We start from the raw sequence: 63,746 nt of genomic DNA, 5'->3' as shown, positions 1-63,746 counted from the left end.
TCTGGTAGTGGCTCATAGTTCACTTAGTTTGGTAATTCATAGGTAATATCGTCTTAGGTTGACGATGTTCCATGCCCGGGGTATCTGTTTACCCTCCAGGGTTTTGAACTCGTACGCTCCCCCGAGTGTTCTCTTTACTCGGTACGGTCCTTCCCAGTTTGGCCCGAGCTTGCCAACGTCGGGTTCAGGTACCATGACCTTGTGGAGAATTAGGTCACCAACGCGGAAGTTTCGCCTCTTAACTCTAACATTGTAGTACCGAGCTACCCTTTGCTGGTACGCTACTGTCCTAATGTAAGCGAGGTCTGTCACCTCGTCGAGCAGGTCGAGGTTGGTACGTAGCTCGTCTTCATTGGTCCGGTCGCAGTACACTTCCAGTCGTAATGAGGGGATTTCGATTTCAGCCGGGATCACTACCTCCGTACCGTAGGTGAGGTTGAAGGGGGTTTCTCCGGTGGCGGTCTTCTTTGTAGTTCGGTAGGCCCATAGAACGCTGGGTAGTTCGTCTGCCCATAGTCCTTTAGCTCGGTCTAGCCTGGCCTTTAGTCCGCGGAGGATAGTTCTATTCGTGACTTCTGCCTGACCGTTTGTTTGCAGGTGTGCGACTGACGTGAAGTTCTGTCGAATCCCTATATCTTGGCACCATTCATGGAATTTGATATCCTCAAACTCTTGCCATTGTCGGAAATCAATACCCGAGGTAATCCGAAGCAGCACACTATGTTCTTCCAAAAGAAGTTCTAGACGTTTCGAGCTGTGATTGTTGCGAGAGGTTCAGCTTCTACCCACTTTGTGAAGTAATCTACCACCACTACTAGGAACTTCCTCCTACCTATTGCTGGCGGGAATGGCCCAAGTAGGTTGATGCCCCATTGCGCGAAGGGCCATGGATTGGTGAGATACTTGAGATTGGCGGCGGGCTGATGGTGGATATTGGCATGCTTTTGGCACTTGATGCATTTTCTTACTAACTCAATGGCGTCTGTTTTCATTGTTGGCCAATAGTACCATTGTCTTAGTGCTTTTTGAGCGAGAGCCCTGCCCCCTAGGTGTCCGCCGCACAGACCTTCATGAATGTTGTGGAGTACAAGCTCGGCTTCAGGAGGCTGCAAATAGTGTAGGTAGGGGAGCGTGTAGGATCTCCAGTACAATCATCCATCTATTATGACGTATTTGGCTGCCTGGCACTCTACCCTCTGCGGGGAGGGTTCCACGTAGCAGGAAGCTCGCGAGTGGATCGATCAAGCTCGTCACTGCTTGGGCGACAGGAACGACCTCCTCTGCCCCTCCGAGAATTCTAGGTCGTGGTAAGTTTTCTATGTACATTGTTCTCATGGTGTTGTCACTAGTGTTGGCTAATCGGGACAGAGCATCGGTCTCAGCGTTCTCTGACCTCGGGATTTGCTTGATGAAGTGTGACTGGAAGTTAGCAGAGCCTCCTTTACCTTTGCCAAGTTGGCGATCATAGTTGGTTCGCGGGTTTCGTATTCGCTTGTAACTTGGTTGACCACAAGCTGGGAATCGTTGCAGATAACTATGTGTTTTGCTTCTACCTCTTGCGCCAGGGCTAGCCCGGCTATGAATGCCTCGTATTCCGCCTCATTGTTGGGTGCCGCAAACTGAAAGCGTAGTGCATACTCCAGTTTCGTGCCACTCGGGCGGTGAAGAACTACATCGGCTCCGTTGCCCTGCTAACTTGAGGAGCCATCTACGTGAAGGATCCAGAGCTCTTCATCCCAGTTCGCGCTTGGCCTAACCAGGAGAGATACCGAACTGGGTGCGACCTCACGGTGCTTGGACTCAACCGGCCTAGAGCATCGAGCTCACCCGAACTGGGAACCTCGTGCTCAATCGTACTCACTGATTCGATGACCCACTTCATCAATCGACCAGAGACCTTGGGCCTGAGCAATACGTGCCTCAAGGGTTTGTCGGTGAGGACGATGATGGTATGGACTTGGAAGTACGGACGAAGTTTACGGGCCGCTATTACCAGCGCATAGGCTAGCTTTTCTATCTTTGGATATCTTGTTTTTGCTCCCTACAATACTTTACTAACGTAATAGATGGGTTGTTGGACCCGATTTACTTCCTTTATCAGTATCGAATTGACCACTTCGTCGCTCGCCGAGAGGTACAGTTTTAAAACATCACCCTCTTCAGGTCGGGTCAAGACTGGAACATTGGCGAGGTATCTTTTGAGCTCATCAAACGCGAGTTGGCATCTCGGGTTCCACTCGAACCCTTTGCTTTTCATTACCTTGAAGAAGGGTAGGCAGTGGTCTGTCGATTTAGACATAAAACGACTTCGAGCGGCTATTTTGCCATTTAACCTCTGAACCTCTTTTACTTTTCGGGGTGGTCTCATATTTAGGACCTTTATTTTATCCGGGTTGGCCTCAATACCTTGCCGGTTGATGATGTACCCTAGGAACTTACCCGAGGTGACACTGAAGACACACTTGTTTGGGTTTTAGCTTCATACCAAATTGACGCAGAACTCGAAAGGCCGAATGCAAATCTTGTATTAATTCATGCGAAAACTGTGTCTTGATGACCATGTCGTCTACATAACATTCTATCTTTGTGCCAATTAAGGGTTGAAACAGCTTATTCACAAGCCTTTGAAAGGTTGCCCCATCATTTTTCAGTCCGAAGGGCATAACCTTGTAACAGTACAGGCCGAACTCAATTATGAAGGCGGTTTTTTCTTCGTCAGTCCGGTCCATCCTGATTTGGCTGTAGCTCGAGTAGGCATCCAGGAAGCTTAGCAACTCGTGTCCCGAGGTCGCATCCACTACGCGGTCGATCCTGGGGAGGGGGAAGCAATCTTTCAGGCAAGCTCGATTCAGGTCGTTGTAGTCGACACACATGTGCCACTTGCCATTCGCCTTTTTTCCCAGAACGGGGTTGGCTACCCAGCTCAAGTAATGAACTTCCCTTATGAAGTCTGCTGCGAGGAGCTTCTCGACCTCCTCATCGATCGCCCTCCAGCGTTCTGGGGCTAAGTTGCGTTTCTTCTATCTAATGGGCCTAACTACTGGATCAGTATTGAGTTTATGAGTTATAAGGTTAGGGTCTATGCCAGGCATTTCTGCTGCAGACCAAGCGAAAATATCTAAGTTACTGAGTAAGAAGCGTACCAGTTCGGATCGCAAGGGCTCTTCCAGGGAGGCACCGACCTGAAGTGATCTGGTTGGGTCCTCTTCCGAGACAGGGATGAGAATAGTTTCCTTCGTGGGCACAGCTCGCTCATCGTTTTGCTCCACCGGTCTTTCCAGTTCGAGGTCGCTGGTTACTTTGGCCTTTCCTTTAAGGGCGGCGACGTAGCACTTGCAGGACTCGAGCTAGTCGCCCCGCACTACTCCCATGCCGAAGTCCGTAAGGAACTTCATGGCTAAATAGTAAGTGGACACCACGACTTTTAAAGCGTGGGTGATCGGACAATCAACTATGGCATTGTAGAAAGAGGGGGTCGCAACCACTGAGAAGTCATGCCTGAGCCTTACCGTGCTAGGCCACGTGCCGATTTCTATAGGTACCATGACCTTTCCCATGGGTCTGACCTCTTCTCCGCTGAAGCCGACCAATGGGGTGTTCGCGGGCCTCAAATCACTATCTCGGAACTGGAGTTTGTCGAGGGCTACTTTAAAAAGGATGTCTGTCGAACTGTCGGAGTCAACGAGTATGCGCCGGACTTCGAAGTCATTGATCTTCACCTTTATGACAAGTGCGTCGTCGTGGGGCTAGTGAACCCCGTGCGCATCGTCCTCGGTGAAGAATATGTTAGACAGTTTTGTATGCCCTTAGCTTCAATCAAAATTGATGTACTTTATGAGTTTATTGTAAATGAATAAAAGTGCATATTTGATTCATGTTCCCTTGGTGTGTTTGTGTGTAATACCCTTAAACTGGACACTTATTGAGACTCGTGTTAGTTTAGAAAGTTCACAGCCAGTGGGTCGGTCTGGGAAGACCTATCCTGACAAGGCTGACACTGTGGTGCCATCAAGTCGGTTGAGGTGGTTTGTCTCAGCTACTGGAGTGAGACCCCAGGCACATACAGTGTGGGATTAATTGAATCTTTGAACTGGACCAGATTTTCAGTATTGACCTGGACCTTGGAGATTGATGGGCAAAACTGAAAAGTTACACCCGACTCCTAGACTCGATTATGATACTGCACTAGGTGTCGGATCGGTGTGTCTTTGATGTACCAATCAGTGAGATCCTTAGCGGGGGTCAAAACCTGGGTATGTTTGGACAATCCGAGAATTCATCTGAGTGGGTGATCATAGTGACAGGATTAGCCCCTTTGTCGGACAAAGGTAATGATCGGGGATGCGCTCTCACTGTTGGAAACCAAGACTGCCGGCATCCGATTTCAACCATTGAGATTTGTTTTGCAAAGTATATTTTATATGAGATATAAAAGTATATATATTATGGTTTCTAAAATGTTTGCAAAAGGTTTTAATTCTCGGGATCCATATAAGTGGAGAGTGCAACACTGTTCCTTGCAGCCGAGGGAGAGGTCCTCTCTTGTCGGGCAGTGTATGATCATTAAGGGTTGAGAGGTTAAGTGCAAGACCATTGAGGATAATACCTGATGGGCTAATCTTGCACTGCCCACAGTCCCTGGGTGTTACAAGGTGGCTTGGCCCAGGGACCACTTAGGGTAAGTGTTGGGCCCATAGAGCCCATTTGATGGGTTTCAGGGGGTGCACTGTCTTTAACAGTGTATTCGACCAGGCCTTGTAACAAATGCTGGGCCGAACCCATGTGGTTGATGTGTAGATCAATGCTTGGGTCCCACGCCATACAAGGAAGCCCAACTGGGCAGTAGTTAGGAAGGTTGAGTGAGCACATAAGCTTAATGAGCCTAAAGGGGCGAATTCTGAGATGGATTAGCAGATAAGATAGGGTCTTAATCTTATCCACTCAGAGAGTCCAGATCTGAATGTGATTCAGATCTAGAAACCTTCTAATGGGATTAGGATAAAGCTAATCTAATCTGCAGATAAGATAAGGGTTTAACCTTATCACTAGAAGAGAAGGCTGATCCAAATATGATTTGGATAAGCACCTCCTAATGGGATTAGGAACTGATCTTTTAAGTTAACAAAAAGAAGGAGGGGGCGGCAGCCTTGAGAGAGACCAACAAGAAACACATCAGATCCTCTTTAGTGCTGAAATCAAGAAGAGAGAATTCTGTAGCGTACGAATACTCTCTTGCCGCCTCCCTACTCTTGTCGCCCTGTTTGCCAGTTTGATCTCTAGCTGTGGGAGAAGTCAAGATTGGATCTTGACATCAGTTCTTTGAGAAAGGATTGAAAAGGAAACTGTGCTCACGTTCCATTCTACTGTTTCTTGCGAAGGACAGAGTTCTTGGGAAAGAACACTGTTTGATTCTGCTCCATCCTGCACTGCGTCATTTTCAGTGGGAGCAGTCTTTGGATCATTCCTTGGGCGTGAACACCTTCGTTGGGAGATATTACTTCTCCGTATCAGGTATTATTATCTCCCATTCCTTTTGGTTCAGATCTGGTTCAGTTTAAGGTTCAAGATTTATCCTTGAAAATATGATTTTCTAAATAGGGAATGTGATTCCCAGTTGAAGGGAGAAGAATTTTTTTTTGAAATTCGCCCCTTATTCCGCAATCTTTGGGCGTCCATGTGATGGATCTCTCATCCCTTTCAGAATATGGGGTATTCCGTCTTATGCCGCTTTGGGGGATTTTGTTCTTCTCTGGCTGCCTCATGGGTTGATGCCCGAGCTGCTGCCGAGGTACATCTTGCTACGATCGATCCTCCAACGATTACGTGGATTGTTCCCCGATGTGGCCTTTCCTCCGGGGGCTGCTTCAGTGATTTTTCTGTTGGTCGGCCGTTGGACTCGGGGGCATCTCTACTGTGCTCTCCTTGCCGACCTGTCTTATTATAGCTATTATTATTATGTTGTATAAAATTTCTTAGGTACCCGTGACGAATAAGTTCCTCTATCTTGTCGCGGAGGTTATTACAATGCTTGATGCTATGACCGTGGTCTCTATGAAAAGTACAATACAAGTTTTTATTCCTCTCGTTCGAGTTCCCTTTTAGACGAGGTGGCCACTTCACATACGGGGGGCTCCCATTCGTGTTTAAGGGCGTGTAGTCTGCTCGACCTGCTATGGGGGCTCGGAACGGATGACTTGGCATCGGCCCCCGAACTGGATCCTTGTTCTTCTGACTATCCCCTTGGCTGGGGGGTTCCCCTTCTCTCTTTCTTTTTTCAAACCCGCCCCTGGTTCTTTGACTGATCTCCTCCTCATTCTCATGAACTTGTCCGTGAGCTTGAGGAACTCAGCAATGGTTGTGGGCTAGTTGACCACTATGTGCCATTTAAATTCCTTGTGCGTCACTCCCATCTTGGCCGCCGCGAGCTGTACTGCGGGGTCTAGGCGTGGTATCTGTAAGCACGCATCATTGAATCGCTTGATATAGTTTTGGATGGGCTCCCCTTCCTTCTGGATCATGCCGAGGAGGCTCTCCTTAGTTCGGGGGCGAAGTGCGCGGTGAAGACTTGCATGAACTGGGCCCATCTCCTTATCGACCCGGGGGCCAGGTTCCTATACCAGGTGCGGATCACTCCTCTGAAGGTGGTAGTGAAGGCCACACACATGCAGGACTCGCTGGCCCTCGCTAGGTGCATCTGGGACTGGAAGGCATCAACATGGTCACTGGGATCAAATGACCCATCATACTTGTCTAGTGGAGGGAGTTTGAAATCTTTGGGCATGGGAACCACGAGGAGTTCTGATGACAGGGGGGAAGGGACTGAAAGAATAGGGGCAACTTTTACCTCGTCCGAGCTTGCTTTTTCTTTACCTCGGAGAGCTCGGGCAGGATGGGGGTGGTAGTTCGGCAACTTTGTCGGTGCCTCTTCTACTGCTTGGAAGGCCCGGTATTGAAGCTGATTGCCTTGGTGTTGCTGAGCTGAATGGGCTCGGACTGCTGGGGGTAGTCTGCGGCTAAGGCGCTGAATTGGTTTTCCACGGGCGGGATTTCGACTTGAGAGTGCCGAGGTGATGCTGACTTGATAGGCCGGGAGGTCCCTGATCCACTGGCGTGTTGCAAGGCGGGGGTAGTCGGTCTTTCTCTCCTGCCAGGTGATGAGGTCTGGCTTCTAGAGGGGCTCTGAGCTTGGGAAGTCTCTCCCTGGTGAGGGCGCCTGCCTTGAGGAGAGGGCTTGACTTGCTTGGTAGCGGGGTGCCGGGGTGGGAGCTGCGGCTGGCTCTGAGGCAGTTGGGGGAACTGCTGTTGGTAGTGGTACTGGGAGACATGATGTAGCATCTGCTGTTGGTAAAGTTGGTGTTGCTGAAGTTGCTGCATTTGGGCTTGTATGGCCCGCATGCCATCTATCGGATCATCGAGTTGGTTCTGGTTGGTTGCCAGAGGGACAACGGTTGGTTCAGCGAAAGTTGTCTCAAAGGAGGGGTAGAGGAGGTCGTTCACAGACGTCATTGTTCGTGGCACATTTAGGCTAGGGATGGTGAACTGCCCGATGCAAACAGTGGGGGGCTGAGGGTGTTCCCCGGCGGCATTCAGGTTGGCATTACGCCTATCGCTGCTGGAAGAAGTCATGAACGCTAAGTTTTCTTTCTTTAGGAAAAGAGCTAAAGGTTAGGGGAGGCCTTTTGAAGATGGTTCCCATAGATGGCGCCAAATGATGATGCGCGATCCGGTCGATCTTAACTGACGGTAGCCTTGCCTCTGATGGAGCTGAAGAACCTGAAACAAGGAAGGAACTAGAGATTTCCGGGGAGGAACTCGGTGGGAATACTCCGAAGCTCAAGTTAATATTCTTGAGGCAAGGAAAAACAAGAGATTTGAAGACCAGAAAGCACAAAATGACATACCCCATTCTTTGGGGGAAGAAGGTTTTTTATAACCACCCAGGTACACTCACTCCCAAATTCTACCAGATCGGGTGTCGTCACCTCTGCGGGGACAGACATAACTGCCATTGTCTTTCCTGTCAGGGCCGTCTCTCCAACGACTGAGATGGTGGTAGCAGGTGGCCGTTGAAGTGCGGCTGTCATGTGTCAGACCCCTAATCAGTCAAGCACGCTGCCTCCGGGTACGGATTTCTACGGTGTGAGGTACGGTTTGTCCAGTCACGTGACCTGGAGCCGAAGTGCTAGGGTGGTTCGCGAGGTGGCCTTGAGTTCGAATAGAAGTGTGGCCCGAACTGACCCGAGGTGGGCCAGTTCGGGCTTTTGCCTTTTGCGGTGTTCCTTGTTAGGCTCGGGGTCTCCAAGGGAAAGCTCGGGCTCTTCCTCCTGGGAAGTGTGGGTTCCTTTCGGGGGAGCTCAGGTTGGGCATGCCGCTGTGCCGAGCTGGTGCTCCTGCCAGGTCACACTCTGTTGCTTCCACGTGGCGCGTGGCCAAGGGGTTGGGCCAAATCTCCCTCAATCACTTTCCATAAAAAAGAACTCGTCTTGTGTTTTGCCTGAGCACAGATGAACTTATTAGTTGTCACCTCGTCTTGGCTTCAAACTCTTGCATGAGCTCCCGAACAAAGTCCTGACCTGGAAGAGGCGCTATTTTTTAGTCCGCAACACTGAAGGGTGACCTTTCCCGACCCATTGGAGGGCAGCCATTCTAGACGCCAATGTCAAGTTGGACCTGAAGACGAGGAAGGCACTCTGATTTTGGGCGGAGCTTGGCCTAAAGTTTGAAGACTTCGTGACCGAGGAGAAGCTCGTGCAAGCCAGTCTGAGTTCTAGTAGGTCATTGTTTGTTGTATTTCCTTTGTTTTATTTCGGTACTGTTTCTGACTGTTCATTTTTGTTGCAGCTATCATGGACATCCCTGCCAACGAACTCTTCAGGAGTATGAAGAAGGGGAAAAAGAAGAGAGCTTCAAAAAGAGCTCACGTTGAGTCACCACTAGCTGCCGTTCCAAAGCTTGAGCAACCATCAACCGCCGAGCAGCCTCCAGTGATAGACCTAGTCGAGGAGGAATCGGGCACTCTCCCTGCCTTGCGCCCCCAAGGAGGCTATGTCTTCGGAGTTTGCCCCGGCAGTTGTCGCTTCTTCAAGTAGCAATGACGCAGCTCGGATCATTCTGACTCCAAAATTCGACCTTCTCAAGAGCAAAGGCGCAGTGTTAGATGAGGAGGTTGCTAGCTGGGTCGAACTGTCGGTTGCCCAGCTTGGAGCCCTAGCGGCTACTCACTGCATAGAGGTAAGTTTTCGGACTTGTCTTCTTCGATCTGTCTTGTACTTGGATTTTTATATGTTGACACTTGTTTTCTTCTCTTGGTAGGTGAATTCCACCACCCACGCCTTGGCTTATCAGTCCGAAGTGAACTTGAAGCGGGCCCTTGCAGCTGAGGAGTCTTCCCTCAAGGTCCACGCTGAGCTGAACTTAGCCCACAATGAAAATAACCAGCTGAAGAAGGATGCGCGAGCTAAGAAGGAACTGATCACGTTGCTAATGTCAGAGAATAAGGAGCTAAAAGAGCGTGAGGTGGCCTTGAAGAGGGAGCTTGCAAAGCGGGAGGCAGTACTGAAGAGGGAGGTGGAGAACCTCAAGGCTCACGTGAAGGAGCGAACTGAGATACTCCTTCAGGCAATGGAAGAGGCCAAGGTCAAGGCCGTCGAGGAGTATAAGTCTTCGGCGGCGTACCGGAAGGAGATGGTCAAGGTGGGGACGGCGAGTTACCGCAAAGGTCTTAAACTTAGCAGGTGGCTGACCCGATGTGAGTTCCCCCAGCTCGACCTCAATGCCATAACTACTTCGAGGGTCATGGAGGAGATGGTCGTCGAAGCTGCCCAAGATCTAGACTCGAAGCAGAAAGCAATGGTGACCTGTCCGATGATGATGAGGAGACTGGTGCTGGCGAGAGCTGCATGGAGACGGGTCCTCCTACTGAAGCCTCCAACAAGGGTGAGGAGCCACGGAGTGACTAGATAGCTCTTTTCTTAGTCCTTTATGATGTATACCTCGGGCCTCCAAGCTCGGTTCATAGTGAAAGTTTCTCTTTTTTCTTCTTCTCATTTTTTTTCTTTCTCTTTTTTTTTTTTGTGCTCAAAACTTCACACTAATGAAGATACAAGTATTTTGGCTATCTCTTTGCAAGAAACTTTTTAAGTGTAAATAACTCCCGAACTGGCGAATTATACCAAAAATAGGAGTAAATTTTATCTAAGTGTTGGTTATCCCGGGTTGTCGAGCTAACGAGCTGGACTACTGGTAGGGATAACTTCGCATTGTTGTGTGCCAACCCCAAATAGGACTAGATTTTTTTCTAAGTGTTGGTTGCCCCAAACTTGTCTGCACACAGGCTACTCGCTTAGGTGTCGGTTATCCCTCAGTGCCAAGCCATCAGGCCTGACTTCAAATGGGATCAACTTGTTGTTATATGCCGAGGTGGGTTAGACATAGTAGGGTTTGTACCTGAACTGTCTATGCCTCAGGCATGAGAACTGGTTTGCCTATGCCGAAGAGGCGACTAGGACTTGTTTGCTTATGCCGAACAGGCGACTAGGACTTGTTCGCCCATGCTGAAGAGGCGATTGGGACTTATCCGCCCATGCCGAAGAGGCGACTGGGACTTATTCGTCCATGCCGAAGAGGCGACTGGGACTTATTCGTCCATGCCAAAGAGGCGATTGGGACTTATCGTAGTGCCAAGGTCTTATGTCAGCTCGGCATCATAGCCCTTGGGTTTTTGGGAGTGACTCGTAGTCCTCTCTCCAGTTCGGTGATTACAAGTAGTATCTTCTTAAGTTGCCGATGTTCCACGCTTGAGGTACTTACTTCCCTTCCAGAGTCTCGAGCTCGTACGTTCCTTCCCCGAATACCCGTCTTACTCGGTACGGACATTCCCAATTTGGTTCAAGCTTACCAACGCCGGGCTCAGGTGCCATAACCTTTCGAAGAACCAGGTCGCCGACGCGAAAATGTCTCTTTCTGACCCGGGCATTATAGTACCGAGCTACTCTCTGTTGGTAGGTTGTAGTCTAGATGTATGTCAGATCTCGTACCTCTTCCACCAGGTCTAGATTGGTACGGAGCTCGTCATCATTCACCTCTTCGTCGTAGGCCTCCAAGCGTAGTGTAGGCACCTCGATTTCTGTTGGGATCACCGTTTCTTTGCCGTGAGGTTAAAAGGAGTCTCACCTTGGCAGTCTTGATGGTAGTCTAGTAGGCCGAGAGTACACTGGGTAGTTCGTCTACCCACAACCCTTTGGCTCGAGCTAAGCGAGCTTTCAGTCCGTGAAGTATGGATCTATTGGTGATTTTCGCTTGCTCGTTCGCCTAGGGGTGTGCCGCCGATGTGAAATTTTGCTGAATTCCCATTTCGACACACTAGTTCTAAAACTTAATGTTCTCGAATTGCTTCCCGTTATCGGAGATGAGTACCCGAGGTAGCCTGAAGTGACATACTATGTTCTTTCAAAAGAAATTTTGTATGTTGTGGGTTGTGATTGTTGCTAGAGGTTCAGCTTCTACCCACTTCGTAAAATAGTCTACTGCTATGACCAAAAACTTCCTCTGTCCTGTCGCTAGCGGGAATGGGCTAAGTATGTCGATTCTCCACTGTGCGAAGGGCCATGGGCTAGTGAGGTATTTTAGATCGGTAGTAGGTCAGTGGTGGATGTTGGCGTGCCTCTGACATTTGTCGCACTTCTTGACGAGCTCGAGTGCATCTGCCTTCATTGTGGGCCAGTAGTAGCCTTGTCGTAACGCCTTTTGTGCGAGAGCCCTGCCCCCCAAGTGTTCACCGCACAAGCCTTCATGGGTGTCGCGGAGTACGTACTCAGCCTCTGAGGGTCGCAAGCAGCGTAAGTAGGGGAGCGTGAAGGACCTTCTATACAGCTGTCCGTCTATAATGACGTACTTAGCCGACTGGTGCTCTACCCTTCGGGCCGCATTGCGTTCTACAAGGAGGGTCTCGTGAAGCAGGTAACTCACGAGTGGGTCGATCCAGCTCAGTTTTGCTTGTGCTACAAGAGCGACCTCTCCTAGCCCCCCGAGAATGCTAGGCCGAGGTAAGTCTTCTATATACACGGTCCGCATGGTGTTACTAATTGTGCTGGCTAATCGGGACAAGGTGTCGGCCTCAGCGTTCTCGGACCTCGAGATCTATCTGATGAAGTAGGAAATGAAGCCGCGCATGATCTTCCTATCTTTGGCCAAGCAAGCAGCCATGGTGGGGTCAGGGGCTTCATACTCACCATTGACTTGGTTGACTATGAGTTCAGAGTCGCTGCATATGATGAGATGCTTTGCCTTCATTTCCCTTGCTAGGGTGAGCCCGACGACCAATGCTTTGTACTCTGCTTCGTTGTTTGATGCCGTGAACCCAAACTGGAGTGTGTATTCCAGCTTCACCTCGCTTGGGCCGTACAGAATTATTTTTGCACTACTTCCCTGTTGGTTGGACAAGCCATCAATGTGGAGAATCCAGGACTCCTCGTCCTAGGTTGGACCTGTTCTGATCGAGACCGGTGCCAACACTGGTTGAAGCTTCCATCGTGTGTTTGAGCTCGGTCAACTTGGGAGTTGCGGTACTAAATGTACATTCTACCACAAAATCGACCAAGGCTTGGGCTTTGATTGCCATCTGAGGTTTATACCAGATGTTGTACTCACTTAGTTTGATAGCCCACTTTGTCAATTTTCCAGACACCTCGGGCTTGAACAGAATCTGTCTTAGAGGCTTGTTGGTGAGGACGACGATGGTGTGGGTTTGGAAGTATGGACGAAGCTTGGGAGCTGCTATGATTAGCGCGTATGCTAGTTTCTCGATCTCTGGGTACCTGGTTTCTGCGTCCTGCAAAACTTTGCTAACATAGTAGATGGGTCGTTGGACCCGATCTACCTCTTTGATTAGTACCGAGCTGACCACCTCTTCACTCGCGGAGAGGTACAACTTTAATACATTCCCTTCCTCGGGTCGGGTCAGAACTGGGGTGCTGACTAAGTATCTTTTCAGCTCATTGAAGGCGAGCTGACATTCTGCAGTCAACTCGAAGTCTTTACTCTTTTTTTGTGGCTTTAAAAAAGGGTAGGTAGCGATCTGCCAACTTGGACATAAAACGGCTCAGGGCGGCTATCCTGCCGTTCAGCCTCAGAACCTCTTTTAGTTTGCGGGGTGGCCTCATATCTAAGATGGTCTTTATTTTTTGCGGGTTGGCTTCGATGCTACGTCAGTTGACTATATAGCCCAAAAATTTACCCGAGGTGACCCCGAAGACACACTTGTTGGGATTTAATTTCATATTATATTTTCGTAAAATTTGAAAAACACTTGGCAAATCATCTAGCAAAAAATTTGAATTTTGGGTTTTTATGACCATGTCAAAAATTTTATTGCCGATTAACGGCTCAAAAATTTTATTTACAAGGCATTGAAAGGTTGCCCTAGCATTTTTTAGTCCGAAGGGCATGACAATGTAACAATACAACTCGAGCTTAGATATAAAGGCAATTTTTTCTTCGTCGGAGGGATCCATCCTAATCTGGTTGTAACCGGAATAGGCGTTGAGGAAGCTCAATAACTCATGCCCTGAGGTCGCATCCACTAGGCGGTTGATCTTGGGCAGTGGGAAGCAATTTTTCGGGTAGGCTCTATTCAGGTCGGTGTGATCAACGCACATGCGCCACTTGCCGTTTGCCTTCTTTAACAGAACTGGGTTAGCTACCCAGCTCAGGTAATGGACTTCCCTGATGAAGTCTGCTGCTAGGAGCTTCTCGACCTCTTCATCGACTACCTTCCAGTGTTCTGGGGGCAAGGTTACGCTTTTTTTGTCTAACTGGCCTGACTAAGGAATCTATTCCGGGCATCTCTACCGCAGACTAGGCAAATATATCTAAATTTTTTAGTAATAAGCTTACCGGCTAAGAGCAAAGTGGCTCATTGGTCGAAGCACCGACCTGGAGAGTCTTGGTCGGGTCATTGGTTGAGATCGGGATGTGGACCGTCTTCTATGTTGGGTTAGCTCGCTCGTCGGCATATTCTGCTGGTCGCTCGAGCTTAATGTCAGCCGCTAGCTTCACTTTCCCTTTGAGGGCAGCTACGTAGCACTTGCGAGATTCGAGCTGGTCACCTCGCACAACTCCTACTCCATAGTCCGTTGGGAACTTCATGCCAAATAGTAGGTGGATACTACCGCACGTAGGACGTGCATAATGGGTCGACCTACTATGGCATTATAAGGAGAGGGAGTGTCTGTCGGGTACTGAGACTCGCTCGAGAGGTCTGACCTCCTCGCCGCTAAAGCCTACCAAGGGAGTGTCTGTCGGCTTTAAGTTGTTTTTCTGGAGTTGCAGTTTGTCGAAGGTGTCATTGAATACTGGATCCACCAGGATGTCTGCTGAGCTACCCGAGTCCACCAGGATGCGCTTGACTTCGAAGTCGTTGAGCCTCAGTTTTATTACTAGAGCGTCGTGAGGATACTGGATCCCACGCGCATTGTCCTCTGTGAAGTAAATTGGTTCTTCAAGTCGAGGTCGCTTTGGCGGGTTCTCCTCTTCGTTTTCTAGTTCGCGGACTGAGGTTCGTTCGGCTGCTGAAGTACACCCTGCGATGATGGACCCGCCAATAATCATATTGATTACCCCACAAATTGGTCTCTCCTCAGGCAACTGCCATGGCGGCTGCTCATTCTACCTGTTGCTGGTCTCGGGGGCATTCCTTCTTTGGTCCCCCCTGCCGGTTTGCTTGCTGATCTACCTGGCTTTTCTCTTCTCGCTGTACAAAATTTTTTAAGTACCTATGGTGGATGACCTCCCCGATCTCGTCGCGGAGGTTCTTGCAGTTCTCCGTGTTGTGCCCGTGGTCTCTGTGGAAATGACAGTAGACATTCCGGTTTTGTTGCAGGATCTCCCCTCAACCTAGGAGGCCACTTGACAAAGGAGGAGTCATTGATGGCCATTAGGATTTCTCCCCGCTTAGCGTTGAGAGGTGTGTAGTTTGTCCTTTCAACAGGTGGGGTCCTGGAGCACTGACCTGACTTGCGAGATCGCGAAGGAGATCGTCTTTTGTACCCATCACTACCTATGTTGTCACTATCTCTTTTTCTTTTTTCTACCGGGTTGCCAGTCTTCTGGTTCATTTCCTCTTCGGTTCTGATGAACTGGTCAGCTAGCTTGAGGAATTCAGTGATGTCTTTTGGTTTATTGGCCACCACATGCCATTTAAACTCTCTGTGACTTATTCCTTTCTTAGCTGTCGTGAGTCTTACTACTGGGTCTAAGTCGGGGATCTACAAGCAGGTGTCGTTGAAACGCTTGATGTAGCTTCTAATCGACTCTCCTTCTCTTTGAACCATGTTGAGGAAGCTCTCCTGCGACCTCGGACACTTCTTGCTGGTGATAAAGTGCGTGGTAAACAAATTTGTGAACTACGCCTAGCTCTTGATCGATCCCGGCGGGAGGTTCCGGTACCAGGTCCGAACTACTCCCTTAAAAGTGGTGGAGAAAGCCACACACATACAAGATTCGTCAGCCCCAACTAGGTGCATCTAGGACTGGAAGGAGTCCACATGATCATTAAGATCAAAAGACTCATCATACTTGTCCAAGGGAGGCATCTTGAAATCTTTGGGCACTGGGGTCGCCAAGAGCTCGGGAGACAAACCGGAAAGTAGGGGAGGAGTGGCCTTTGTAGCTACCGAGCTTGCCTCCCCCTTACCTTTAGCCTGTCCTTGTTGGTTCGGTCTCGCTGGCTGGCTGTTCTGAGCTGAAGTACGGCGTGCCTTGCGACGCCTCCATTGCTACTTCTTTACCGGCTTGGCATTGGTGCTGTTGATTTCGGTATGCTCCAGTACCGTTCTGCCACGAGGTAGCTCCTGGTTCCTCGTGGGGTTCTAGGGCTGGCTATCATGGACGGAGAGGCCTTGCCTTGAATTCGCACCCTGAACCCCGAACTGGTTACCTGCAAGCAACCCGTCTTCTTGCTGCAAACGTCGAGGAAGATTGGCCCTGTTATGCTGAGTGTCCCCGGACCTGTTTCCGAGGTTCCCTTGCAAAGTAGGTGGAGTAATCTATCCGTCTCTCCTCTCGCGGGGTGAGACCTATCTACTGGGATGAACTGGGACTTGGGAAGTCTCTTCGCCTCGGTGGGGAGATCGAATGATGCCCTGGTTCACGCGAGGTCGGTTCTGATTCTGCTGGGTCCCTGGGTGTCGAGGTGGAACCGGCTGATGGTTTTGCGGCAGTGGAGGGAACTGTTGCTGGTACTGTTGGTAGAAGAGGTATTGTTGGTACTGCTGAACCTGCTGCATTTGGACATGGATGGCCCCGCACACACAGCACCAGGTCGTTAAACTGGGACTATCCAACTCCGGGGGGAACCATAGAAGGCTCATAAAAGGTTGTGCCTACCACTGGGGGGAGTGGGGTGTTCACTTGCGTGGTGCTTTGTCTGGCGTGACTAGAAGATGCCATTGATTCAGGAAAAGGTTGATGATTGTAAAGAAGATGGCTTTTCGATCGATTTCCCACAAACGACGCCAACTGATGTAGCGCGATCTGACTACTCCCTGCTGGAGGATGATCTGGCTTCCAGTCGAGCAGCGAGCTAGATGAATCTGTAAAACAGCGGATTAGAGAAACTAGGGTGGCTAACCCGACGAGGTCGTTTCGATGCTTAAGTCAGTAAATGGTGATGCGAGCTGAAAGCTTTGAGAGGAAAAATCACACGTACCTTGTGTCATTGGGGTTGGTGCCTTTATATAGTTGAGCCCTCGCGGGTTTTGCGGATCAGTTTCGGGATCTTCGCCCTGATGGGATCTGTTTCCGCTTTAATTGGGGGATAACACATCAATTAATAAAGATGATCAATTCCGCTCGATCCGGGCGGGGAGAAGATTAGGCCTGCCGTTATGCGGCATGATCCCATGAGGTTCGGAGTCTGTTGGAGAGACTTTTGGGATTGTTATGTGGTGGTTCGGGTCGGTAACCCCGAGTTGATACTTTAGTCTTTTAGTTCCAAACTAGATTGAATGCCGAGGTGACCCTGTGCCGAGGTGACCTTGTGCCGAGATAATTGAATACCCGAGCTTAATTGTTGCGAACTAGGATTACCAGGCTGAACTGTTATCTCTTAGTCAGATTGTGTCCACGTGTCCCTTTTTTGCTAGGTCGGGCCAAATCACCCTTCATCACCTATAATGCCAAATTTGTGATTAAAGGCATTCAGCAGTGATTGTTTGACCAGCTTAACAGCAAGTGGGCAGGAAATGTTTATGTTTTTATTCCCAAGATATTCCAAATTAATGGCACTGAATAGAATGCAATATCAAATGCCTATAATCCCAAATTTGTGATTGAAGGCATTGAGCAACGATTGTTTGGCCAGCTTAATAGCAACTGGGCAGAGAATGTTTATGTTTCATTCCCGAATTATTCCAATTTAAGAAAGTAATTTTTGTTTGTCCATTTTCAGACTCGCAGGGGAGGCCACCTAGTTTTGTGCACACCATTTCAAGCGGCCAATTTGCATATAGCTATTTCAGTGGGAACATGAAGCGGAGGAGGGAAGATGAGATGATCATGACTGGCCCCTACAAAAGAACCAGATGATGCCAACCTTTTCTCCCTTATTTGCTGTCTTACTTCTCTTGATGATCAAATGGAGAATCTTGACATAGCAAGCAAGGAAGAGTGGTGTGGTTGATTGTAAATAGAATATTCTTATATCCCATGGATGGCAATATATTTTTGTAACTTGCAATATGGTTGTTTGGATGGACTGATTTTTCTCTGCGTCTATGAAATGTTAGTCTTGTTTTGAAATCTGAAACGCCTCTTTAAAAATAGAGTTTCCTGTAGCTGATTTTTCAGCCCTCTTGAAGTGCCTGCTTATGGACCGTCCGGTGACACTTGGGGTGGCCAAACTGAATGACATTCATTAATTAGGTTGCGAGCTTCTTTAGGGCTGAATGTCATATTGGTTTCTAACTTTCTATCCACCAAGAAGAACAAGCTATTCAGATAAAACATTTTTTAGAAGTCCTCAGGCTAATAAGTCCATTTCACTAATCCATCAACTTACATCTCCTTGGCACCAATTGAGTTCTTGACCACGTCATAAATCCAACACGAAAGAATACTTGGCCAATAATAATACATGTGCTGCTTTATTCCAAGGTGATGGACAAAAGCAAAATATCAGAAAAGGTATAAATCAGGCTCCTGCAATACGTTGTGGCATTCGTTAGATGTAAGGCTGACAATTTTGACCCACCCACCTGAAAACTAACCCATATCCACCCATTCCGGTGGTGGGTCAATATGGGTCGAGTGATCCCTTAGGGTCAGAGTGAGATTGGGTCGAGGGTACCGATTGGGTAAAAAGGATTAGGGTCGGTTGGGTCAATTTAAGCTTGCCATTGGATTAAGGTTTCTCTATTCTGCAATTTAAAGCTTCAGGTTTTATTTGCCTTCTTTTGATCATGGTTGAGAAGGAGCTTCGAATCTTTTATGGATCTTGGTTTTGTTCACCCTCGCACATGGCTTCAGGAGAAATTCAAAATAGGAATCATAGAAGTAAAGAGCAAGTAATCAGCGGTCTTTTTGTTTCATGCATCAGTCATTTCTCTTTCCTTCTCATTGCTTTTTTGCTTTCACAAGTGTTATGATCTATTTGTCCCATGTTGGTAGTATGTGATGCTAATGTGAGGTACCCCACATGGATAGTATGGAATGCTGTTGTGGGGTATATATGTGTTTGAGTCCCCTTCCTCTAACAGTTAGATTTTAGGGGTGAGTTCTACTAAGGCATATAACAAATGGTATTAGAGCCTATACTATGCATCCCAGTTGCAACCGTGCGGCATAGGTGGTGACGTCGGTATTACAGGTATGACAATGGACATTTGCTGTTTCAAGGGTTTTGTTACCGATGGAAACCTTTGTGAAGGAAATCCTTTGATCGATCGAGTGTAGCTGTTATCTTGATATGGAACACCTATCTGCAATTTAGTAGGTATGACAATATTTTTTTTGTTAAACTTTCTTTTATAATTCATATTTTTTTGTTTATTCTTCTAGTTGTTCGAATGTAAGTGCTTTTGATTTACCACAACCAAGTTGGGCTAATAATTCCTCCACCCCCAAACTTCTTAAAGAAAATGTTATTGGGTTGGGGGAGTCACATTAATACTTCTCGACCAGGCCACCTATTCAGTCTGATGCCCGAGCTGTCTGCCAACAAGGAGCTACTAGATCATCCATCATTAGGTCCCTTTCTATTGTGAGAACAAAATTTGGAACTTGAATACTAATTCTTGGTTAATTTTATTCCCTTTCATAAAGTCCCATATTCGAGCCTTAAGCTATTAGCTCCCATTCTCTCTAATAGAATCCTGTATTTGATGTATATTTGTTTTTATCATTAAATTCCTCCAATCAAATCCATGCACAATAACTTCAGTAGTATAAAACCTACATCTTCAAAACCGACCCACAAAACAAAACTTATTTTTTCACGTGGAAAGTAAGTAGTTTAACCATTTGGGTCTTCCAAAAACATGATTGAATATATTTGAATCTTTTTTAGTAGGATTTTAAATTTTAACTATTTTATTTTTAATTTTTAAATGAAAATAAAATAAAAACAAAATGATTGGCATCATAAAAAAATCCGGTTGACTTGCCAAAAGCCAAAAGTGCTTGACATGCTGATTGTGAAAGTCCATAGGAAGGGACTGCTGGTTCTTGTAGAAACCATTGGGAAGTCTAAAGCACCAATGCCTAGAGTACAATTAGAGGTGTAAATCGGGCTGTGCCGCGGCCTAGATGATTGTATGGACCATACCGGGCTTGGGGTTTCAGGTCTGCAGCACGACTCATATATATAATATATTTATACATTTATATATATATATATATATATTATATAATTATAATTATATAATAATATATAGGATACAGTATATTAATAAAATAAAATAATTATTTTTAATTTTATTATACTATTTTATTTAATTATTATATATATAAACAATTGTATACATCAAAATTCATGTACAATAAAAATTTTAAGATTTTCTTTCAATTTTTTTAAATAAATACCTTTAACTTGGTCTATGGCCCGACCATACCTAAGGTTGGCCCATGGACCATCCCAACCCATGGCACGGCACAGGCTTGCGTAGACTTGAACCGACCCCCAAAATATCACAGGGGAAAGAGACATGACCTGAATAGCCCGATCCACACTTTGCACGGGCCACACATGGGCTGACTCAACACAGCCCGTTTTACACCTCTAAACACAATATGACAATCCCTCATAGAAACTACACTATCAACCTTCTTGCCTAGACCGGCATGTTGTGCTACTGGAATTGTAATTGAGGTGGAGGCATAAGGCATTATTGGCAAGAGACAAAGTGGTGATTTGGGTCTGATATTGGGTTGTCCAATTGGGTACCTCTGGCCACTAGGAAGAAGGTCTCGTCTGGGTTTGGAAGCATTTTATGTGAAGGCTTAACGAATTTGCTGAAACAATGGACGATGGAACAAAAGGTGTATTAAGATGTGGTTTAAGGTTCTAGGTTGTCTAAGGTTTGTAACTGATAAGCAAGCTGATACTTGGAAAACCTGCATCTTATCAGAACAGTTTTGTTTTTCTTTTCTTTTCTTTTTTTTTTTTTTTTCTTTTGAAGTATCGCTTAGAGGCGAGCAATGAAGTGATTTAATAATGCACATCACTTCACCACCAAAAGGACAAAATATTAACCCGTTATCTAGTTTACAAGGACTATGATGTTTTCCTTAGAAACACGAGGTTGAGGCTTTTTATTTTCTTTATGACACAACCGGCACGTCCATCACTTGGGTTCTTTTGGTTTGTTTCTACGAACCTTTAAATGGAGGCAAAGATTTTGAAATCCCGTTCATTTTTCAGTAAATTATTTATCTGGGTAAATATACTTAATTGGGTAAGTGTTTCTTAGGAAAGATTTATTCGGATAAGTGCATTCATTCATGTTCTTTATTTCCCATATAAATAAAGAAACAGCCATTTTATCCATAAAAATCCATTATTAAAAGCGGCATTTTTGTTTCATTCAAGTGTTGACAATTTTCTACCTATGTGGGAAAGTTATTTACCCACTTAGGAGATGGGTATCACTTGTCCCTGATCCCCACATAAATCTGAAAAAAGAACATAAGTTTCTTGGTCATGGGAACCAAAATTCCATTGACTAACTTCCCCCCACTCAAAATCCAAAAGAAGAATGCCCCATAAACGAATAGTGTGAAAAAAAAAAGAAAGAAAAGAATGGTCTGAGAAGAATGGAAGGGCCATTGGTATTTGATCTAGAAGATTAGAAGGAATTGATGCATCTCTGTGCAACCTTTGGTACTGCTTCAGTAAGTTCTTTAAACTAGAGGTTGATTCAAGTCGAAACCAAGTCGAGCCAATCTCGAGAAATTCATGAAAATTTTGTCTCGTTGCCACCCCTACCTTAAGCATACCTTCCCTCTTTGACATTTTAACGAAAGGGTAAAACTGTATTTTGCCTAAACAGCTTAAGATAATGTTAGAAAGTACGTATATTTAAGTCTATTTAAACAACTCAGGGTATATTTAAGTCGATGTAACAAAAACTCAAGGTATTTTTAAGTCTTTAACCCTAGATTTTAAACCATTTATTTGCTGTAATTTATTAAATTATTCTGAAGCTAGTGATTGGATTTAAAGATCAAAATATTCAAACACTATCCTCGTCAAGCATTTACATTATATAGTGCCCTTAGTTACTTCTTTAGTGCTCAACAAGTTTAGTTTGGTTTCTAGTGTTATATTTTTCACTTTGATTGAGTTTAGGAGTACAAATGCAAATATATAAAGTACAAATATATACAAAATAATACAAAATACAAGGTTTTGCACTCTACATATTTGTATTTGTATTCCTTCCAAACTCAGCCTTTCTTGCTAATTGTATTTCTTAGATTTGATCTGATCGAGAATTTATAAATGAATTTTGGCCTCTAAGGTTAAAAAATAAAATGTGAAGCCAAGGCAAATATTGTATTATATCGTAAATATATGAGGACAAAGTAATTGTGACTTAGGAGTATTTTTCAATCTGAAGTTTAAGTCAAGTTAAGGCTCCTAAGCCAATCTGAAGTTTAAGTCAAGTTCATATTTTTCAAAACAGAGACCACCCCCTCTCGAAATAGAGACCACTCCTTCACGACAGCCAAAGAGAAAATAACGCCCTTAGAAAGATTTTGATTCATTGTATTGTCGTCCTCATGTTTGAGATATCTCTTCATAGGTTGCATCAAATTTTGGTAGTAAAAGAATTGGTTGCTAGTATATATACCTCAATTAATAACGCCTCACACTTGTATTAATACCTCTTCACCTAACACTACTCAAACACAACATCAATCACTGGCATATTGAAGGGGAGAGAGATAAGTTACAATGCAATATTGAATTAAAGAAGTCTATCCAAATGAATACCCTTGACCCAAATTAACCCAACTAAATCGACCCAATGGACAGTTCACCATCTTTTAAACCCCTAAGTCTATGCAAATGAATACCCTTGACCCAAATTAACCAACTTTCATGATAATTTCAAACGATGATGATCTCATGTTTATTATCAAAAACCATGTAGCAAAGATATTTTAGAGTGTTTTTTTTTATTTTAATTTTTTTTATAGTCAATATCAATAATTTTCATTTGTCATTTAATATGATGAATATATAATGTTAAAGGTATAATTAATTTTTTTATATTTTATTTTGTTATTTAATAATTTATAACATCATACGTTTGATGGAAGTGTGGTTCCAATTAATATATTTTATAATATTGTTTTTAATTGGTGTTTTTTAGCTTTTAGTCAAATCAACCAATTGGATTGCTTGACCCGTCACTCAACAATAACCAAGATTTTGACACCATTGACTTGATATAAAAAACCTGTTGATCTAGCTAATTTAACCATTAGACATTTAGACATTAATATTATAAATTTATAATATTTGGGATATACTCATATTCTTTTACAATTTTTTTTATATTTTGTCTATTTTTTAATTTTATTATTTAATCATAACATCATGGGTTAACCCATTTGACCTAGACGATTGAACCATTGATATGCCACTTTCACTTCGATGAAAAATGGTTTTGCTTTTTTATCATGTTTAAAATTTATATTTAATTTTCACACTTATTTTTGTTTCTATCTTAAATATTTATTATTTAATTATGACATCATGGATTGATCCATTTTGACCTAAAAGGTTTAACCATTGACCCATTACCTAGAGACAAAGCTATTTCATTTGCATATTGGTTTTAAATTGGGATTTTTAGACTGCGTTCTACCTCAAAATTCTGATTTGAACTGCAGACCCACAACAATTCGAAATTATAAACAACTCCACCTATAACACCCATAACCACCTGTGAATTGGCATCAATTCCGAGCTGGCACCTACCCCACCTGTACGGTGGAGTTAGGAATTCTGGGGGTGGACTGAACAGTAAAACCCCTTTTAAATTTTGTGTTTCATTTACATTAATAATAAAAATAATTCTTCTTTGTTATAATTATTTTTATTAAGATATGCCCAAATATTTATTATTTATATTTTTCTATTTTTAAAAATTTTAACCTATTTGACCAAAATGGTTGAACTACTTACTTGTCGGATGAAGAAATCAGTTTTGTTTTGTGATCAGTTTTGAAGATATAAATTTTATACTACTAAAGTCATTGTGCATTGACTTGATTGGAGGGATTTAATGATAGAAACAAAGAGTCATCAAAAGCAATATTCAATTAGAGAGAGAATGGGAATTAATACCTTTCGGCATGAATTTGAAACTTAATGAAAGGGAATAAAATTAACGAGGAATATAATTAATATTCAAATTTCAAATTTGGTTCTCACAATAAAAAGGGACCAAATTCAGAAGAATATTTTAGTTAAAGAAAAAGTTCAAAAATGTTAGGGGGCTATTTTCAGTTTTTATAGTAGTATAGATTTGTTAATATACGTGACTTTGCTTTTTCAAAACAAAACAATTGTTAATATAAGTGGGCGATTCCTTCAGACTGCTCCCTTTCTGGACAATGGGGTACATCAGCGTGTCGAGCACTTGATTTCTTTTGGCAAGTCGATCGGAATTTCTTTCGGTATTGGTCAAGAACTGTAGGCTCGAGATTGGCTAGTTTCAAGCCAAAGAAGGATTTTTCTCAAAGGCGATCCCCTTTTCTACCAGTTACCAGCGATAGGACATAGAAGGGCAATATAGGATTTTTAAAAATTTATATAGGTCACTGTCTCCAAAGCTTACTCTAGGACTCTAGGTGGAGGGGAGACCACCTTTCATTGCATTGTCAACGAGAATGTGAAAGGACGTAGGAGAGGACTTGAACCACCTTGCTCCAATCCTAAAGAGGGGAAGACTCCTCTTAGCACACCCCACCCAAACAAAATAACAGATAACATTAGTGATTTCGAACGGAAGGAATACAGTGAAAGTCTTTGTTGAGAACTTGATGGAGCCCACTTGGAGAATTAGTGACTTAAGTGAAGAAAAAAAAATTGAAATTAGTCTCCGAGCTAAATCCCCTTGTTAACCAAGGGGTGTGGGAATAGGATATATAGTTGGATGAAGGCAAGCAAAGCTTATATTCTTCTGCAAATATAAGATATTTTCCAATAAGGGCATCTTTCCAAACCTTTCATGATTTTCACCAAGTTCAAGCAGTCACTTTCTAGTTTCAGAAGTAAAAAAACCTTGTGAGTGGAAGCTTTGGAAACCATCGAGAACAGCCTTAAATTCAATTTCAAGAGAGGTAGTGATACCACATTGCAACTTTTGGCTATTTTCTTTGGAGGCTCAGAAAATTTGACAAATGCGGTTGATGACTGATGAGGGGTGATTTGGCCCTCTAGTGATATCCTGATATGTGGCATCACAGAACTGTCAGATGATGCATCTCAGTACCATGCAAGCGGACTTTAGGAGCATTTCGGACATCTTGCACCCGTCGTGACCTCCTCAGCCCCATCTCGGCTGACTTATAGACAAATCGGAAGATGTTAGGTTGGCATAAGAGGCAACCTGTCTCCACTGATCTAGTCAAGATTCAGTTGGCGACCTGCATGGCAAGATGGGTGACCTCCTCCTCTAGTGAGTTATTGTCTTCGACTCCCTACTGGGATTACAACACCGCATTGACAGGGTTGATCACCGCCCCACCCACTTTGGACAACTCTGATCTTTTTCTTTTAACTCAATTAGGCGACCTACTCAATTTAGCATCCGAACTATCTACCAACAGGGAGCATCAGATCGTGCATCATCAATGACAATGTTACGAGGGGTAGTAGCACTCAGTTTGTGAATTAACATGCTTTGAAGAACATGCTTTAGAAGAATAATTTTGCTCTCTAAAGAGAGGATTTTGGACCTCCAGCCTTAACCTTCCAGATTTTTACCAATCTTTTGAATCAAAGGGTCAAAATCTGAAGCTTTCACTCTTGTATTACCTCTAGGAGCTTCCAAATAAAGAAACACTACATGAAAAATGGTCAAAGTCGACAGCCGTCGGTCTTTGTGACCGCCGCTATAGGGATATATATATTGGTTTTAAAAACTGGCGTGGCAGTCATTAATGTACATTCGGCGGATTTTTATGGGAACCGGAATTAAACCGGTTTAACCTGGACCGGTGTGGAGGAACGCAGGTCCGCAGGGAGGAAAAAATTTCGTTCTCCCACGCGCGAATTCCTCTTCCTGTCTGACCAAAAAATTTTTTCTCCCGCCCAGAAGTTATTCAGCAAGAAAATCTAGGTATTTGCGATTTTCTGGGCGATTTAGAGCAAGAAAGTTGGGAAGAAATCTCATTGTCACTTCAAAAGTCCCAAAGAGGAGACTGGTTCTGAGCCCTCTTCGAGAGTTTCAGATTTTGAGAGTTCAAGGGTTCGAGAGTTTGATAGAGGTCTGCCTTTGAATTTGATTTTTTTTTTTTTTTTTCATTTCCAGGTTGCTTCCCTCGTCAGAATAAATCTTATTCTTATTCTTATTTCGATCTCAGCTTTTCTCATCACAAACATACTCAAATCTGAGCCTAGAACTTCACTATCGTGGTTCCATTCTCAACGGTAAGTTTGTTAGATTTGTTTCATTGTTTTTTGTTGATGGTTCATTGTTTTTCATTACCGTGGTTAACCGGTGGTTGTTTTGTTTTGTTTTAGTGTGGCTGTTGTTTTACTATTCACGATCTTTTTGTTTTGTTTTCTTTTTACCATTCACGAATCTGTTCCCAGAAACCTTGTTTGTTTGATGGTTAACCGGTAGTTCAATCATTCTACCCATAACATAACAATGTCCAAAAAAAAAAAAAGTAAAACAGAAGTTGAAAAGCTCAATGGATCACCCCTCATCTGTTCGATCTTAAGTTTAAGTGAATTGTCTGTATTTTGTTTGGGGATTTAATTCTTTTGAGACTGAGAGTTTTCAAACCACCCAATGGCGTCCCATTGTCCCAGTTCAAATTGGCAATCCGCCATTTAAGGCACTCAGAGATATGATTGCAAGGGAAACATCATTGTTTATTTTTCTTTTCCTTTGTTTGTTTCTTTTAATTTTGTGCTACATCATTAACTTTATTTTGACATTGTTCTGATTATCTGCAACCATTTTCTGTATTTTGCACTTAGACAAGATGCACCTTATCTTATTGCTTGGAGTTGAGTTCATCAATTTTTCTTTTTGATAATTGGGTATGTATATGAAGTTCCACAACAAACCCAACCTCTTCATTGGCCTCAAGAATTACTGATTTTCTGATTGCTAACATTTTTTGGCAAAAAACTACAACACTATGGGTTGTCATTGCAACGATTCAACCTTGGACAGCATAGAGAGCACCTGATTACTCTCAAATGAATATAAGCAATGAATGATTTTCGGGCATGTCGGCCAATGAACCCTTGCATCATATCTGATAAGCTTTAAAAATATTGAAAATCAATAGCTTCTCACAGATCATCCAATTTAATGACAAACTCGTTATTCCAGCATATCCCCAGGGGTTCTGATTTGGAATTAGCTACCCAGTCATGAGGGTACTCATCTGATAATGCCTTGTCTAATGAGTCAGCTAAATGCAACTCTCATAAACGCATCCTGCAGAGTCTCTTGTAAGCCTCATAAACAGCTGCTCTTGGTCCTTCTGAAATCATATCCATCAAAGCACTAGAACCAACTCCCCCTGAACTGATTACCTTGAGTAACACCTCAGCCAAACAAGGTGTCCAGAAAACTACAACAATACAGCTCTTATCAATTAACTTGACCTCAAAATCTTCAGAGAAAACATCAGGAGATGCATGGAGGATCTTCTTCAACACTCCAGCAGTCATCCCAGCCCTGAATCTCCACAAGAAAACCAAATCCTCTGTGGTCACTTTTCTTGTTTTATTTGTCAAGACCAAGATGTCTGTCAATTGGTTCTTTGAGACTGGAACAGCAAGGATAAAATATGTTACCATGGTCTTCCATGACTTATCTATATCACCATTCATGGTTTTGCAAGAACCATGAGTTATTTTCAGTATTGAGCCAAGTTTAGCAAACAAATGTGTGATTCTTAACACATTATGTCCGTGCTTCTTGCTTTCATTTTCTTCAGTTGATATGCGCTTAATTAACAATTTGTCTAGATCAAGGTACCTGATGCAAACTTTTTTTTTTTCAATTTTTTTACTCCATTTGATAACTAAGTCCTTGATGATCCCAACATGATATGATTGTCTAAGCTCATTTTGTCCTTATTATCACTTTAGTTATGAATAGACTATTGGACTTTAGTGGTAAATTTATTGATTGGGATTAGAGGATTCTCCTTGTACTGTATTGAGGACCATTTTAGTTCTTTGTCCGTGTGGCTTCTACAGATTTTGTGGATTTCTGTGCATACGTTATGCCACATTTATCAATATGAAGGTCGTTTCAAGGAAGCAGTGGAATCCATGGAAACTTATGAAACTTATTTTCATAAAAAAAAAGAGATTGTAAAAAATTCCATTGTTAGTTTCGTTTAGCATCATAGTTTGAGACAAGTAAATGAAACTTATTTTCAAGTACACACACAATTGGTGGCATGTTGTTGTTTGTTGCTTAGAATGTTATTCCCCAATCAGCAAAGTATTAGATGTTTATGACAAATATATGGAGAGAATTCATGAAAGTTATCTTAATTAAATTGGATCAATATGCAGGTATATGTCAAAGCAAAGGAATGCATGGAAGTTCTTTCTGTGGAAGATTTTGCAGTTGAACTTGGGCAGCACTTCACACATCATTTTATCAGCAGGTATATACCATTCCGACTTTGCAGCTACTGAACATTTGTCTATCATTCTCTATACACACAGGCTGGCTGTCAAGAAAGGGTGTTCCAAGGTTTAAAACTTTATTGGAATTTCTGGAATTCCAATATTTCTTTACAGTTTCAAGCTAAGATCTCTCTCTCTCACTCTCTCTCTCACTCTCTCTCTCTCTATATATATACATATATATATATACATATATATATACATACATATATATATATATATATATAATTGTGGTACAAAATAAAGAGAGATGGCAAGAAATCATAGGCAATTAAAAAGATAAGATAAACATTAAAATTCTGGAATTCCAATATTTCTATTTTGGTTTTGTTGAATTTGAGTGCAATTGAGGTGTATGCTCTGTGCTTTCTCATTTTTATCTGTGGTTGCTTTTAGAATTTCCTCCTTGGTATGGTTTCAAAATCATGATCATTGGATTTGAACTCTTTAATAAATTACACACTTCTCAGTAGCTTAGTTAGAGGAGTAGGGAGAGCAAGTTTTGTTGGGATGATTCAATACCATAATGATAACAGAATTCTATTTTCTGTTTTGCTACTACTGTTCTATTTTCTATTGTTGTTTCATCAATACTAAGACTTTCCAATTTCTTGCAGACTATGGGATATGCTAATTTAGCAAAGCTTGATCCTCAGTATGGGCTCTGTAAGTATTGGATATACTAAGACTTCCCAATTTCTTATTTTCTATGCTTATGTAACTAAGATTTTATTTTAAGTTAATAGCTAGTTTTTCTTTTACCTTTTTTCGTTCATTGTTGTTTATAAGAGTTGATGATAGCGAAACTATGAAAGTATATAGAAGTGGTGGATCAGATCCTGAAGGCAATCAACGCGGTGATCTTTATGTTACAATTAAGGCAAGCTGTCTAATTTCTTTCATCATCTGTTATATTTCAGCTTGTTGCCAATGGTTTGTTGTCATACCTTGTTTGGTTCTAAGAGTTTGATGGCATTTTTTTATAGTTACATTGCTCTTCTTTCAGGGAAAGGGGCAAGTTGCTATTGTTATCTCCCATTTGGCTATAATTTTAGGCATTTAATGAAAAGTTGTAAATAAAAATTCCTTCATTGTTTCTTAATGAACTAGAAATGACAGAATCAAAATAAACATATTTAAAGGAGCCTAAGAGTAGCTTCAATAGGTGATAAAATGAGGAAACATAGGACAAGATGGTTTGGTCATGTCTAGATGACTCCATATACAGCATGAGTAGAAGAATGATCTATTACAAGTTTATGATTCTAGAAGAGCAAAGGCAGACCAAAGAGGACAAGGTTTGATGTAGTAGGAAATGGTTTAATGGCCCAGAATTTAGCAATGGATATGGTACTGAATAGAGTGGAAAGATGGAATAGGATTCATATAGCCGGTCCCATGTAGTTGGGGCTGTGACTCTTGGATGTTTCTTGGCCTCCCAATTGGTGCTGATGCTTATTTAGTTTCTACATGGCAACCTTTATCAGTAAGTTTTGAAAGAGTAGGTTGGAAGTGCAAGCATCTTTCCTTGGTATCAAAGCTACTGTTATAAAGAATGTATTGACAATAATGCCCACCATTACCTATCTCTGCTTAAAGTTCTAGCCTCCATGGATGGACTAGAAAAGATTCAATTCTGTAATGTAAAATAAAAGAGAAGGTGAAATTCGTTAGTGTTTAGAAGAATTAGGGTTGAGTAAAGCTATTTTGGGAAAGTGGCATTGGAAGTTTGGGTCGAAATGGGAAGCTTTATGTATAAAGGTATTGATCCGCAAGTATAGGTTGACCTGATTTGAATGGGACTCTAGGACTCTTGCATGCAGTTGTGTGTTTCATGTTTTGAAAGTTATAATAAGCTTTTATTTTCCATTAGTTGAATGAACTATTTTATATTTGCAGATTTTCTATATTTAGATTTGTTCAAGACTTTATTGTCTTAATTCCAAGGATATTTCTGTTAGCAAACACTTCCAGATTGGAAATGAGCAGGTATTTTTCTGATGCAACAGGTTTCATATAGTTCTTTTGTTTATTTATTGAAGCAATGTAGATCTGATGCAATCTATTGGGCATTTTGGTTCAGGTTGTAATTTAAGCTGAGCAGAGCTTGGATGTCCATTGGAGTCAATCAGGAGAATAAAGAACAAAGATTATTTATTATTTGACAAATTTAATTTTTTTTGAAGTCCTTGGTATTTTTTATGTCAATTGGATATTGTATTTGAATAATTCTTTTGGAAATAATAATAATTAGTTTTCTAATTTAATACATTAATTTTGTTTCAAGTTACATTTTTATTTAAGGTATTTTTAATTATCATGAGATTTTCACTAAGCATGTATTAAAGTGATGAATTAGTAAAAGTGCTAGTGTAGAAAAAATGTCGAAATAAATCTGATATAAAAATATAAAAAACACCTAAACCGGTGGTCATCCAACTGCCGATTTTATCTAAGCCGACAGTCATAAAATCTAACCCGGTGGTTTGAACCGCCACCTAAAGATGGCGGGGATGTTTGAAAATATCTTAGGCGGCAGTCTTTTAGGTCCTAAGCTGGCGGTCCAAACCACTGCCTTATTAAGGCTAACTCAGTGACTCCAATAACTGCTGCTTTAGATCTACTTGAACTGCCTTTGCCCAATCATCAAAGGTGGCGGTAATGTTAACCTAAGCCGGCGGTCCTGATCTAAGGCAGCAGCTTTTTAAGGGACAGACGCATGACCGCTGCCTTAGACCTAAGCCTGCGGTCTTAAGGCCTAAGCCAGCCGGCTTTGACCTTTTTTCTTGTAGTGAAAGGGAATTCGCATCTCCCCACAAGGGGGTGCCCCACAATACCCCACATCAAATCCCAACCTTGTATTGGGAACATCTCCCGATGATACCTCATCATTTCCCGTACTACCATTAGGAGATGTTCCCAATACAAGGTTGGGATGTGCCGTGGGGCACTCCCTTGTGGGGCGCTGATGTGAACTCAAAGAAAAGGAAGGTGCTTTTCAGAGAATCTAGCTAGTGATTCATATAACTTGATATAGTGATTCATATAACTAGATATGTGATTGAAGCACTCACCTTGTCATGCATAACAAAGCAATATATTTCTTTGTTGACAAGCTGACCCGAGGAAGATTCATAAGAGGCAATTAAAAGCATGATTTTCTTAAGACTTGGACTTGAACTTCGAGTAAAGATTAATATGCCATCGAAAAAGAAACTATGTGTGATCTTGATGCAACAACCTCTATGAAGCTATTAGTGAGCAATGTTATCTCTCTGAAACAAGATAGTCAAACCTCTAATAAATGCTTCTTCTTCTTCTAAAATGAAGAGGCTAAGTGAAAAAGGATCTCCTTGTCTGAGAGTCAGACCATGAGTAGACTTTAAATAAACTTGTGGTGGCACCACTATCAATAACAGAGAACCAACTTTTTTGGAAAGAGTTGACTACGACCAAGGTTGTAAAACAACTTGAAAACCCCCAGTGATTATTGAACATGCTTGTGTGGTGAAAAAGACAAAATATCACGTCAAACCGCTACTTGATTAACACACTGGCGTGTTCAAAAATTATTGGAGGGAGTCTGAATCTGCTTCTCACAGTGCACGCCTCACACTTACCTTACAGCATGTTCTGGCCACACATCAGGAACATTTCCTGTCCTTAAATTTATTACTCATGGGGAGATGTTCTTAATACAGGGTGGGATGTAGTTGTGAGATTGGTGTGAGATGTGCTATGTGAGGAGTAGATCCCAATTCCACTAGAGGGTTGTTGGGTAATGTTTTGTCACCAGTTGCAAACACAAAGACATATAAGCTAAATCCAGATATTGTTGAAACCAAAAGTTCTGAAAACATTGAATAAAAAATTCCAATTTAATCTGTCAAATGCTTTGGTCATTGATGAGGGGCATTTTGGTCACCCCACACAGTTAAAGACACATGGACTCTATCAATGACACAACGTCCAACTCAACAAGACAGCTTGACAGATCGGCACATGGCAATCGACATCAGGTGTGTGGCCGAGCTGAGGCGAGCTCAGCTTGCCGACAACAATAGCTCACCCTGAAACCATCCTGCGCACTACGCCTACTCGAACACCATTATCGCGACTACAGGAACAACTCGCCAAATCATATGCTACAGGACTCGTGGGCGACCTATAACTATCGCACAAATCTAGCAAATGACAGTCCAACACACCCCAAACTATAGAAACAGCTTTGCAGAAGACTCGGAGACGTTGCCTGATGGCACTTGAACCTCAGATAGCTATAAAAAGAACCTAGGATCACTCTGAAAGGTATGCGCATAGAAGCTTTTGAACTCTCTCTCAAATTCTTGCAAAAATTTCCTTTATTGACTTAAGCATCAGAGTTTTTTCTTGGGTAAAACCTACCCAGTCACTCTAACCCTTCTTTCTTTATTGCCCTTCTCAGCTCGGACCTACAGTTTAGTTGACAGTACAACTTGGCATTGCTAGATCAGAACTTGGTTTGGGCCCAGTCACTGACACGAGGGAGTAAGCAGATCATGCATCACCAATTGGCGCCATTTGTGGGAAACACAATAGAAAGTTTGTGTTCCCTGCATTCATCTCTTATATTTTCTCAAAGAAATCCTTCAATGGCATCTTCCAGCAACCCTTTTGCCAACAATGTCAACGGCCAAAAACCAACTATCACAATAGGCCAAATTGAAGTTCCTTTACTACCTGCCGATGTGCAAAACAAGGTGAACGTGCCACCTCCACCTCTAGTCATGGATCTTGCAACACCTCCCGCAGTAGTGGATGTTTAGTAGTTCGACGACTTGGTGTGGTGTGTGTACAACATGACTGAGCAAATACGGTCATGGGGGAACAAGTTCGTCTTCATTGCCAGACAGCGGCAACAACAATTCCAGCAGTAACAACAATTCCAACAATAGCATCAGTATCAACAGCTATAGCACCCCATGGCACCGGATTAGCCAATTTTGCGCGATGGTATGACAACCCCACAACATCCAACAAGTCTCGTTCAGCAGTCAACACATTCCAAATAACAACTGGGATATTCCGAGGAGCAGTCGGCAACTCCCTCCACAACACAATAACCTGAATCAGGAGGATCCACCTTGTCCATGGGTATGCAATCAAATTTAGGTCGCGGACAGAGAAGATGCAGCAGCCCGGAACGAGCAGGGCCTCACAAAGGGCCGAGCTTAGATTCCTGCCGAAACCGATGTAGCTAGCTCCACCTAGTGCTCCAAAAGGAAGAACAAGAAGCGTACACACCGTGTAGGGAGAAAAATACAGCTTGCCTATGCAAGCAGTGAGGCCCAACTAGGAGAGAAGAGCGTAGCAACCAGTAAGATGGTTTCCCCTTCGGAACCGCCCAGTCTAACTCAAGAAACCCCACTTGCATCGGAGATTCTCAAAGCGCCATGTCCGAAGAACTTTCAAGCCCCAATGTTGGAATCCTATTGAGAAAAGACAGACCCAGTAGAGCATGCAAACAACTTCCAAGCCCTCATTCTCCTCCATGGAGCAAATAACGCCAGCATGTTCATTGCATTCCCCACCACGTTGAAGGAGGAGGTGTGGCTTTGGTATTCGGGACTGGCACCAGGATCTATCCAAAACTGGGATCAATTCGCCAGACTCTTCATTAACTAGTTTGCCACCAGTAACTGACACTCAAAATCAATAACATGCTTGTTCAACGTTGTCCAGAAGCCCAACAAGACACTCAGGTTGTACATTCGGAGGTTCAATATGGAGTGACTGCAAATTCTGGACCTGGACCCCGTGGTGCAGCTCATAGTAGCAAAGAAAGGTGTCAAGCATCGCGAACTAAAGCGGGAGCTAAAACTACATCCACCAGCCACCATGGAAATATTTCTTGATGTAGCTCACGACTTCACCAGGGCAGAAGAGGCAATAGGGACGGAGTCTAAAACAATGGGGAAAAGGAAGCAGAATGACAAAGAGGCAAGCACAAGTAGGACTAGGCGAAGAAACAAGTCGCCAAAGAGGAGTAGATATCCAAGGAGGAGGCGTAGCAGTTCGCCACGCCACAAGAGAAGGTTGCCAGCCAGAAGAACAGGTCAACATTCAGCGTACACTAGTATTTACCCCATTAAATACCAGGAGGAAGGAAGTCCTGATGCAAATACAGTCCAATGGCTATGTGAATGGCCTCCCAAGATGAGGGGGACCCTAGCACTCGAAATCCAAATAAGTACTGCCATTTTCACAAAGATTTTGGACACGACATTGAGCATTGTTGGACTTTGAAGAATGAAATCAAAGACCTCATCAAGAAAGGTTATCTGAGGCACTTCATCAAAGATGAATGATATCCTGAAGTGGGAACCAACAAGGGGGTGCTCCAAAGTAGTAGACAACATGAACCAACTACCTAGAACTAGCAGCCACAAGAAAGGTAGTTCCGAGGGACCATAAACGTAATTACTAGAGGATCAATAATAGTAGGCTATACCATGTCAGCAGGGAGGAATGCATTGCGAGAGCTGGAGCAAGAAGACAACCAACTGTGTAAGCACCCCTAGAAGGAGGAAGTTATTTATTTTATAGAAGACGATATGTGTAGGGTTCAGTAGCCCCATGATGATGCCCTAGTGGTAAAACTACTCATCAACGACTTCAGAGTGAAGAGGATTCTAGTAAATTCAGGCAGCTCGTCAGACATTTTGTTCATAGAAGCTTTCAATAAGATGGAACTCAGTAAAGCTGACTTGCAGCCCATCGATGTACCCTTAGTGGGTTTTAGTGGTGAGGTGGTTTGCTTGATTGGCAGGGTAAGGGTGCCGGTCTAGGCGGGCTCACCACCCCACACGGTGCGTTTTGAGCATGATTTCCTAGTGGTGGCTGCCTCATCACCTTATAATGCAATTCTGGGATGACTAATCTTACATGCATTGCGAGCTGTGGTCTCAACTTACCACCTTGCACTAAAATTTTCGACAAACACATGGATAGGGGTGCTTTGAGCAGACCAACTAGAATCTCGAAAGTGTTATGTAGCTTCACTAAAAGCCAAAGGCAAGACGACAGTCGATATCGACCTGGAACCACCACCAGAGAATGCGGAGGAAAGAGATCGCCCAATTGAGGAAACAATTGCAGTACATGTCTCCAAAGCTGAGCCTGAGAAAATGCTCCAGATTGGAGCTCGCCTGAAGGAACCCTTGCGAACTGAATTGGTAAGCTTCTTGTTAAATAATTTAGATGTTCTCCTGGTTAGTTGTTGAAATGCTTGGTATAGACCCTAGTTTGATAACTCATAAACTTAATGTGGACCCTACAATTAGACCCATCCGGCAAAGGAAAAGAAACCTTGCCCTGGAAAGGTGGAACATAGTGAATGAGGAAGTGGGGAAGCTGTTAGCAGCGAACTTCATAAAGGATGTTCAATACCCGAGCTGGGTGGCAAACCTAGTTCTACCAAAGAAAGTGAATGGAAAATGGCGGATGTGCATAGACTTTACATACTTGAACCAAGCCTGCCCAAAGGGCAGCTTCCCCTTACCTAGCATAGATTGCCTCATGGATGTGACCTTGGGATTCGAACTACTTAGTTTTATGGATGCCTACTCAGGCTACAACTAAATTCTAATGATCCAGATTAGAATCCAAATTAAATCCAAATAAGTGTGCCTTCGGTGTAACTTCAAGCAAGTTCCTAGGTTACATTGTTAGCCAGTGGAGCATAAAGGCCAACCCTGAGAAGATCCAGGCTATCCTGGACATGAGACCACCTAGGTCGGTTAAGGAAACCCAGAGACTAACGGGATGTATAGCAGCCTTGAACTGATTTATGTCTAAAACGGTTGGGAAGTGCCTTCCCTTTTTCAAGGCTATAAAGAAAAACCAGGATTTTGAGTGGACTGAGGAGTGCCAACTCACCTTTGACAAACTAAAGCAATACCTCAGCTTGCCACCTCTGTTGACTAGGCCAGAGGTAGAGGATGAGCTCAAGCTTTACCTCTCTGCAAGTGGCGCAGGATTTTGAGTGGACTGAGGAGTGCCAGCTCACCTTTGATAAACTAAAACAATACCTAAGCTCGCCACCTATGCTGACTAGGCCAGAGGTAGAGGATGAGCTCAAGCTTTACCTCTCTGCAAGTGATGAAGTGATAAGTTCAGTCCTTGTGAGAGAGGTAGATAGAGTACAACGACTTGTGTATTACGTCAGCAAGGTTCTCCACATTGTTGAGACAAGGTACCCCAACATAGAGAAGCTCGTCTTCGCGTTGGTGCTAGCTGCCAGAAAGGTAAGGCCCTATTTCCAAGCCCACACCGTCGTGGTACAAACTGATCGACCTCTGAAACAAGTTCTCCAAAAGCCTGAGGTCTTGGGAAGACTTACCAAATGGGAAATTGAGTTCAGTGAATACGATATCTGGTTCAAACTGTGCACAACAATAAAAGCGCAAGTTCTGGAAAATTTTATTGCTGAGTGTATCTTTAGCTTGCCATCGCCCAAATAGATAGAGATAGAAGTGGAAGCCTCATCCAGTGCAACACCCCGTCCTCGTGAGATAGTGGTGAGTTGGGACAAGGAGCCCTGGATACTTCACATATATGGCTCATCCAACCAGGGCGGAAGCAGAGCTGGTATATAGACCTTGCAAGACAAAGCTGGAGTACGCTCTCCGATTTCAATTCTGAGTTTTTAATAACAAGGCTGAATACGAGGCCCTACTAGCAGGCTTGGCGCTAGCAATGGAAGTGGGAGCTAAACATATAGTCATCTGTAGTGATTCGTAGCTCGTCATGAACCAGGTAAATGGGAACTACAAAGCCCGGGAACCCTCCATGGCAGCATACATCACTAAAGTAAGACAGTTTCTCCCGGTTTCGACTCATTGTACCTCCAACAAATTCTAAGATCAGAAAACACAGAGGCTGATGCCCTTTCTAAACTTGCGAGCATGATTGACTCGACAAAACAGACTATCTACATAGATGAACTACCTCGCCCTTTGATAGAAAGGACGAGTGAAGAGGTCACCAACATCGCAGATGCAGAGCCAAGCTGGATCAACCCAATCTACAACTACCTAAGTGACGGAACGCTATCGACAAAAAGGAGCGCAGCTCGGCGAACAGAGCAACAGGCAGCTAGCTGCTCTACAGGAGATCCTTCACATTACCTTACCTTACCTACCTATGAAGTGCCACATCTAGCAGAAGCGCGTTGCCTGAGATCCGATGGTGACAGTACGAAATAGCTTGTTAGCAGCCAGATTTCGGCACACACGTGCATAACCGACTCGGCGCCCATTTTTTAAATTTAGAAAAGGGTGGCGCATGCGCCTCCAAAAATTCAAATCTGCTCTCCCGTGTGAGCGAAACTACACTATTTGCACAGGAACATTCTAGAAGGAGCTTTCCAAGTCCAAGATGGACCTAGAGAGCTGAACCGGCGCCTGCAACAGTTCAGGTTAGCGACAAGAGCAAACCGGATTGGTGGCTAGAGCGAGCAGACCCAAAATGCCCCAAAAACTTCTACTCTCTTCACCTACTGGGTAGTGGCTCAAGAGTGGGGGGCAATTGAAGAGAGGCATTTTGGTCACCCCACAGAGTTATAGACACGTGGACGCTATCAGCGATGCAATGTCCAACTCAGCAAGACAGTTCGACAAATCAACGCGTGTCAATCGACATTAGGTGTGCAGTCGAACTGGGGCGAGCTCAGCCTACCAACAACAACAACTCGCCCCGAAACTGTCCCGCACGCCATGCCCGCTCAAACACCGTTACCACAATTACAGGAACAACTCGCCATACCGTATGCCACAGGACTCGTGGGCGACCTGTAACTGCCACGCGAATCTAGCAATTGATAGTCCAACACACCACAATCTATGGAAACAACTCCACAAAAGACTCAGAGATGTTGCTTGATGGCACCTGAACCTTAGATAGATATAAAAAGAACACAGGATCACTCTAAAAGGTATGCACACAAAAGCTCTTGAACTCTCTCTCGAATTCTCGCAAAAATCCCCTTTACTAACTTAAGAATCGAAGTATTTTTCTGGGTAAAACCTACCCAGGCACTCTAGCCCTTCTTTCTTTACATCCCTTCTCAACTTGGAGCTACAATTTACAGCTTGGCATTGCCAGATCAAAACTTGGTTTGGGCCCAGTCATTGATACGAAGGAGTGAGCAGATTGCAGTCATGTCAAGCTTGAAAATAATGTTATGTCTCCACCTTTTCTATTGACATCACAAGCAAGCTATTGAACTAAGCCAATGTTGTCTCCTATATTTTTCCCTTTTTTCAAGCCTCATGCTTAGGGGAGACGAGTTTAACTAGGAAGGAGAACAACCATTCTATCCACATAAACTAAACTAATTGGGCGGAAGTCCAGCAAATGTCAAGGGCTTGTCCTTCTTTGGTATCAAAGAGATAAAGTGGGTGTAGTACCTTGGAAGGGATTTAGTGTAAAAAAATTCTTTTATTGCATTGCAAACATTTGTGCCTTTGATTCATTGCAAAGACTGTCGATCTAATTTCTATCGTTAAAAGGAATGTGTGCTAGAGCTTCATTGTCACTACAAGTTACCAAATTTGGAATATATATGAAGTAAGAGCTTGCTATTTGAAACGATATAAATTTTAGATAGTCTTCATGGTCACTAGAAAGTTACTTAACGGGTTCGAATTTGGATGGATTGACCTTTGTGAGATGTGATCGAATCATTGGATCGGATTGATCTGATTCGGATATACCCCATTTCGAATCCTATTTGGATCTGCTTACATTCATGAGAGAGAGATTTAACATGAACCATTTGGCCTTTGAGTTATGGAATGCATATCCTTTCCAAAATTTTCAATATCCCTTTGACGATCTTATGGTGCGTTTGATTTCCGAGAAACGGATGGGAAAGGAAACATATTTGAAAAATATTCTTTTTTTGTGTGTTTGTTTCAAATGAAATTTTGAGGAATGAAAGGAAGCATTAGGGATGCGGGTTCCCAAAAATCAGTAAGCGGAGTCACATTAATTTAGTGAGACCCCACTCAGACATGAAAAAAGTGATAAAATTTTGTTGAGAGCCCTCTCACAGACATCGTCACCTCCCTTCTTCTCGTTCAATGGTCACATCTTTGATGTCATCTCCAACGTTTCCGTCGGACGATGTGTAGTTCTGGCACTATCTCTTCATTCCCGTTTTTTTATACCATTTTTCTCTTTTTCCATTTGATGGATGGCCATCGAAATCTCACCGCTGACTCCATCCATCCTTGGTCATTTAGACTTCACTGCTAGCGTTGGCGTTTTCGACGAAGGTAGGCTTAGATCTGGTATGATTGAACTAGATCTAGCTTCTACTCGAATAGTCATTTGAATTTATTCGCACGATCTGAATTCTGGAAAATGGTTATACCAGATCTAGACTTTGTTCTCCGGCATGGTAGTATATCTTTTAATTCAAACACTTTTTTTTTTTTTTTTTTTTTGTTTCGGTTGACCATGCAATGTCATTGAAGAAGGTGAGAAACATGACAGACCGTTAAATTTTCTTAGAAAACAAACACAGAATTTTAATCAAATAGTTTCTCGCGAGAAAACAAACACAGAATTTCCTTAGAAAACAAACAGTCTTTCTCATCCCATCCTTTCCCATAAATACGGAATAACTATTGACATAACAACGGTACGTAGACTAGCTATTAACACAAGCAAATTATCTTCTTTCATCCCTTCGCTTTTTGAAGAAACGAATGCAGGAAATAATACGACTCAGATAGCAAGAATAGAAATACTCGTCTCTCTTCTTCTTCTTCAATTCCCTCCTCAATTACCAGTTCTCTAATGGGTATCGATGGGAGCAATCAGTCCATGGATTTTCAGCTTCTTCGCACGAATCACGCAGCGACTTCCAGACGACGCTGCACACCTTGAACCCCGTCCCGAACGCCAGCATCCACAGCTTATCACCTTTCTTCAACCTCTGTTTCGCATCAAAATATGCCAGCTCGTAGAACACCAGAGTACCAGACGTGTTTCCGAATCGGTGCAGACACATCCGAGCCGGCTCTGTCAACTCGTCGCTGAGTCTTAGCACTTCCGCTACCTGCTTTATAACAGCCCTCCCACCGGTGTGTATACAGAAATGATCGAATGCAGTCTTAAAGTCTGGAACCATCGGTTTCATGGCGCCGCCTGATAGGACTGACATTATAACCGAGTATCCATAGGCTACGAGTTGACTCACTGGGAGAACTCGTGGTGCAAGCGACCGGATGTGATCGCGCAAGGCAAGGCCAGCAACTCGGACTAAGTCCTTCTTGAGTGACATCCCCAGATTACCCAACTCATCTTCTTTCTGAAACGCGGCCGTGTAGGCACTGTCGTCGGCTCCATGGTGAGTCCTTAATGACTTCACCAATTCCATCTTGGCGTCTTTTCGGCGACTCGGATCGTTTGTAATCATCGTAGCGGCACAACCGACACGGAAGATGCAGTTGCTGATGAGCATGGAGCGATCGTCGCCGAAATACCAGCTCAAGCTGATGCTCTCGATGACGACAACGAGTGCATATGTGATCCGCCTGCTGCTGTTCACAATCCTAGCGGCGGTGTCCATGGACAAGGCGCCCGAGGCACAACCCATGCCGCTGAGGTTGAATGTTCTAACGTCTGGTCTTAGTTTGTAATGGTTCACAACAAGCGACGAGAGGGAAGGGGCCGGAGCAAACATGCTGGAAAAGACGATTACGGTGTCGATCAGTTGTGGGTCGATCTTGGTTTTGGAGAGGAGTGAATCAACGCATGAGAAGATTCCTTCCATGGCTTCTTCAATGGCGGATTGTAGCTTGGCGTCGTAATCAGTCTGAAAGATGAACGGCGGTAGGTATGTTTGATCACCTAGGCCGGACTTTTGAAATATAGACAGCATGAAGTCTACGCTTTCAGAGGTGAAACGTCCACTCCGGCGGGCAAAATACTCGCCGGCTTCTAAACTCATCTTACGGTCGAATTCAGGCTTGAAGCAGGTGTAGTCTAGCATCAAGACTGGGCGTGGACGGGTGCAGAGGTAGTAGATAATGGAGATAGATAGGCACCAGGCACAAGATAGAGACACAGCGAGGTTGTGGGAGAGGAAATGGAGGAGGTTGCTAAATGGGATGCCACTTAAAAGGGTGTGAAGGAGGAGGGTTAAGATCAAGATGGCTGCAAAGAAAGCCTGGAGGAGTTGAAAGTTTGTCAGTTTGTTCATGGCTGCAGGGTTGCTTGGGTTGAAGAAGTTGGAAATGTGGGAATTGAAGAGGGAGTGATATGGTCTTTCTTCTCTTTGTCTTTCAGTCAGCAAACGAGAATGAAAGAGAAAGATGAATAGAGTACTAGAGGAAGCTAGCAATGCATGTTTCAGAAAGAAGGGTTTCCATGCTTTTTATAGTTGGTGGAAGGAGAGAGAGAAATAAATATTACACATTGGGTTTGGTCTAGATATATTGCATGGAAATAAATGACACTGATTGTAAATGAATGGAGAAGAATGGAGAGTTAAAGACAGACGAAAGGAATTTTTTTTTTTTTTTTTTTTTTTTGTGTGTGGTAAATGTAATGTAATAAACAAACAATGTTGTGTAATTTTATGGGAGTTACTACATCATTTCTATGGCTGCAATCCTTTTCCGGTTTGTGAACTTTGTTTGGTCTAGCTGGTTTACTTCATTGGTTCATATATATCAATGCTTTCGGTCCATTGTTGGCCAGGATGGTTAGACTTGCGGAATACCTGTAACCTGGTCAAGACTCCAAGTTCTTTTTAGGCTCTGAACTGTTCACTTAGAAAAACATTGATTGAGTTAGTAGTGCAGTGGTTGGACCTGTTAAACACGGTTAGACATTATACTTAAATTCTTTTTCTGCAATTTTAACCATTTTCATTATTAATAATAACCATTCTTGTTTATTAAGCTTCTTTCGTTTCAGTCTTTTTTAGGGTGCAAATTTTCTATAATGTTTTATTTTTTAACCAATGCCTTTCAAGCTTTAACATCTGATCCAGGTGTAAATGGCCTGTCCAATCGCAGGACTCACACGTGTCAGTAGCGCGGGTTAGAGCTCAACAATCAACGAATGCGCGCTGCCCAGCTTGGCGGATTTCGGGGAGCCAATAGCATAGGGTCACCCACGTGTCAGGTAGCGCGGGTTAGAGCTCAACAATCAACGAATGCGCGCTGCCCAGCTTGGCGGATTTCGGGGAGCCAATAGCATAGGGTCACCTGACGGCCTAGGATGGCCATGCTCCCTGCGTACGGACTCAATCCCCACTGTCCGAGCTCACCTACCCCCAGGCAAGGTCCAAAATATCAATATGTTTGATACACCAGTAGGGGCGTATCGAGTGAATCGATACACATTTTTATTGTTTTTTTTTTTTTTTTTTTTTTTTTTTCAACCGGTTCAGGGGGGCCGGTTTAGGTCTCCTCTACCCCTTGAATCGGTCAGACCTCCGATACACCAACTGTAGGGGCGTATTGGAAGGGTCCTAGAATGATATGTATCGGCCGATACGAGCCAATACATGTCGATAATTTGAACCTTGCCTCTAGATGGTTTCAAGTATAAAGATGAGGTGACCCCCCTCTAGGTAAAGCATCGAATGCTGGAGCTCTCTTACTAGCACTTGAGATCTATAGCTCTCCAATGAAGTCGTTTGGGTGCTCGCACCTCAAACCATGCCTCGTTACTAACTTAACCATTGGAGTCCTCTCCTTGGGTCTTCATCCGAGGCCACTAACACTTTCCTCTTGCAGAATTAACCCCTTGGTCCTCGGCCACCTCGGACACAAGACGTAGCGGACCTCGAATCTTCACCACCTCGGTCACTAGCCCTCGAACCTCAGGTACCTCGGTCCTACTCGGGCTTAGGAACAAATTGACAGTGTTGTCCTCGGCCAATCCGAGCATCAACAATTGGCGCCATCAGTGGGAACCATCACTAAGACACCCCCCTACTTACCTTAAATTCAAAAGAACTTTCCTAAGCTATGGTCAACATGGTACGAAACACCAGGAACACCTAGAACCTGGTCACCAATGAACAGCTCCAAGCAGTCCTCGACCGTTTGGATTACCTCACCCGGCGCATCGAGGAGGTATGTCCCTAGGCAGGAGGCCGCCCTCAAGGTGGCTGCCCTTAGGGTGGCCCAGGGCATTGGATCATCAGGGGCAATGCGAGTCCATGGACCCGCTAGCCCTTTGCTCCGCTAACTTCCACCGAGTCGAGCCCTCAGAATCAAGTAGCAGCCAACGTACCAACCAGCCACCAAGGAACGCAAGACCTCCTAGCCAAAGGGGAGAAGGACCAGCATAGTCTGACAATTACCGCCAGAACTCCAAACAACACCACCGCCGCTAAAGAAGAGAGAACTCTAGGGACGAAGGCGGGTGATTCGACCACCATAGCCTCCATTCAAGGGCAGAGGACCGACGTTGTGCCTCTCCCTCACAGGTCCCGGACCTCTACAACCTCCTAAATGATTGTCATACCAGAAGGAACAGACACAGACTCGCGTTCAAGTACTCGGGGATCCAAGCCGACTTCCACCGATTCCGCGAGGACCGGGATGGGGCACATGTCCCCTTGACCCTTGGATCGTGATCCTGCAAGCCCAGCTCGGGGCTATCAAGGATGAGCTCAACCAAGTCAGGGAGAGCCGAGCTGATGCCTCGGCCAGCCAAAGCCATCCAACTGGAAGGATGAACACATTTAACTAGGACATCATCTCCGAGCCCCTTCTGTTAGACAGTTTTGTATGCCCTTAGCTTCAATCAGAGTGATATACATTATGAGTTTATTGTAAATGAATAAAATTACATATTTGATTCATGTTCCCTTGGTGTAATACCCTTAAATTGGACATTTAATGAGACCTATCCTGATAAGGCTGACACTGATGTGCCACCAAGTCGGTTGGGGTGGCCTGTCTCAGCTACTAGGGTGACACCCTAGGCACATGCAGTGTAGGATCAATTGAATCTTTGAACTAGACCAGATTTCCATTATTGCCCTGGATTTTGGAGATTAATTGGTAAAATTGGAAAGTTACACCCGACCCCAAGACTCGATTATGATATTGCACTAGGTATCGGATTGGGCTGTCTTTGATGTACCAATCAGAGAGATCCTTAGCGGGGGTCAAAACCTGGTATGTTGGGACAATCTAAGAATTCATCTGAGTGGGTGATCATAGTGACAGGATCAGCCCCTTTGTTGAACAAAGGTAATGATCGGGGATGCACTCTCTCTGATGGAAACCTAGACTACCGACAACCGATTTCAATCACTGAGATTTGTTTTGCAAAATATATTTTATATAAGATATAAAAGTATATATATTATGGTTTCTAAAATATTTGCAAAAGGTTTTAATTCCCGGGATCCATATAAGCAGAAAGTGCAACACTGTTCCTTGCAGCCGAGGGAGAGGTCCTCTCTTGTCAGGCAGTGTTTGATCATTATGGGCTGAGAGGTTGAGTGTAAGACCATTGAGGTCAATACTTGATGGGCTAATCTTGCATCTGCCCACAGTCCCTGGGTGTTACATGGTGGCTTGGCCTAGGGACCACTTAGGGTAAGTGTTGGGCCCATAGAGCCCATTTGATGGATTTCAAGAGGCGCACTGTCCATAGCAGTGTATTCGGCCAGGCCTTGTAGCAAAGGCTGGGCCGAACCCATGTGGCTGATGTGTAGATCAATGTTTGGGTCCCATGCTATACAAGGAGGCCCAACTAGGCAGCAGCTTGGAAGGCTAAGTGAGCACACAACCTTAATGGGCCTAAAGCCCATTTTGAACTGCGCTGATTTGATCAGTTTAAATGAGGGGTAGATCTGGAATTAAATTAGTTGATAGGATTGGGCCTTGACCCTATCCCCTCAGAGAGTCTAAGATCTAAATAAGATTTAGATCTAGGAGCTTCCTAATAGGATTAGGAGATGACCGATGTAATCTATAGATAAGATAAGGGTTCATCCTTATCACCTAAAGGGATGTCTGATCTAAATGTGATTTGGATCAGAAACTCGTAATTGGATTAGGGACTAATCCTTTAGGGTTACAAGAGAAGTAAGGGGCGGCAGCCTTTAGAGAGAGACACACCAAGATCTCTAGTCTTGAGAGATGAAAACACAGGAAAAGAATTTCTACAATCTATGCGAAATTCTTTCTTGCCGCCTCCTTCCTATCACCGCCAGACCTCTAGTTTGATCCCCAACTTTGTAGGAGAAATCAAGATTTGATCTTGATAGCAGCCCTTTGTGAAAGGACTGATTGGAAGCAATGCTCACGTACCATCCAGTTATTCTTGTGAAGGATCAGGTTCTTGGAGAATGCTGTTGATTCTGCTCCATCCTGCACTGTGCCATCTCCATTGAGAGATAATATTTTTCTGTATCAGGTATACCTCTCTCCCACTCCTTTTGGTTCAGATCTGGTTCAGTTTATGGTTCAAGATTGATCTTTGAAAACATGATTTTCTAAATAGGGAATGCGATTCCCGGTTGAAGGGAGAGAAAAATTTTTGAAATTCGCCCCCTTTATTCCGCAAGATTTGGGCGACCATATGATGGATCTCTCATCCCTTCACCCCACACTTCAAAGCTCCCACGTTGGAGATGTATGATGGGACGATAGACTCCGATGACCACATGGGAAGCTTCAAGGCGTTCATGCTCCTTTATGGGTACTCCGACGTGCTGACGTATCGGATTTTCTAGGTAACTTTCAAGGGGGCAGCTAGGTGATGGTTCTCCGGCCTTCCACCTCACTCAATCAGTTTGTGGGAGTAGTTCGCCAACTTGTTCCTTGCCGACTTTATCAGCAGCAAATGTTAGCACACAATTTTTTCTCGGTCCCTTTGCCCTACCTCTTCATACCCCCTCTTATACCCTAAAAACTTAGAAACACAACCGCATCAACTTGAGACTTCCCAAAACCCGAAATACCCTCCTCTAACACAATCTACAAGATAAATAAAAACCTTGAGATCAATATCAATGTCCAATCAGACATCATCCCAAACATTGAAAACTACAACTTAGTTACATATTGATTTTCATGATTAAACTCCAAAGATCCACCGTTCATCACATTAATTGCCTTTCTAACAGACCAGATCTATGCAACAATCAAACTCCAACTCCAAAATCAAATCCAACATATCTGTCACCTCAAGACCACTAGGAAGCAATAAACTAATGAATCCCACCACAAATCTACGATGATCAATCCCAAAGGCATCAAGATCTCATTCCGATGGCCTTGAATGATTACTAAGATTGACCATATCTTTCTCAAATCAAAACCATCCACTTGACTCCTCCCCTTAATCCATGCCTACCCGCCAAATTGTGGCTCAAAATTTACCCGTTTGACCCCCATCAAGCCTAGATCCTATTCCAACAAATCTCATTAATTAGAGCCCACCATCCATCATCCCAACTTCACATGAAAAATTAGACCTTACCACTGTGTTCAGAGACCCAAAAAACCCTAGCATGTCAAGTCTCATGACCAAACACCTCTGTTTGACCATTGAAAAAGTAAGATTCCATTTTGAACCCTCTAGTTGATTGGAAAACCATAAGCTAAGACCATGATCTAAACTAAATCAATCAACCTACACCTCTGATCAAAGATCCACTACTTCCATTAGATTTTGGACGTTCAAAAATGCCAATCCACCAAATTTCATCCCAAAATTCCCCCGTTTGACCCTTCATTACATAAAGATTCTATTTCAGTAAATCTCGTAAACCTGAATTTGTCGGCCATAAATCTCAATCATCTTGACCCCATTTGACCAATCAGACATCACCACTGAGTTTGAAGACCTAAAAACCCCAACACATCAAATTTCATGACCAAATTCATCCGTTTAACCGTTAAACTAGAAAGATGTCATTTTAACGCACTAATTAAATTGCCACATCATCTAGCCCAACCTGAAACATTGAAAGGGTGATGAGTGATGTCAAATCAATGTAACAAAGAAAAAGTTGAAAATACCAAACAGAGCACCACTTAAAGACAAAAAAAGATAAAACCACTTTAAAAAGTTCATCAAATTTACATTTTTTGCCATTGTCAGCCCCAAATACGGGGCTGCAACGTCTGGGACGCCCCAACCTCCCATTGGACACACAAAACCCATGGAAACCACTCCCAAATCAAACTAAGGGTTTCACCAAACAGGAAAGCTTGACTAGACACCTATTTCTTTGAATAATCTTTGCCTATTTGTGGAAAAAATCACTGTAGAATCTCAGGTACTATAGCTGAGTGAATTCAAACTTGATCCCCCTCCCATTCTTTATAAATACTGACCTAATTCGAGCTCAAAGGGGAGAGAAAAAAACCCAAGAGAGATCAGGGATTGAGGAGAGGGAGAAAAGGAAATCTAAGAGAGGCCCCAGAAAAGAGAAGAAGAGGGGAAGAGGGCAGTTCTCCAACTTCTGTAACCTCTCATTCTGCACGAAATCTCAAAATCCCTGAAGCCAAGCTCAAGCCTCATCCCATCCTTTCTAGTCTTAACACCAAAAGCATTCAAACCAGCCCCTACATTTGTCAAGTTCTATTTGAAGTCATTTTAATTCCTAGAAAGTTGGTTTCAAGGTTGTACATGAGAGGTAAGCCTCTCACCCCCCCCCATCTCCTTTCAATTTAAGGATTGCTTAAAATCCTTAAATTCTAGGCAATTTGCATTGTTAGCTTCCTCTAGATTGAGAAAAAGAGGTAGAGAGGCGAGGGTCTTAGGGAAACTAGTACCTAAGACCCGATAACATCACCTCAAATCAATTTTGGCGAAGTTGGGAATGTTTTTGTTGGGTTTCAAGAGCTTTGAGCAATCCCGTTAATTGGTGTTTTGTCGGATTCTGAGCCTGAATAACTCCCGTTTTGGGCTACTACAGCAACTTTAAGAGAGGGGTGCCTAATACCTTCTCTCTCCCAATCCTTAGAACCCAAAATCTCTTGGTTGTGTGCCTTTACCGTGGAAAATGAAGTCACTATCAAAGAACTAAATTGAGTTTTTCAAACTTGAAAATGAGGGCCCATTTCCTCTAAAAAATGGGTGGCAACTCCAACTCTTTTGAGCTGCCATGAGATTCTCGAAGCTCACAGCTGATGCTCCACTAGGGAGAACTTGAATCTTTATGGGGTGTTGTTCAGACTCAATTTTGTCATTTTTGTTTTGTGTTGGCAAGTTTAAAGCTTACTGGTTTACGATTCAAAATTGCACCTCAAGAAGGTTGGGCGTGATAGACCTTCCTAACGCAATCAACCAAAGCCATTCAATTCCAAAATCACACCTGAAGCTTTACCAAGAATCATACCTTTGTCAAAATCGCAACCAAGACACTTCTTCAAAATCACACCTCATTTCATCTATGTGACAACCTCATTCATGCTCATCGCAACACAGAAATCCAAATCACACCTTCCTTTCAACCTCATCGAACTCAGTCTAACCTCATCACAACTTAGATCACTTTCATTGCAACCCAAAAGCCCAAAATCGCAACTCAGTCCAATCTTATCGCAACTTAGATCACCCTCATTGCAACCTAAAAGCCCAAAATCGCAACTCAGTCCAACCTTATCACAACTTCGGTCACCCTTATTGCAACCTAGAAACCTAAAATCGCAATTCAGTCCAACCTAATCACAACTTAGATCACCCTTATCGCAATACAAAAGCTGAAAATCGCAACTTAGTCCAACCTTATTGCAACTTAGATCACCCTCATCACAACCCAGAAGCCCAAAATCGCAACTCAGATCACCCCCATCACAACCCAGAAGCCCAAAATCACAACTCAGTCCAACCTTATCGCAACTTAGATCACCCTTATTGCAACCTAGAAGCCCAAAATTGTAACTCAGTCCAACCTTATCGCAACTTAGATCAACCTTATCACAACTCAGATCAACCTCATCGCAACTCAGATAAACCTCATCGCAACCCAAAAGCCCAAAATCGCAACTCAAATCAACTTTATTGCTACATAGTTCAACCTCATCGCAACTCAAATCAACCTCATTGCAACTCAGATCAACCTCATCGTAACACAGTTCAACCCCATTGCAACTCAGATCAACCTCATCACAACACAATTCAACCTTGTTGCAACTCAGATCAACTTCATCGCAAATTAGAACCTCCTCCTCGCACCTTAGGACCTACCCATCGCAATGTATTTCAGTCTTATTGCACCTAGTCGCACCCTTCTACCCTCCCTACGCTAGGTTATCGCACCACACACTCTGTCATAGTGCACTAAGTGTTTATCGCAACTAGTGGGATTTTTTCCTTTTTTTTCTTTGTTTTCTTTTGAGTTTTTTTCCTCCCCTTCTTTACCTTTGGTAACCTCTCAAAATTTGTAGTTTTTGCTTTCTATATAACTGAATATGATTAGCTTAGTTTTGGTTAGCAATAAATTGCATTTTTTCCTGGTTTCTTTCATTCTCTTTGTTTTATTTAAAAAGCATTGAGAGAACCTAGCTTCTACTAGATCCCTAAATGTTGCCACTTGAAAACTTGTAGGATTGTTTGAAAAATTAAACATGTGGTTGCATTCTCCCATTTTTTCTTTTGTTCTGTTACTTTCCTATTCAATTTTCTCGCATGCTTGAACACTCGCAGTCATACACACTCTCATGTAAATAAAATTAGAATTTCATTTCACCTATTAGAGGAAGGGTAATAGGTGTGTGCCCCTAGATTTTGGTCCTTAAAAGCTCCACCAAAACCTTCAAACTAGCCACCAACCAAAGAAGCCCATTTGTCCATGGGTGGAGGTTTGAAGGCTAGCAACTTTATTAGAACCTTAGAGTCTAGAACTCTCCCAACAACTTCATGCTGCACTTAGAATGCTCATAGCCTTAGATGGAAGTAAGATAGAAGGACCTTAGCATAATTAGGACTAGGACACTATGAGTGTTGCACTATGTGGCTGTCCTTTGAAAAGATCAAAATAACCCTTAAATCCCTTATAGAAAAAAGCTTAATCTAAAAAAAAAACATCAAAGTACCCTTTAAGCTATCAATGTTATGCTCAAAAGCTTAATCAAATCTAAAATCAAGATCAAAATCCATTAAGTTCTCCAAATCTAAAATTCTGATTTGAAATACTTAGAGAAGCCTATCTTGCCACTCAAGGCTGTTTTTCTCAAGGCTAAGTAGATGCATGACTTTATGATTTCAACTCTAAAGAAGTAGCATCAAAAGGCCATCACTTTTACTATTCTTCATCTTATGTTCATCTCTTGGTTGAGTAGATGCATAACTCTATGAGCTCAGTTCTTGAGAAGTAGCATCAAAAGACCATTTTTAATCCCTTTCGTTATTTGTCCCATGTCCATATCTTGGATAAGTAGATGCATGATTCCATGAGCTCAGCTTTTGAAAAGTAGCATTAAAAGGCCATTTTTTACCTCTTTCACCATTTGTCCAGTGTCCACCCCTTAGCTAAGTAAGATGCATTGAATTCAACTCTTGGAAAGTACATTAAAACACCACATTGACCCATTCTAGGAGTTTCAAATAAATATATATGGAAAGGGTCTAACCCTCCCTTGACCAGTATCCAAGGATGCTCCATTCCCTCAACTGAACATTATACCAAGTAGATGTTTGGCCCTATGAGTAGCTCTTGAGAAATAACATCAAAAGGCCACTTCGACCTTCATTTTTTCAAAACTCTGGGATGTCAAGTTGGTAGACATATGGTGTAGGGATGGATATTCTTTTAGCTAGTATCGAAAAGACATTCCCATGATCCTTCAAATATCTTTCTTGCTCTTCTCCAAACTAAGTAAATGTTTGACCCAATGATTTTGCCCTTAACGAAAAACATCAAAAGGTTTGTTGTTCATAAACATGGTATAGGAACTAAATACTCTTGGCATTTCCTTTAAGTCCAAACCTTATTTAAAATTCAAGAGTATTTTTAATTATACCACTAACTGCTTAGGTCCCAAAATCAATAATAATAAACTGAAGGAAAAGAACAAATGTACCAAATAGCATCAAATCTCAATATCTAGCTATCAAGTCAACAAAAACACAATAAGGGAAAGGCCCATTATCAAACCATGAGATTCTATTATAAGGATTATCAAATAAAGTCTCTTTATCAAATCCTAACTCACATAATTTCAAGTCAATTGCAAAAGTCAACATTCCACAAACTTTAACAAATTTCTATCGAGTTTTCAAAGCTTCTTTAAACATTGTATTTGTTTTCCAACTTCAAGCTCAATCTTAGTTTTTTTTTTTACTTTCTAAATGCTCTTTAATTTTCGACATTGGTCCACTAATTTAAGGCATTCCCCTTGCATGACCTATTCTAGTTGACCATAGATTCTTTTATTCTTTCACATCCTTGCTAGGTTCCCTTGACCCGCTCCAAAAAAGCCATCATATCTAATCACCTACACATCTAGCCTTCTTAGGACTCCTTCAATCAATAACCACCATAGAATTGACAACCCTAAAACTTCACACCAAGTTTATTACCTCTACCTCACCCCTAGCACTCTACACCCTCACAAGTCAGGTCTAACCTCAACCCATTCTTGCTTAGGATCTAATAACTAGTTAGCCAAGTCATAACAACCTCAATAGCTTTAGGTGCATACTAGGGGCAGGTCAGTTTGGTCGTGGTTTTCCATTGCTTTTGCCTCCACTTCATCATTTGCATGAGCATATCACATGTTTCATCCCTAGAACTAGTCCTTAGCCTACACCTGTTTATTCCCACCCGTTAGATGCCTACAACCTAGGTTGGTACCGTTATAGAACCAACAACATAGGCCCTTTAGACAACCAACTTTAAAACATCAACACTAATAAAACAAAAGTCCAAATCCTTCTTAAACTAAAAAGAACCCTTTCAGGATCGTCATGAAGCAAGTCTCTCATAAACCTCCCACTGGGCAAGATTTTCCAATTATGCTCTACCAAGAAGAATTGGCCAAAAGACTTAAAGGACATACGAACATCCCAATTAGAAGAATAATTAAGTTCAATGCTTTATCCCCTCCACCAACCTTGACATGCCTAAAAATGTTAAAATCCCAAAATTCCACAAGTACAAAGGATCTAATTGTCCCCGAAATCACATCCTTTTTTATTGTACAAACATGTTGCAGCTTGGATATAAGAGCATAAAAGTAGCCGCTTTGGATTGGAATCCCTAGCTCAACCTAGACACTCAGAGGACATGGGAACAATTTATCAAAAGTTTTGTTAATCTAAAACACCTTAGGATGACATAAGACAAGCTTCCTCAATGACAAAAGGCTGGTTTACACATCAAATGGGGAGTTAAGCATGAGAAAATCTGCCCAGCATCCACAAATCCACTAGTTGAGATAAAAAAGAACTATTGTATTTGCCATTATACATCAACCTTCCTCTTTAACATAGATACATCAAACTATAACTAATCCCTTTTCTTCCCTACCTCTGTAGCTGATCAAGAGTAGATATCTAACACCTTTGCCACCTAAACCAATACCCAATCCCCCACCAAAGAGCTTTAAGTTGGGTGAGTATTGATCTTATCACCAAGGATCGAGGCAATCAACAAAAAATTGCATAGTTCTCATAGTCAACATCCAAGATCTAGTCAATACCAGAGAATATCGCTTAAAACATAACTAAAATATGCGATCAAACTTGCAACCCTTTCAAGAACTACGAATGGTCTGATCCTTCACAAGGGGTACGTAGGTAGCTTGGGCAGTGGCGCTTGGGTGCGATTCGGATAGCCAAATAAAAATAATAAAACATTAAAACTCTCATATAAACACCTTTTAGCATCTTCACATAAAACCCTAGGTTTTCCACTCAAACACCCTCTAGATACCGGCTCAAATAGTTTGGGCATTGCTTGCATCATCTTTGCATTCATTCCATGCATGTATGCATCCCATTTGAAGTCTAATGCTCCCAACTGGAAAGATGACTACACCTACCAGAGATCAAGTAAAAATCCAACAAGAGATTGAAGAAATTCAAAAAGTAGTGAACTTGTTAACCTTGAAAGTTGATTGGCTAATCTCCCGCATATGGGCAATGATAACTTTGCATTTTGATGCCTTAACGACATCATTTCAAGGGTATTTTTGGCCTTAGAATAGTCAAAGTATTCTCTTTTCCCAATTAAATTCAATGTTGTGACCTCTTAGGGTCTCTATGCAAATTCTGTGGAAAACGAGAGAAGTTACATGGCTGAAATGTAGTTTTTTGGAAGCTGGTGTGAAGTCCGGCTGAGAGAGGGGGTGTTTTTGTGAAAAACATAGAATAGGAGGGCGCCTCCTATCTACTAAAACCAGTTTGACGCTCCTCCTAATGTATTAGCATGCTCCCCTCTCCTTATCAAACCCTAGGTTGCCTTTTAACTTATTCTTTTCATCCTTAGAAGTCCCTAGCCACCCTTAGCTGTTTAATCTCCACCCTCCACCTCTTCTAATCTCCACCATCCATTCTAGGGCACTATCTTTGTAGTTTTTAAACCCTAGGGCGCCACCTAACTACTAATCCTCACCATTCAGCCCTTAACTACTAGATCTCAGCAATTCCATCTTCTATCTTAGCCATCCACTCTAGGGCACCACCCACCTCTTTTAATCTCCACCTTTCAACCCTAGGTGCCTCAATCTTATCTATTCATTTCTAGGCACCCAAATATCAGCCCTACATAATATTGGGCACCCTATTCTTTTCTTCTCAGCCCTAGGATCACCTCAGAATCATCCTAACCCTCCATTAGAAACCCTAGGGTGCCCATAACTTTGCTAAAATCCAGTTTTCGCCTCCCTCTTTCTCTCTATTCCCAGTTATGTCCACCCTTCTCTATAAAAAGGACCCCAGGGGCCCTATAAAAGGGGTTGGTCAATTCACCCAATTTACAAGGATAAGGTTTCCTGAGGAGTTCAAGGGTTGTAGAAGGGGGGGACACCCAGTTCATGTAAGAGAGGTTCCTGCAAGCTGTTCAACCACTCTGCAAATACCGCCGCTAGATCTAATCAGCCATTCTTTTCTTTTCTTCATTTTCTTTTTCGTTATTTTTATTTCAACACTCTTTAAGATTTAATTCATGTTCGTTTTTCTATTTTGCAGATCTGAATTCGTCTGGTTCAAGGCTAAGGTGTCTCAAGGGGTTCGAGGGTTGAAGAGGGGAAGGATGCCCAGTTCTTGTCAAGAGGGGTTTCTGCAAGCTGTCCAGCCAATTTGCAGCTACCGCCACTGGATCTGAATTTTGGATCACTTGAATTTATTTCATTTGTTAATTTCAGTACTTTGTTAATTTCTGAATTTTAGTTATTGTCTTGTTTCATTCTGAACCTTTAATTTCAATATTAATAAATTTTATTATATTATTTTTTGCAATTCTCAATTGTATTCTCTTTCCTGGATCTAAGTACATAACTGTTTTTCCCTTGTATCTCTGTGGATACGACCCGTTCTCACCCATTTACTATGTTTGTATTTGTTTGAGAATAAAAAAAAATTTATAAATATTAAATTGGTGTTTCGAAGTGGTTAACAACACTTTTCCAGATACACCATGTTTTTGGCACCATTGCCAGGGAAGCAACGGAGAAAATTTATTATTTGCTTTATCCAGATCTGTTTGATTATTATTTTTTTTTATTTTCATTTGATTATTTAATCTGTTATTTCATTTTAATTCTTACTCCTCTTTGATTTTGCAAGATGAAATAGCGAAAGGTGGGGTACCGGAGCATTGCAGGACTATAGGAGAGAAGAGAAGAGAAGACTACTTGGATTGTGTTTCAGGTGTAGTTGTCCCATTTCATTTTTGATTTTTTTTTATTTTTATTTTTGCACTACTTTTTTAGTAGAATAGTGATTTTTGAATTTTTAATTAATTTTTTTTCTAGTCTGATTTATTTTTGTTAGTATTATTTTTCTTTCGTATTCTTTCTATATCTATTTTTCTTTCTTTATTTTAATTTCTTGTTCAAAATTTTGTCTTATTAGATTTGTGATTTTATTTTATTTTATTTATTATTGCATAATTTTATTTTGTTTATTTTATTTTTGGTTTAATTTTTAGAATAACAATTTTCTTGTTAGAATTTATTTTGGTAGTTGTTAATCTTTTTAGCATAATTATTTCATTTATTTTCTATTTGTTATAATTATTTGTTGCTTTATTTAATTTCCTTGTTTTAGTTATTTAATTGAATAATTAATTGTTAACTTGAAAATTGTCCAAATTTTTGAATTTGAATTTAAATTTCAAATTTGATTTTAAATTTAAATTTTAATTCGATTCTAAATTTGAATTTGAGTATGAATTTCAAATTTCGAAATTTAAATCTAAAATTTCGAATTTCAAAATAAAAATAAAAATAAATAAATAAAGTAATTAATATTTTAAAATTCTTACATTTGTATTCCAACATTTAGGGTTTGATATTCTAGAACATGCATCATATATGATTATTTTATTGCTGAAATTATCATTGTTAGTTGTGAATGTGTTAGGTTTTCTTTTTTTTTTTTTTATTTTAATTGCCTCTTTTGCTTAGTTTATTTTATTATTTTATGTTATATTGCTGAATTGAATTTTAGAAATAATTGTTCATGCATTGTAATTAGTTGCATTCATTTTGTTTGATTGTTTTTGTTTCGTTAATCCATTTAAGGGCACTCAACTTAAATAAGATAAGGTGGGGATTTCATCACCCTTCCTTGGCCCAAAAATCACCACCCTTCACGTGCGGTTCACCCTAAACCCTAATTTAAAATTTGGATAGCAAGATCCTTTAGAGAAGCCTCACATTTGGTTCAAAGGTGTACTGAATTTTAGGGAAACTTGTGATTACTTTCCATAACCAACGGTTGGTGTCTAAGGAAAGAGGTTAAACAGCTACGCCTAAGCGGGTTTTGTGGTTACTTAATTTGGTCCTTGCGAGAGCAAGGGGAGCCTCCCACATCCCCACCTCTTACTTGGCTAACTAAAGGAGGTGGTATAATTCCAAGTGAACCTAAAAGGATTCACATTGGTTGAATCACTAGTTTAGGAAACCCTAGGTCGGCCCTAGGTCGTGTGGTTGATTTGCTTGCAATTTTTTAAAATAAAAAAATTAAAATTAAAATTTGAATTAAAATTTCAAAAAATTTATATTTAAATTAATAAAATAAAAATTAATAAGAATAAAAACACAAAAAAGAGAAAATTTGAAAATTGAGTTTAAATTTCAGAATTTAAATTTCAAAATCCATATTTGAAATTAGATTCAAAATTTAAATTTCAAATTTCAACTAAAAGAGAAGGGACTTCTGAGTTGTATGTTGGGAAGGAGATCTCTAAGGAGAGAACTGTAGAACCCATACTTGAAATAGAGAAAAACCTCCATTACCAACAATGCAACAAAATGGTTGGAATCAATGATGCCCAACCCAGAAAGTTGAAGGAATACTTCACTCGAACCCAATATAACCTTTCATCCGGTATTCAGTTACCCAATACTCAAGCCTTACAGTAAGTCAAGCACAATCCAGATGCTCCCCTCTTTTTATGGGAACCCGAGTGATGACCCATACAAGCACATAGACGAGTTTCTGGAAATTTGTTCCACTGTAATTATCCAGAATTACAATGATGATGCCCTTAGATTGACTCTTTTCCCCTTCTCCTTGAAAGATAAGGCCATGCACTGGTTAGGGACTATAGGGAGACCCATTAGAACTTGGGCATAAATGCAACAAAAATTTCTTAGAAAGTTCTATCCTATAGGCCGAACCAATACCATGAGAAGAGCCATCACTGCATTCACCCAAACACCGGGTGAACAAGTTCATGAGGCTTGGGAGAGGATGAAGGAGTTAATGAAAAAATGCCCACACCATGGCTTGTCCTAGTGGAAAATTGTCCAAGCCTTTTATGAAGGTTTGTCAGATCAGTACAGGCAAATGGTAGATGCATACTATGGGAGGGAGAGGGGGTATTTATGAGCAAGAGCAAGGATGAAGCATATGCTCTTTTTGAGACCCTGAGTGAGAATTCCATTAACAATGCATCCTTGTATTCCTACAAAAGGTCGGTGGGACCCTCAAAGAGGGCAGGGCTCTATGAGATCAAGAATAATATAGAGCTCGAGGTAAAAATGGACTTGAATGCCATTTCTAGAAAGTTGGATAGGGTAGATCTTCTAGCCCAGAAGCTTGACCAGTTTTTCACCTTTAACCAGCAATCGGGCCCATCTACATCCTATTTTGAAGTGTGTTCCAATTGTGCCAGCCCAAACCCACCAGATTCATGACTGTCCTACGGCGGCCCAATTTCCACCCTTTATCCAAGAACAAGTTCAGGCAGCCTAGAGTTTCTCAAGGCCCAAGAATGGTCCATATTCAAATACTTACAACCTTGGGTGGAGAAATCACCCTAACTTTTTTTGGAGGACACATCAACCCAATCCATAGTCCCAACAATATCAACATCCATCCAACTCCATGGTCCAGTAGTTTCAGAGGCCACTAGTACAAAGTCAATTCTAGCAGGTGTACCCTAGGAATCAACCGGCCCAACTGAATCACGGTTACCCACAACCTTTGCAATCCCGTTCAGTAGATGATCAATTCATGTAGCTTCAGTAGCTGATCCTAAATCAACAACAATCCATTGCTAGGTTAGAAAGCCAAAAAGGACAACTAGCTGAAGCTAATGCAAGGATAGAAGTGGGGCAATTTATGAGTCAACTGGTTGCAAACCCTTGGAGTTAGCCACCGGGTTTTCCTCAACAAATTCAACCACCACCAAAGAACCCCCAATTCAAAAATGCTAAAGCTGTTACAAGTTTAAGGAGTGGAAGAATTTTGGAAGACCCGTATGAGAAGAAGAAAAGTGAAGAAGAAGGAAAGGAGACGAAAAACCCTAAGTTGGGGGGAGGGGGGAAGAAGAAGTAAGGGAAAACCTAGAAGAAGAGCCTTAAGTGAACCAACCTATGGCCCCCTTTCCAACCGCACTCACAGCCAGACCGTTGCGGAAAAAGAAAGAGATTCACAACGAGGAGATCAGGGAATTCTTCAAACAAGTAAACATTAACATCCCTCTCCTTGATGCAATCCAACATGTCCTGGCTTATGCCAAGTTTATGAAAGAGCTATGCACCCAAAAGAAGGAGCCATGATCAGCCCCACAAAAAGTGATGCTCTTGAACCAACTTTCCCGGAAGATGAAAGACTCGAGTGCTCCTCTCATTAGCTGTATCATCTCTAGAATCACCTTTGATTGTCCCTATTGGATCTTAGGGCTAGTGCTACTTCCGTCCATCATTTATGAAAGGTTCAGGATCGACAAGTTGAAACCTACCTCGATAATTCTGCAACTCGCTGATCGGTCGGTCAAGACTCCTCGAGGTGTTATCGAGGATGTCAATGTCATGATAGAGAACTGTTATTTCCCTATAGACTTTGTTGTCCTAAACATGACTCCAATCGAAGAACTGAACCATAACCCAATAATCTTAGGATGACCATTTCTAGCAATAGCCAATGCAAATATCAACTGTAACTCAGGGGAAATTGACATCTCGTTTGGGGAGCAGAAGCTCCAGTTGAATGTTTTCAATGCCTCTAAGTATCCAAACCTAGGGGAAGATGAATGCAATGTAGACATAGTGGACAATCTTGTGAATGACTTATCTACCCCTTGGTTAGCCTAGTCTGAGCCTTATTGGTATGAAGAAGAAAGTGAGTCTGAGAGTTTGGATGGAAGAAGTGTGTAAATGCATCTGACTGAAGACGTTAAACTTAGCGCTAGTTGGGAGGCAACCCAATGTAGTTTTTTGCTTTTAGGATTTGAATTTCCTTCTCTTGATTCGAGACCAGGTGGCAGACCTTGAACTCCTTAGGAAAACCCTATTCATTGTTCCCTTTGGCCCAAAGCCTTTTTACATCATTCTAGTCATGCCATTTAAGTTGGGGGTGAGGATAGAGAGAGAGAGAGATTGAAAAAAAATTGAAGCTAAGCCTTTAAATATGTAGAACTAAAATTTCACTAAAAATTTTTTAATTCTTTTCCATTAAAAGAGATTCTCAAATAGAAAAAGTTGAGAAAAGTGATAAAAGAATGATTTTATAGAAATTTGTAGCAAGTGATAGGAGTCAAAATTGGTTTCATTTGAATATTGTTGAAACCATTTAGAAATTGAAAAATACTTCCAAGTTTGCCCCTACTAAGATAATAAGAGAAACAATGAGAAATTAGACAAAAATTCTTCAAATTGTTAGAAACAGTGGACTGCCTTGAATAATGTTGCAAAAAAAAAAATAGAATAAAAGGTCAATGAACACCCTAGACTTAGTAATCGGATCTCTTAACCTAAGTCAAGTGTCGAGTTTCGCGTCAAACGAAAAATGAAATGCAAAAGACACTTACCTAACACTTAGTAACTGGGTCTCTTCACCTATGGCAAGTGTTGAGATTTGCGTAAAACGGTGGAAGGTAACAATAGAAATAAGTGTTCAAATCAAGTTCAAGGGTAATAATCCACTGTAAAAAATGATAAGAAGAATACATGCCTGATTTGTAAAATCAATCTTAGCTTATCAAGATAGTTTGTAAATGGAAGAGTAAATAAGATTTTTAAGCCAAGCTTCTATAATATTCAAAGTAAGACAACTTTACCCCTTAAGCCCAATACCGATCTCTACAGAGTTTGAGAATTTTGAACTCAGGATGCTTGACTAATTTTGTTAGGGATGATCTTGAGAGGGGAAGGATCTCTATGCTCAGTGTAATTTTAAGGCTGCATTGCTAAGGGACTAGTAATGGTTAAGTTAGGGGGTGTGATAACTCTGCATTTTGATGCCTTAAGGGCATCATTTCAGGGGTATTTTTGGCCTTAAAATAGTCAAAGTATGCCCTTTTCCCAGTTAAATTCAATGTTGTGATCTCTGAGGGTCTTTATGCAAATTCTATGGTAAACTAGGGGAGTTACATGGTTGATATGTGTTAGACAGTTTTGTATGCCCTTAGCTTCAATCAGAATGGTGTACTTTATGAGTTTATTGTAAATGAATAAAAGTGCATATTTGATTCATGTTCCCTTGGTATGTTTCTATGTAATACCCTTAAACTAGACACTTAACGAGATTCGTGTTAGTTTAGAATGTTCACAGCCAGTGGGTCAGTCTAGGGAGACCTATCCTAACAAGGCTAACACTGTGGTGCCACCAAGTCGGTTGGGGTGGTTTGTCTCATCTACCGGGGTGATACCCTAGGCACATATAGTGTACGATTAATTGAATCTATGAACAGGACTAGATTTCCAGTATTGCCTTAGACCTTGGAGATTGATGGGCAAAACTGGAAAGTTACACCCGACCCCTAGACTCGATTATGATACTGCACTAGGTGTCTGATTGGGTTGTCTTTGATATACCAATCAGTGAGATCCTTAGCGGGGGTCAAAACCTGGGTATGTTGGGACAGTCTGAGAATTCATCTGAGTGGGTGATCATAGTGATAGGATCAGTCCCTTTGTCAGACAAAGGTAATGATTGGGGATGCACTCTCACTGATGGAAACCAAGACTGCCGGCAGCCGATTTCAATCATTGAGATTTATTTTAAAAAATATATTTTATATGAGATATAAAAGTATAAATATTATCGTTTCGAAATGATTTGCAAAAGGTTTTAATTCCCGGGATCCATATAAGTAGAGAATGTAACACTGTTCCTTGGAGCCGAGGGAGAGGTCCTCTCTTGTTGGGCAGTGTATGATCATTGTGGGTTGAGAGGTTAAGTGTAAGACCATTGAGGATAATACCTAATGGGCTAATCTTGCATCTGCCCACAGTCCCTGGGTGTTACAAGGTGGTTTGGCCCAGGGACCACTTAGGGTAAGTGTTGGGCCCATAGAGCCCATAAGATAGGTTTTAGGGGGTGCACTGTCCATAACAGTGTATTCGGCCAGGCCTTGTAACAAAAGTTGGGTGGAACCCATGTGGCTGATGTGTAGATCAATGTTTGGGTCCCATGCCATACAAGGAATGCCCAACTGGGCTGTAGTTTGAAAGGCTGAGTGAGTACATAACCTTAATGGGCTTTAAGCCCATTTCGATCTGGGCTGATTTGATCAGTCAATTAAAAAGGGGCAAATTCTGAGATGGATCAGCTGATAGGATTGGGCCTAGGCTCTCCACTTAGAGAGTCCAAGATCTAAATAAGATTTACATCTGGAAGCCTCCTAATTAGATTAGGAGATGGCTCATCTGATTTGCTAATAAGATACGGGTTATCCCTTATCACTTAAAGGGACTTCTAATCCAAATATGATTTGGATCACCAACTCCTTATGGGATTAGGAGTCGATCCCTTTAAGATTATAAAAGGAGGAGGGGCGGCAGCCTTTTTGCATGCAACCAACACAATTCTTGTCTTCAGAGCTGAGATCACAAGAAAAGAGAATTCTGCACCCTGCGAATACTCTCTTGCCGCTTCCTTCCTGCAGCCACCGCCTCCAGCAGTTTGATCTCCTACTTTCTACAGGAGTAATCAAGATTTGATCTTGATCTCAATCTTTTGGGGAAAACATTGATTGGAGCTATGTTTCACAAGCCATCTTGTTGATTTTTGCGGAGGGTCAAGTTCTTTTGGAATAACACTGCCGATTCTGCTCCACCCTGCACTACGCCATCTTCAGTGGGAGCAGATTTTGGATCCTTCCTTGGGCGTGAACACCTCCATTGGGAGATATTGTTTCTCTGTACCAGGTACATCCTCTCCTACTCATTTTGGTTCAGATCTGGTTCAGTTTATGGTTCAAGAATGATCCTTGAAAATATGATTTTCTAAATAGGGAATGCGATTCCTAGTTTAAGGGAGAGAAAAATTTTTGAAATTCGCCCCCTTATTCCGCAATCTTTGGGCGTCCATCTGATGGATATCCTATCCCTTCAATGGTATCAGAGCCATGGTTCAAATCTTGAACCAATTTGTTTCAGATCTGAACCTGCGCAAATGCGCAGAATGCGTTCTACCCGATTTGTGCAGATATAGTTTTGGGAAATTTGTTCCCAAAATTGATGGGCAAATAATTTGAAATTAATTTTATATAAATCTGATTATTGTTTAGAATAGTTCTTTATGATTTTCTTGATTTATGGGTTGTTCGTACAAGAGGAGATCGAATTCTTGGTTTGCACAGGGAACATGCAAGATTTGTAGTTTCTTGATTTATTTATTACATTTGGTCTATAAATATTTTTTTTAGACTCAATGTATTAGGCATTCGATCTGATGTAATTATTAATAGAAATAGGATTTCTATTTATTTTATTTTTGGATTGAAGATGGCAGCGCATGGAAGGAGATTTCACAGATGGGACATTCGCTACCTACGATTTGCAGTTTGAGAAACTGCATTCTGTGATCTAACCTCTGTTTTGCAGGATGGATTGTGCGAACAGCCCTGTTAGACTAATTCTTGATTTCTTTTTATCAGTATTTAATTTCAAATTATTTTCTTAAATTAAAGATTTAATTAAAGATCAAACCCTAGACCCATTCGAACCAAGATTGGTTCAATTGTTTGGACCAAATCTAGGGTTTAATCAAGGCTGAAAGTCAGCCCTAATTTTCCCACTAATGGGCCTGGGGATTGATATTTAATTAAATGGTTAATTCAGCCCAACCTGTAAAGGCCTAGTTTTAAATAGTTAAAACTGCCAAAAGCCCACTTCAAAGGATAAAGCTATATGGGCCGAACTGGGTAACCTAATTCAGCCCATATACCTAGATACTATTAATGGTTAATATTATGGATTTAAAACGGGCTTCCAATGGGCTTTACAGATGATTAATTGATTGGATCAATTTATCCCTACATGAGATGTATGGATGTGTGATGTGCTTCATACATGGTTCATAAGTGTTTGACCCATACTCAATCAATAGTGGCTCTTGTGCACACCATGGCTGAATGCACATCATTGCCATGGTGTCCCTTTTGGTCATTGGATGACCTCCCTCAGTGGTGGGCCCCACACCTCATCAAGAGGTTACGTGCGGAACCCTAGCCGATTAAGGCCCACCGAAATCTGACTTTATGAAAGTCAGTGGGAGCCACTTTGGTTTGACATAAATCAAACTAGGGCGTAATAATTGTTCCCTCCAGCAAATATGAGTGCAAGTGATAGGGAGATTCATATGATGAACTCTCTAAAGGCCTTCCATCATTAGCATGAGGAGGGGTCCCTTAGTAATGAGGAAACGCACCAAAAAATGGGCTATCCATTTGCTGTTGGACTTGTCT

At 42.2% G+C, this 63,746-nt stretch overlaps 1 protein-coding gene, 1 long non-coding RNA gene, 1 other non-coding gene and 1 pseudogene across 3 annotated transcripts; 2 read left to right on the top strand and 2 right to left on the bottom strand.

Annotated features, from left to right (window-relative positions):
* The first annotated feature begins 9,045 nt into the window (after positions 1 to 9,045).
* Positions 9,046 to 10,117, top strand: LOC148874704 (uncharacterized). The gene is made up of 2 exons (XM_088962651.1): positions 9,046 to 9,231; positions 9,313 to 10,117. Exons 1-2 carry the CDS (start codon positions 9,046 to 9,048, stop codon positions 9,961 to 9,963), a joined length of 837 nt encoding a protein of 278 aa, XP_088818777.1. The 3' UTR covers positions 9,964 to 10,117.
* Positions 10,118 to 25,664: 15,547 nt separating this feature from the next.
* On the top strand, positions 25,665 to 30,674 carry LOC148874703 (uncharacterized). The gene is made up of 7 exons (XR_016104991.1): positions 25,665 to 25,998; positions 26,095 to 26,161; positions 28,283 to 28,377; positions 29,017 to 29,065; positions 29,189 to 29,279; positions 30,299 to 30,388; positions 30,483 to 30,674. It is a non-coding gene; the product is annotated as an uncharacterized LOC148874703 (long non-coding RNA).
* Positions 30,675 to 40,055: 9,381 nt separating this feature from the next.
* Positions 40,056 to 41,692, bottom strand: LOC148874702 (3-ketoacyl-CoA synthase 1 pseudogene; annotated as a pseudogene).
* Positions 41,693 to 57,232: 15,540 nt separating this feature from the next.
* On the bottom strand, positions 57,233 to 57,339 carry LOC148874701 (small nucleolar RNA R71). The gene has a single exon (XR_016106183.1). It is a non-coding gene; the product is annotated as a small nucleolar RNA R71 (small nucleolar RNA).
* Between the last annotated feature and the right edge of the window lie 6,407 nt (positions 57,340 to 63,746).

This window comes from Nelumbo lutea, chromosome 1, assembly GCF_056320005.1.
Source record: "Nelumbo lutea isolate HS-2025 chromosome 1, American lotus-T2T, whole genome shotgun sequence".
NCBI lineage: Eukaryota > Viridiplantae > Streptophyta > Magnoliopsida > Proteales > Nelumbonaceae > Nelumbo > Nelumbo lutea.
The sequence above is the reverse complement of the archived record's forward strand: the minus strand, read 5'-3'. Positions and strand labels throughout refer to the sequence as shown.

Excerpts from the sequence above, each read along its gene's own strand:
- LOC148874704 (XM_088962651.1), top strand. The coding sequence starts at position 9,046 with ATGTCTTCGGAGTTTGCCCCGGCAGTTGTCGCTTCTTCAAGTAGCAAT. Across the intron at positions 9,232-9,312 it reads CGGCTACTCACTGCATAGAG|GTGAATTCCACCACCCACGC; the intron begins GTAAGTTTTCGG and ends TTCTCTTGGTAG.